Raw genomic sequence first — 72,089 nt, 5'->3', positions numbered from 1 at the left:
GCCTGCCACCGACTGTATACGTGCTGCTCAGGAAGAGTGGGCATCACGCTTCATGGGGAACAAGGCCCATGCATTTTAAGCTACCACGCAAATGCTCTGCAGGCCAACCTACACGCAAGGGATGGGTTCTGGTTGGCCGCGCACACACGAACCTGACTTTTCAAAACCAGACTTTTGCCAGGTGAGTTTGGCACGCTGATTAACCAATCACCTTGCTCACCTCACCACGCATTCACACCTTTATTGCACGCTCATTTCTTGAGTGGGGGTTTGAATTGGGAATTATAGTCATACCAATCAGAAACAGGCATCCTGTTGCACAGGAATGCTTAAGCACACCTTGGGCCCATCACACAACCACACATTATATGTACTATTAGTACTATTTAAAGGAGTACCAAGGCTGCCAAAATAAGGACACACAATAACTATCTTACCTCAGCGTCTCCCTCTACTTCAAACATGCACTCAATAGCCCATGAAGTCAAACTGAAACCAGCAGTTCCTCCACCGCATCTTCCTGATGCCCTCCTCTTGATGATGCCATGCCCCCACTCACCCCTCCTCTCAGTCCTCTGCCTCTTCCTACCACAGACCCAGGTCTGGCTACCCCTCTGGGCAACCCTTGACACTAGGAGACCAACAGGGTGCTAGATACTGATGCATATATGGGAATTCATATTTACATATGTGTAATATCGAATTTAGAAAATGTACACCCATGTACAGGTTTGCAGAGTGAGTTGGGAAACATGGGGGGTAATAGCATCCCAATGTGTTTCCACCTCTTCTTCCAGGGGGGGGTGTTTCTTCAGGGCAGGGCTGAAATTCATCGCTGTGTGGGGATGTTTTTGATTTCAGTGTTTGGGTGGTTCCATTGATGGTGGGGCAGGAGGGTGAAGAAGTGAAAGCGGGTGGCAGACAGTGCAGGGTGATGCTATGGGTAGGAGAGCTTATGATCGAAGAGTGTGGGGGGGTGAGTAGCAGCGGTTAGAGTTAAGGAGGTAGTGGCGTAAGCTCAGTGGTAGATTTAAAAACCAAAAAAAGGAAATTTGAAAAGGGAGCGTTTGCACATTGAAAGTCACACCAGATGGTGGTAGTGCAGGGAGGTAAGGTCCATGGAAGGTTGAAGAGGGTGCAGGTGGCAAAGTTCAGTTCATGTTGAGAGGAACCAAAGAGTAGAGGGTGAGGCCCACTAAGAGGCTGTAGCATTACCCCAGCCTGCTGATGAGCACAGTGAAGACCAGACCTTTGATAGGAGAAAGGTGAGATAGAAATTGATTTCCTGTATTTTCAGGAAGTCGAGCCTGGCAGATGTAGAAGTGGAGGTTATGAACTGTTGACATGTTCAGATCACTGTCAAAAATAACTACTGATCTGCACGGCTTGGGCTGAGGAGATCGCAGTGAAAGTATGTAGGTAGGAGAGAAGGTCTGTGTCGTGAGTGAACGCCTTGAGCACCATGCCATGCACTGGCATCCAGTGATGAATGGCTGAGAGTCAGGGCCTGCTACAGAACCCCAATAGTGCAGACCAGTAGACACCACATGCTTAGGGATGCAGTTGAGCCCCACATGCTCTAGTGACCCGCCATATACTTGTCCCGTGTTCTCTAGTAGTAGCTCCCGCAATCAGGGTGATGTCTAATACCCAGGACCTACTTTCTACCTTAGTAGATGTATGTTTAATTATTCACCCATTTATAACCCATTCTCTCCCATAAGTACATCCTAATTTGCCAACACCCATTTCCATTTGCAAAGAAATTCTGCATTGTTTGCCTTTACTGTTTATTTGTATTCAATTAAGGGTCCACTCTGATCCAAAAGGTTTCAGTATATTTATAACATTTGGACATTACTTCTGTTTTCCCAATAATAGATATTAGCATTTGTATCGAATATACTTTCTCGGGCTCCAACATGTGGGAACAGAGGTCTAAAATTGTCATGCCAAGACGGTATCAATAAATCGTCACCCCCGCAAAGGCCAGTATATGGACGCTTGTTTCAGTCACCCCATCATTCTGAAGCATTTTGTTATTTTTCACTATCTAGTCTAGTGAGTAATAATTAAGTCCGGACCCCTAGACCCAAATCCACTCCATTAATTCTAGATATCCATAAAGTCATTTGGAAACAGTGGACCTAAATGGAAGGTTTTCACATAGAGAGCATGGATCCTGACAACCTGGTGTGGCTGGAACCTCGCATGACTGGTCTTGGAGAGCAGGTGGATCCCTTTTTAACATCTTTACATTGGATTTAGACCTGTTCTTGGGTTTCGATGTAGTGACATTACTACTCAGTATATCAACCGGGTCGTAAAATACACTAACGTCATCTATGCTATCACCATGACTTGAGTCCAACCTAAAAAGAAAGCAACCCACCTGAGAAATGTAGCACGTATTGGTGTTGGCTTTCTATGATGGTCTCTGATGAAGTTCCTCTCTTTAAGATTGAATAGAAGGAATATTGAAGGGGTGAGGCGTAGTGTCCCACACCCCACCAGTCAACGTAAGCATGCACTTGCATGTCTGAGAAGAGCCAACCACTTGAGTTTGCACTCTTGGAGGAAGCCACGTGCCCACAGGGAGCCCCTTGCATGCATTTGCCCATGCCAGAGGACAGAGGCCACGTGTTGGCGAGGAAGCAATGGGGTAACCATCCTGTTAGTTGTAAGTCATAAGCCAGGCAGGAAGAAATCCCTGTATGAGGCAGTCACTACAGACATCCCCGAGACCCAACATTGTGAACAACATGGGCAACACAGTGTTCATCTCTCTCACACAGGAAGAGGTGCAAACAACATGTCTATGCACAAGAGCCATTCATTATTTTCCAGAATAACCAAGAGGCACCCTAATTAGTGAATTATTTTGTCTTAAAAAGACTACATGCACTCATATGCAATCATGTGTCACCTCTGACCATCCATTCAACAACAATTAACAAGCATAGGATTGAACAAATATGCGTTCTATTTGTTATTCGATTCTTTCAATACATTAATCGACAGTGATTGAAGTCTCCTGATTTCATCAAAAGTCCACTTGATAGACTTTATGCAAGACTGGTGACAAACCTATTGTTAGCATTGTTATTATCTGTATTACTATTCTCGTTTTTATTCAATACTCTCTCCTCACTATTGTAATGATTCGATAGAGCAAATGAAATGACATTGACAGCCCTCTTTCTCCTGAGGTGTGAGTCAAAATAAACATAACATTAAAATAAGGCTGGTCAAGATACGAACACAATTATCTACAAAGTAGTGCAAGCGTCCACAAAATCATGAAGGAGGCAGTCTAAACATACAAACATTTATATGAAAGAAATACAGAATACTATACGATGAAAAATTCATAATATAAATGCTATCACTTTGGCGTAAAGTGCTTAGTGTGAAATAAAATACAAAATACAAATAACTAAAACATGAAATGAAGGTATTAGGGAGAAAGTGGGGAAGCCACTTGGAAATGAAGAAGGACAAAAGGGTAAAAGAAGAGGAAAGCAGGAGACCTAAGAAGAGGAAACCTAGGAATATAAAAATCAAGAAGACTGTCAAAGTGGAGAAAACAAGAAAGAAATAATCAGATAGGAGATGAGAGACCTGTGAAGGGGAAACCTAGGAATAAAGAAATAAAACATAAAGTCAAAGGGGAGAAAACCTGCAAGAAAGAATTAGATGGTAGAGGAGAGACCTAAGGAGGGGAACCTACGAATATAGAAATAAAGAAGAATGCCAAAGTGGAGAAACCCCGGAAGAAAGAACCAGACAGGTGAGGCCAATCAAGGGGAAACCTAGGAATATAGAAATAAAGAAAGTCAAAGTAGAGAAAACAAGGAAGAAGGAATCAGATGTTAGAGGAGAAACCTAAGGAGGGGAACCTATGAATATAGAAATAAAGAAGAAAGTCAAAGTGGAGAAAACAAGCAAGAACGAATCAGACAGGAGAGCAGAGATCTAAGAAGGGGAAACCTAGGAATATAGAAATATAGAAGATGTCAAAGTGGAGAAAACAAGGAAGAAAGAATCAGACGGGAGAGGAGAGACCTGTGAATGGGAAACCTAGGAATATAGAAATAAAGAAGAAAGTCAAAATGGAGAAAACCAAAAAGAAAAAATCAGACAGGAGAGGGAAACCTAGGAATATAGAAGAAAGTCATGGTGGAGAAAACCCAGAAGAAAGAATCAGACAGGGGATGGCCTTGAAGAGAGAGGTCAAGCTTCCTGGGAAACTATGCTGCAGAATGGAAGGCCTGTAGATCCAGTAGAATACCCGAGAGAGAATAGGGCACATGGCACTCTCTTGCTGGGGAGAGAAAGAAAGGTGGAAGGAAAAGTTCAAACGGGGATCAGGACACCAAGAAAGGTGAAGTCAGTTCACCAAACTATGCAGAAGGGGAGAGGGTGGTGAAGTGTGGCGCGCAGCAGAAGAAGCCTTAAAAGAGGAAAGGGTTGGGTTAAGCGACCAAGAAAGGTGGGCCCAGGGAGATGGGAGACACCTGGGTGAATGTCTGAGTATTGCTAAAATAAAGGAAGCAACCAAAAGGTGAGTGCAAAAGAGAGGGAACTGAAAGGACCCACACCGAACAGAGGCAAGGCTTTGGCCGAAGACCCGACCAAACAGAAGAGGGCAAGTGACCCTGGGGTCATCCTCTGGAGAAGGCCGTAAGGAAAGGTGGTTTTCATGTGCCTAAGAGAAAGACAACCCGGATAAGTGACCTGTGCACTAACCCAGGGAAAATCCCAGATAGCCGTCCTGACTAAGCAAATATAGCACAGGAAGCAAAGATTCCTGCATCTTCATTATTTGTAATGCTTTGTTACAGGTCTAAGCCAACTGTGCCGAGCTTCTACTTTAAATGGGCTAACTGCTATTCCACAAGCAAACAAGATGTGGCCGAATTCTTCAGAATTGCCATCTTTCCAGGGATGCTTTCAGTCCTTGAGCTTTCAGACTGTACAGTACTTTCATGATCCTGATATCATGCTTCTCCTGGGTTCAGACAACATTAATGTCATACAAGCACACCACTCATTCCTAACGATTCACATCTCTGACAGTCTTCTACACTAGGGGTTAGGACATGGCACGTGGGCAAGAAAGTTCTGAAGGCATTTGCATTTGGTTGAGCATGTAGAACTCCAGACTGCATCTGTTTTTTTTCTCTTGCGGACTCATTGGGATTGGATAATAGCCACCCCTCAGATCTAACATAGTGAATCATTTGCTGCCTGCCAAGCAGTCTAGTGCCTTGTCCAGTCGAGGTGTAGTGTATTAATGCAGAACAATTCTAGAGTGAAGTCTGTGGTAGTCTATGCAGATTCTGATGTTGTTATTCCATTTCTTTGCCATGACTATGGGCGAACATAAGGTCTTCAGGATTCTTGAATGATCTCTGCACTGAGCAGTTCCTCTAGGTGCCATCGCACATTTTTGACCTCTCCAGTTGCTAAGAGATGTCACCGTTCTCAGAATGGACTGTTCTCATTGTCTTTGATGGGATCTATGTGATTATTACGATGGCCGAAAATGCTGACTTTAAAAAAAAAACTTTACACCACAGATATATATGCGGGGTGAGACCCCCCACATATTAATATTATATTCTATACCCCCCCACATATAAATGTAGTGTAAGGGGGGGGTCCAAAAAAAGAAGTTGGCATTTTCAGCCGCCGTAATTGTGAGGGCGACATTTTGGTATGATTCCCTTTGATGTGGTGCTCCATCCCATGTGTTTCACCTGTGTCCCAATCAGAGGCGGAGAGCACGTCTGCCCTTTGTGCAAGTTTACCTCTTATTTTGTCTTTGCCTCTTCTTGAAAGCATGGAGTCCCCAAAATACAGTTTTTGGGGATCGAACAATGGGATCTTCTTCAATATTGGACATGTTTGTGCCACTATGCCGGTGAGATGAAGTGGCCCAATTTTGGTCCTCATGCTAGAGTGATCTGATGTTCCATGAAGATGGTCATGGGTGCTCAATTGTTTTTCAGTCCCTAACTGGGTTCATTTAAAAAGGTCCTGTGAGCAAGCAGGCCTCTAGGCAAGGAATCTAATTCAGTTTTTTCTATCACCATCTCTCCGGGTTGGTTGCATTTAGGGAGCAATACTCGTCCTGGCGCCATCTTCGTAACTCTCGCAGGAATAGTGATTTCATCAGAATTTGGGAGGATGACATCTCCCACTGGGCCTTATGATGGATCTCTAGCTTCCAGATCTCCCGTAAAGTAGGCCTGCTGGAACAGGGGATGCATAGTCGATGTGCTTGCGTTTTGTGCAGTTGTGTTCCAGGACACCAAACATGGCTGAGTTAGCACCAGTTACGAAAGGAACACTGGGATACATGTTCTTCGTGGTGCAGATTAATGTGAGAGTAACTCTTACTGCATCCGCTTCTCGGGCAAGACACATCTGGACTTGAATGCAGTTTTAATACTGCAAAGCAGCAACCCCACTCGCCAGAAGGTTTAGCTATGCAAATCCTTCTAAACGTAGGTTTTGTTGGTAAGCTTGGCAGTGTGGTACATAGATTATGGTCAATTGTGACACACTGTCCACACTACTCCATGTGTATGGTCTGACCACTACAAAGTAGTTTTCAATTTACTGATCCCTCAGTTAGCAAAAAAAACCTGCAAACGATGCTAAGAAAGTTCACTCAAGAAACTTTAAAAATATTGAAAGCACTGATTTACAATCCTGCGTTAACAGAATCCTGGCCGATATTAAGGAAACAGACTCCTGTGACACTATCATTAGCAAATATGACCCTCATATGCTAAGTTTGATAAACCAAAAAGCACCCAATCGCGAAAAGACAGTCAGGCCCAACTCTAACCACCAAAAATGGTATACACCAGAACTGACCAATCTAAAAAAGGAAAAAAACCTTAGAGAAGCACAATGGCAAAAAAACCCTACTGACTACAATAAGATCAGTTGGAAGTCACTAGAAAAATCATATAAGAACTGTATTATTGAAGCCAAAAGGAACTACTTCAACAGTCAAATCGAAACATCAGCGAATTCAGCAAGTAAACTCTTTGATATACTGAAATCTATTGACAAACCCCAGGCCCTGATTCCAAATTTTAATCCGTCACAATCAGAATGTGATAACACTCAGACAGCTTTTACTAATAAAATCACTAAAGCAAGAGAACGAATTACATCTGCCCTTCAGACTATGCCACAACCTAACCCCTTAGTCGAATCATCGACGGACACGGGGATTGAGAAATTCCAATTTCAACAAATCTCTATTGACACCATGAAGAAAATACTGGTATCTATGAAACCGTCTTCCTGCGCGGAAAACAAGCTTCCACCCAAAATTATTCTTGAACACCTTGATATATTCGCCCCTTTATTTACAAAAATTGTAAATTCATCCTTCCGAGACAAAACAGTGCCAGTCAATATTAAAAAAAGTCACCATTACTCCACTGGTAAAGAAACCCAACTTAGACCTACGCGACCCCAACAATTTGAGGCCCATTACCAACTGCAACTTCACCCTTAAGGTCATGGACAAAATCGCTACAGCTCAACTACAGGAATATGTAGATAAAAATAAGCTACTACATCCACAACAATCCGGTTTTAGAGCAGTGCATAGCACAGAGACAGCAATGTTAGATCTACAAACAAAAATGCTGGAAATTATGGATAAGGGCAAAACAGGATTACTAGTACTTTTAGACCTAAGTGCGGCGTTTGATCTGTTAGACCACCAGCTCTTACAACAAGCACTAGCCAAAACTGCAAACTGCTCTAAAGAAGCAATAAGCTGGTTCACCTCCTTCCTGGAGAATAGAATTTCAAGCGTCCATTGGGGAGACAAATTCTCAATCGAACATAACATCTCGTGTGGAGTTCCCCAGGGAGCCAGCTTGTCACCTTTGCTCTTTAATATATACATACGCCTCCTGTGTGAATTACTAGAACAACTTCAAGTATTTTTCACTAACTACGCTGACGATACTCAGCTAGTCATGGAATTGAGCGGTGACTATGTTAAAGACAGTATTAAATTGAACACCCTCTACAAGAATATCGAAGAGTGGATGAACAATAACTGGATGTGCCTCAATAGCAACAAGACCGAGTTAATGGTATTTGGATCTACTCAGGCTCGCGCTAAACTGACATCCGACTACAAGGCATTTCAAATCAAGGAATCTTGCATTGAAGTAGTTGGTAAAGTGAAAACACTTGGCATGACGCTGGAAGCTACACTCAATGCAGATGCTCAAGCCATGTATGTCAGCAAAAACTGCAACTACTACATTTGTCTCCTCAAAGCAATGAGACCCCTTCTCAATGAAAAAAATTGTGCCACTATTGCCAGAGCCACCATTCTATCACGTTTGGACTATGGCAACGCTCTCCTTGCTGGTGCCAGCAAGCAAAGCTTACACAAGTACCAACTGATTCAAAATCAGGCGATAAGAGTCATCAAACTAAAATCAAGGAGAGATCACATCAGCGTAGCCAGACGTGACCTACATTGGTTGAAAATGGAAGACCGCGTACAATTCAAGTCCTTGTGCCTAACCCATAAATGCCTTTATGGAAAAGCACCTGCCTACCTTAAGACCAAACTTACACCCTACAACCCTACCAGAACATTAAGATCTGAAGCCAAGGGACTGATAACAACTCAAAAATTCAAAAAAGAACTAGGTCTAGGAAGAGCTTTCCCCACTCGTGCGGCAGCATTCTGGAACAAACTTCCGACTAGCCTTAGACTGGAATCAAATCTATTTTCCTTCCGTAAAAAACTTAAAACCTTGCTTTTTAAGTAATTCGAGATAAGGCTTTACGACCTCTGATGGACAACCCCTATATGTAATGAATCGTCCTGTATATTGTTTGTCTTCACTATTTGTCTACGTCTTCATGTAAGCGCCCCGATGCTTGCGAGCAGTTCGGCGCTCTACAAATAAATAAAATAAAATAAAAAATAAATAAACATGTCATTGGCGGTCATTCCCTTTGCAGCAACTTGCATGGTTATGGTGGGTGCCACAAGACTAGCCGGAATGCTTTCTGGTGGGTGGGGAGTGCAGTTAACTATGCCATCTGTGCATGCTGCTTAAGAGGCTTAATGGGGGGTTGGCGATTTTGCAGATGGCGTCTGGCCCCCAGAACACTAGAAGCTGATTACTGCGCTATGCAAAGTGCAATGAAAACGTTGGATCCATGATGAACAGCTCATTAACCAGCAAACCTACTGTGTCCAATGGTCTTCAGGTACCCAAGCTTGCCCACTCTGCGGTTTCCCAACCGGGAGCCGCCATGCAGCCAAATGCCACGAAGGCTCACTGCAAGTCGCTCAGGAATAACATTTGCAGGGAGCATTCGGGGACACAGCGAAGCGAGATCCACTCCAGACTTGGCAGTGAGTGGAATAGGATGCCAGGATGAGCAGGGGCAAGTTGGGAGTTGGAGGCCGAAGGTCCCTCTGATGTGTTCCATGCTCGACTGCCATTTCCTTTGCCTCCCTCCAGCCTGGTGGATTGGAACGAGAGCAGGGTTGGTTTGTTTTGTATGAGGGGGGGGAGGGAGAACCCTAAAAAAGTAAATCCCATCAGTGTTTTCCACCAATCTAGCAACATATTTAAGGGGGTTATGAGGCAGCCACTCCCTGACTGGTGAGTGTTTATGGAGAAGCCATTTGCCGTCATGTTGCTTTCTGTCACCACTGCCAACGAAGGCACCTTCTGCCAGCGTCGGTATTTGTGCTAACTTCACTTTGCATTCTTCAACTATGTATGGGCCTACAAGTCCCATTATTAGGGTGACCAGACGTCCCGGTTTTCCCGGGAATGTCCTGGTATTTGGTGCTCTGTCCCCCTTTCTGAAGATTATGTTCCCATTGGAAACGGCAGTAGTCCCGGTTTTTTGTAGTAGGTCTTAATAGCTGACAGGAAGGAATGCAGAGAAGAAATGCTGCATTTTGCAATTTAAGATAGTGTTAGTTTGTGATGAATTAATTATAATATGTGCTTCTTTGAACAATAACACTCAAACCCCCTTCTCCGCCAAACGCTACTAAAGTGTAGTGCCTTGGCAGCCACTTTCAAGAGTTAGTCCTACTTTTATGTTAGTTGCCCCAAAAATGGCCAGGTTGACACAATCTGGCACACATGACATGGAGTACAGTGTAGCCACGCCCTTGGTTCCTGACCCTGGTGAGCTACTCGGACAATCAGTGCACACATATTACTCTTGACAACCGTCTCTTACTTTGAAGTGGTAATCATTCAGATCATGGATGTTCTTGACGTTTGTGACTGATTAGGGGACTTCAGTTGGATAGTCAGTGTCTGCAGTTATTTGCTCTTCAAATGAACTCTTAGCTAAACGCATGGAAGCGGAGTGTAGCCCACCCCGACTGAAGGTTTCTGGGGTGTTCGTCTTATTTGGTCCCTGAATTAAGGGGTTTTAAACGAATGGGCTTATTACTGAAACGTTTCACAGGTGCAGGAGCAGTTTTGTCATGCATTTGCCCCTGGACAAAAGTTACCACAATGCACATATGAACTGTTTGGCCAATGTGTGCTCAGGAGAATAGCACTGCACAGGTGCACATTTCTTTCACTTGGGCCTTAGTTTATTTATTTTTTATTTTGCATTTTTAAAGCGCTCACACGGCCCGGGGGCATCAAGGCGCTGTTACAGAAACACGTCTCTTAGTTGCGTATTTATAACGCGCTTCATACCTGGAGGTTTCTAAGCGCCGACCTGAGGATCAAACCTGCGTTGCTTCATGTCGTCTTGCTTCCAAGGCGAACACGTTGGCGCTGAGCTATCCCCCGGTAGCTCCCATTTTCCTTAGGCCCTTAGTGTCTAAATGAGTTTGCACTTCAAGGGCCTATCTTCCTGGTAATAAGTGCCTAATTCATGAAACTTTTAGCGCAGTGCAAAGTGACTTTGCACTGCCAATAAAAACGTTCCTCCAGGCCTAATTCACAGAGCAGTGCATTTTTACAGTGCAAAGTGACTTTTACAGTGGCACTGCCAACAAACACCCTGATTCACAGAGCAGTGCAAAGTGTATTTTTGTGGAGCTAAGTCATTTCTCACTGCAAAAGTACACTCTGCACTGCACTAAATGAGCAGTGCAACGTGTATTTTTGCAGTGCAAAGTGATTTTGCACTGCAAAAATACACTTTGCACTGCTTTGTGAATCAGGGTGTTAGTTGGCAGTGCAAACTGACTTTGCACCAATGCAATGCGACTTTGCACCATGGTAAATGTTCCTTAGGCCCTTAGTGTCTACATGAGTTTGCACTTCAAGGGCCTGATTTACAAACATGTTTTCAATGGGACTTTCCCATGCTAAAACTGTTTTTTTAAATCAGGCCCTAATTGTGAGTCTGCAGATTCAATTCGATATTTTCTGTAGCTTTTTGCCCTAAAAGCCTGACTTCAGGAGTGATCGCCTACCAGTTGCAGCCCTTGGAGGCCCTCTTTGGTTTTCATGCCTGACGCTGGAGAGCCAATCAGACAGTCCAGATCACCCCCTTGCCGCAAAGGACATTCGTTAACACCTAACTCTGAATGTATCCAGGTTCTAGCGTGGATCTATTCAGCAGTCGGTGCTGACTTGCTGGCGCCAACGGATCCGAGTCCACTCCCTCCTTCATGACCACCTCTCACCCTACAGCAGCCGCATGGCAGGGTGCATGCTGGCTACAAAAGAAGCGTGGCTGCGGCCCCCTCTGTGCCCCTTTGTAAGAGATCCCCTCATTGCCACCTCGACTCTCTGCATAGGGTGAACAGATTTCAAAAGTAAAAAACCGGGACAGGTCAACTAACATAAAAGTAGGACTAACTCTTGAAAGTGTCTGTCAAGGCACTACACTACCTAATCCCCCACACTAGCGTGAGAAGGGGGTTTAGACTCTATTAAAGACAAGGAGGCGAATATTATGCATAATAATCTTTACTCTGACACCACAGCAGCAAAGAAGAAAAAACTTTTGCAATAACATTTTTTTTGTAACATAAACATAAAATTTCCAACAATGTAATGGAAAACGTCCCAATACAAAATGGAGGGCAGGTCATGCCCTAGGGGCAGCCAATGGGCTGAGAGCCAACCCCATAAATGTCCAATCCTCTAACGCCAACTCCCCTTTCTGTCGCTGATCTTCCTTGGACGCCCACTGCTCAATCCGCCCGCGTAGCATGAAGAGTGATGATTCAACCAAAAACAGGCGGAACTTGAACTCTCCCGCAATCTGAACCGGAACAGATCTCCTTTTGACCAGGATCTCTCACCCAAAGGATGCAAAATAACCAGAAAACCAGTAAGGGTGGGCGGGAGGTATAATATTCGCCTCCTTGTCTTTAATAGAATCTAAACTCCCTTCTCACACTAGTGTGGGGGATTAGGTATTCTATGACAAGACAGGAGGCTCCTATTATGCAAGTTCAAAGCCCTTGCATCACATCAACAGCAACATGAGCAATACATTTATGATAAAACATTTTGAAAGTTGACTCCCTTGACCAATCAGCTGCTTTAAGAATCTGCTCCAGAATGAAGCCAAGAAAATCGGCTTTCGAAGCCATAGCGCCCCGAACCGAATGGGGACCAAAGGAGGAAGTATCAACCCCCAGCTCCCGTATAACCCACCTAATCCACCTGGCCAACGTGGAAGGAGACACTGGTTTATGGGGCTTCCTATAGGAAATCAGCAGCTGAGAGGTATTCGGAGGCTTAAGACTTTCAGTCTTCAACTAAAAACATTTCAAACAACTGATAACACATAATTTACTATCTTCCGGAAAGGCAGGATAGGAAATTGATGAAGTCATACATTTAGTTCTTCGTGAAATAAAGAAAGTAACCTCTTGAGAGGTAAACGTCTTATTGTCCACATCTAGCGTTCTGATATCAGATACTCTCTTAATTGACCCCAGACATAACAACGATGCCAGCTTGGAAAATAACTGTTGTAGGGACAGACTTTCATTAGGAGACCAGGCTCGGAAAAGATCTAGGACCATATTAACATCCCAAAGGACCAAATACTTTGGTTTTGGTGGGACCTTAATACAAATGGATTTAAGGGCTCTACGCACCAAGAAATGCCTACCCACAGGTTCTCCTTTAACCAAAAGGTGTACTGCTGAAATAGCAGATCTAAAACCATTAATAGTCCTATAGGCTTTACCCTCCTTAAACAATTCCACCAGGAAGTTAACCACTTCTACAGGAGGGGCAGAAACAGGATTAACGGGATTAAGGTGCCTAACCACACACCAGCTAACCCAGCGATTCCATGCAGAAGAGTATCACAACTTAGTAGAGGGGGCCCAGGAGTCTATGATGACCGACACAGAATCCTGCGAAAGTCATCAGAAGCACCAGGAAGAACTGAAATCTTCCAAGCTATAAGGGAGAGATGCCCCTGAAGGACCAACTTGTGAGGGAGACCCGCCCGGATCTATCAGCAACTGGGGATAGAGAAGAAGAAGCCGAGGAACGTCCACCGCCAGCTCCAGAATAGCTGGTAACCAAACCTGAGAAGGCCAAAAGGGGGTAATTAGCACTATCGTGGCTGCCTGCCTGCGAACTTGAACCAGCACCCTGGCTATCATAGCAAATGGAGGGAAGGCATACATCAACTGACCCGACCAATCCTGGAGGAACGCATCGGTAGCTAGAGCGGCAGGATCCGGTCTCCAACTGTAAAATTTGGGAACCTGGCAGTTTAGCCTCGAGGCAAACAGATCCACTGCAAACAGACCCCACAGAGACTGAATCTTGGCAAACAGACTCCTGTCTAACATCCAGTCGCTTCTGTCTTGCAGATGCCTGGAGATCCAGTCCGCAACCTCGTTGCTGATCCCCGGAAGGTACTCCGCCTTTAGTACAATATTCCGGTCGAGGCAAAAATGCCAAAACTCCCTTGCCAGATCTGCTAGGGCCTTGGATTTGGTACCTCCTAAATGATTGACGTTTCTCACCGCCGAGACATTGTCCATGCGGAGGAGGACACAACAATTCCCCCGATCCTTGAGAAGGCTTCGGACTGCAAAGGACCCCGCCAACAATTCCAGACAATTGATGTGCAGCTCTTTTTCTAACTCGGACCATTTCCATCCTGCGGAAACCTGACCTAACCTGGCTCCCCAGCCCCCTCTGCTGGCATCGGACTCTAGAATGACATCTGGAGAGGGAGCAAAAATTGCTCTTCCATTACAGGCATCCATGTGCCTGAGCCACCAAAGGATCTCCAACCTGGCTTCTGGGGACAACACCACTACCTGCGAGTAAGACAGACATCTGCGAAGATGCTTGGCCTTCAGACGTTGTAACGCTCTGTAATGCAGGGGGGCTGGAAAAATAGCCTGGATGGACACTGACAACATCCCCCAACTCTGGCCAAGTGCCTGAGGGAGATTCTCCCTTTCCTGAGAATGCAACAAATCTATTTCCTGATCTTTGCAAGCCTGCTGTCTGGGAGAAGGAGGATGCAAAGCTTTGAATCTATATTGAAGCCCAAAAACTGGATACATTGCTTAGGCTTCAATATGGACCTTTTGACATTTAAAACAAAACCTAAGCTCTGGAGTAGGGTCACTGTAAACTCCAGCTGAGCACATAGAGCCTGAGAGCTCTGGGCTAACAGGAGCATATCATCGAGATATATTATAATCCGAATACCTTTGGATCTGAGGAGAGCCATCACCGGCTTCATCAACTTTGAGAAGCACCACAGGGCTGACGACAGACCGAAAGGACGGGAGGCAAATTGCCAAACCTGACTCCCCCACTGAAACCGAAGAAACTTTTGGTGAGGAGGGAACACCAGAACCACTAGGTATGCATCCTTGAGGTCCAACTTGACCATCCAGTCTTGTGGAAAAAGGGTGTCCCTGAGTAGATGAATCTCTTCCATCTTGAAATGGTGGTATTCTACGAAAGAGTTGAGGGCCTTCAAGTTTATGACTGGGCGAAACTCTTGATCTGGTTTTGGAACTAGGAAGATGGTACTCTGAAATTGAGACGCCATGTAAGAGGCTGGGACTACCGCTCCCTTGGAAATGAGGTCCTTGACCTCCACATCTATCAGAGACTGCTTGACCTCGTCGAACACCAATGGGAGGGGGGAAAGAATTGTCAAGGAGGGGAGTAAAACTGTATGTGATATCCCTGAATTGTCTGCAACACCCAAGGATCCGAGGTGAGGGTCTTCCATTGCGGGAGGAACCTGGCCAGTCTGCCCCTTAGACCTTTGTGGGAAAAAACTTTGAACACATGAGAAAGAACCTGCTGTTCCTCTTGACCTCCTGGCACCTCTGCCGCCGTGTCCTCTCCAATTGGAATTTTGCTGAGGGAAAAATTGGGTATTCGCTCCCCGAGCAGAGGAGAAATTATGTGCGCCTCTGGACGCATACTGGGGGGGATCGGAGGGGCCCTGGGAAAAGCGGCCGGAAGAGCGGGCTCTACCTCGCCGGTCCTTGGGGAAAACCTTGGGTGCAAAGACCTTCTTAATGTTAGTCTGAGCCTTATCCAGAGCTGTGAATGTATGCACATAAGCAGAGAGGTCTTTTAAAAAACAATCTCCAAACAAATTTCCCTGGGCCGAAGGACCCCCTTCCCTTTCCGACATTTCCACCAGCTTAGGATCTAGTCTCATAAGTAAAGACTTGCGGCTCTCTTTGGAGATAGAGGCATTTGCATTGCCGAGCAGGCAAACAGTCCTTTGGATCCATCCCCTTAAGATGTTAACATCAACCTGGGTATTAGAGGATGCCGCCTCCTCTGCCAGTTCAAAGATTTGTGTCACAGGACCCAAGATGTCCAACAGCTTATCTTGGCCATGCCTTGTCCACTCCTTTTTTGGGACCTTTCCCCTTTTGGGAGAGAAACACAGCCATAGACTGATCAATCTTAGGTGTACAAGCCACCTTGTCAGGAAGCATTGGCCTAGGACATTCTGACCATTTACTCCTGTCCCCCTTGGGCAGGGGACGTCTGATCCAAAACTCTAAGAATGAGGAAACCTCCTCAGAAGGATGCCACTCGGCCGACCTAGGATGAAGAATGAGGGCAGGATAAAAAAACGGTACACTGTTGATATCCAGTACCGGCCCTTCTTGTGAAGGTACTGGGGCCACCTTCTTTTTGCACCTTTTTAGGAGGGGAGTCTGAATCTTCAGAACTATCAGAGGTGGAAATTAAAATAGGGGGTGGAGCAGTGAGAAGCTGCGAGGGGGCTGGCCAAGGGGTCAGAGAGAGGGGTTGCTGGGACTCCTCCCACTTGCGCTTTTGAGCTCTCCTAGGGGAAGAACCCGGGGAGGGGACAGGAAGAAGGACTGAGTTGTCCTTGAATGTGCTTAGTTTTACTCTTGCATTTTTGCGGGTACTGGGCTTTGACAGAGGGCCCCGCTTCCAGTGAAGGGTGAAAATCCGCAATGCGATTCATCAGCCTATCAAAAGCTGAAGCCAAAGTTTTATTGAGGCCAGATAAAGCAGAGTCCAATGAAGATTGGATTGCTTGTGTCACTGATGGCTGGGCCTGAAGGGACTGGTCTCCCACACCCTCCCCCAACCTATGACTTTTCTTGGAAGGGTTCACCTGAGTGCTGGCATCTACCGATGAGGGGACTATATTTTTCTCCATGACAGCACACCAAATCAATGTATAGGCAGTATTAAATTGACAATAATAAAAATAACGTGCCAAAACAGAGCTTTTAGCTCACGCACTTCACCAAAATCCGCCTAGCAGGCTTTCTTTAATTTACGCACCCCAGCAGGGTGACACACACTAGAGGCAACCTTGCCTAAAATCCGCTGAGCCGGCTTTCTGTAGTATGGATTGACCACAATCATAATAACGTGTCAAAAGAGCTTCCAGCTCACATACTTGATCTCAAAATTCGCCTAGCAGGCTTTGATTAATATACGCACCCTAGCAGGGTGACACACACCAAAGCCAACCTTGCCGTAGTGACAGGCCTTGCCTTGCCTGTGTAACAATTACCTCTTGCACGCGAGCAGCGTATGAATAAAGAAAAAAAGGGAACAAATATGAGGGCTAACACGCTCGTAATGCGTAGCGTGAGAAATGTATTTAACTAACCCAAGTAGAAGGGCGGGTAAGGGGGAGGGGGACGGCGCACCGTTCGCGTGTCTCCAAACACATAAAGAATATTATGTAGAGAAAACACACCGCCAAGGGGAAGCTTCACTACGCGCGTGTTGCCACCTGCTGTTAGCTGAGGTAGGCGACGCATGTCAGTGAATGAGCACTAAAAGAAATGAAATAAAATGAAACAGCCGGCGCTTGCCGTCGAATGTGCGAGAAACGTGGCACAATATGTTCCCAACCGAACGTGAAGACAATGTAGCACACACAATATATTTAAGGAAAAACCACATTCCAAAAAGAATGCTGCATAAAGCAGACTCTAAAACAAGTATACACCGACCAGGCGCATCACATTACAATAAGCAGTCATAAATTAGGTAACAAAGTAACACTACTCCATTCACATTCTAAGGAAAACTAGGAGGCGTGACTTAGCTGTGGCGTCAGCAGCAAAGAAAGAGGAGTTGGGGTTAGAGGAATGGACATTTATGGGGTTGGCTCTCAGCCCATTGGCTGCCCCTAGGGCATGACATGCCCTACATTTTGGATTGGGACATTTTCCATTACATTGTTGGAACTGTTATAAGTTTATGTTACAAATGTCTTTGATTGCAAACGTTTTTTCTTCTTTGCTGCTGTGGTATCAGAGTAAAGATTGTTATGCATAATAGGAGCCTCCTGCCTTGCCATAGAATTCAGTAGCATTGGGAGAAGAAGGGGGTTTAAGTGTTACTGTTCAAAGAAACACATAATGTATCTCAAACTAACACTATCTTAAATTGTAAAGTGCAGCATTTTGTCTTTGCAAGATTGTGCAATCCTGCCTGCCAGCTATAAAGACCTACTATAGAAAACAGGGACCACTCCAGTTTCCAATGGAAATATAATCTCGAGAAAGTGGGCCAGAGAACCAAATACCAGGACAGTCCCGGCAAAACTGGGCGTCTGGTCACCCTATCTCTGCAGCTCCCTGCATGATCTCCTGTCTTGCTTCTGCCTGTGATCCCCCACCCCACCCAACTGCCTTACCCAGTTTTCAGGAGGAAGCAATGCCCAGGCGAGTTCTTTGGTAGGTATTTCTCATGTGTTTTATGGCCCAGACAGGTTGAGGGCGCAGAACAGTTCTTTTTTGTGGGAATGGGACTTATGTTTGCTGATAGCTTTAACAATGTCTGCACTTTGTAAATGTATAGGTTGGTCTCATCTGAATTTGTGTTCCTAGCAATTTGTGCAAACATGCCACCATCTCACAGCCAACACATTCATAACCCTGTCTGATTCAGATATGCCAGTATTAAATAAGATTCACATGTGTCTCAGGGAAGCAAAGAAACACATGGATAGGATTTTTATACAGACATGTCTGAACTTGATTAAGAGTTACACAAGTCACACTTAAAGCGACACTCATTTAAATCTGTGACATTATTCTGAGCCTATGCTTGGAGTAATTCATGCTAACCTTTAGGCATTTATAATAATACATTCCATATTGTTTATTTGATTTGTATTTATTTAGTGCTATACGCCAAAGCGCTGAACAAATATACCATGGTACAAATCATTGAGAACAAATTACAAAACAAAATAACAGGTAACCAAGTGAGATTTAAGGTGTGGATGGAAATAGGGAAAAGACATCGATTGAAGAGGGAGAGGAAGCGTGTTCCAGTGTTTTGGGGATAAAAGGGAGAAAGAGCGGAAATGGGAATTAGCACCGCGGTTGGCCTGGGAACAATAAGAAGAAAAAGAGATTGAGAGAGCGATGGGTCAGAGAAAGAAATGAGAGAGGAAAGATAGGGGGGGGGGCGGACCAGAAAGGCATTGAAAAACCATACAGAGAAAGTTAAATAGCAAACATGCCTCAAAGGGGAGCCAGTGAGGCGATACAAGAGCAGGGGAAATAGAGTGACAAGAGGAGAGAGAGAAGACATAGCTGAGTTATAAATGGAGCAGAGTGTGATCAATGGTGTCAAAGGCGGCAGACAGATCGAGTAAAACCAGGAGAGATGATTGCCTAGAGTGACAAGCGGGTAGAAGTGAATCACAGCCAAAGAGAAGAGCCTTTTTGGTTGAGTAGTGTGGGCAAAAAACGGATTGATGGATAGTCAGAAGAGAGGCCGTGCTAACATAAGAAGAAACTTGAAAGTAGACAATGCACTACCATAGTTTGGAGAGGAAAGGTAAGAGCAAGATTGGGCGATAGAGGGGAGAGAAGGGCCCCAAAAAAGGTTTCTTGAGAATAGGGAGAATATAAGCATGTTTAAATGAAAAATGAAAAATAGAAGACTGAAAAGAGAGGTTTAAATGGAGGGCTAGATACAAAAAGAGAGGCACAGATAGACATTGTGATAAGAGAGGAGGGAAGAGGATCAGTGGGAGAGGCCGTAGGGTGGGCTTTGGGAAGGAAGCAGGAGATGTCAGAGCCAGAGAGTGGATGAAAGGAGGACAGAAACGGGGACGGGGGACTAGGGAGGGGACTGGGAGGGGGAGGAATAAGATAGATGAGTGAAGAAGGGTGACTAGAGGAAAAGTAAGAAGCAAGGTTGAAGCAGAGTGGGATGTGGAGAGGGAAGGATCAGGAGTTAAAGGAGAAAGAATGCGATTGAGAATCTGGAATACGCGCGAGGATAGGAGGAGGGGGAACCCAGGATAATGGTGTAAAAGAGTTGTAAACAACTCTTTTGCTAAAGCAAGAAGAAGAGCCACGTCATAGTCAGATTCTATGGCAAGACCGGAAGCTCATATTAATCATTACTATCTTTACTCTGAAACCACAGCAGCAAAGAAACAACTTTTGCAAACAAAAATGTTGTACAAAGAGAACTAAATAGAGTTCAATATCAATGTAAGGGGGGACTCCCCAATCCATCACAGAGGACAGGTCATGCCCTGCAGGAGACCAATGAGCAGGGACCTCCTCTATATAAGTCCTTTACTCCAATCCCAACTCCTCTTTCTTTGCTGCTGACACCACAGCTAAGTCACTCCTTTCATTGTGTCTTGCATGTTAGTCAGTAGTGCTAGGCCATATCAGTACATTAAGGCCGTAGATTGTGTAAAGTAAATATATATATTGGTTCTTTTATTGAATAAGGGAAGTTGTTTTGCTTTAAGACCGTATCTGGAAGGCTGCATGCGGCCGTTGCTTTAATTAATGTGTTTGTGTCATTATGGAAGCAGTTGTTCGCATGGAGCTTCTGGGGAGAGTGTGCTGTTTGTTTTTCTTTAAGGGTCTCTCTTTGATTTAGAGGTCGCCTGGCAGGGCTTGCCTTCCCTGTGATGGTTCCGTCATGGTCCTCTGTGTTTGTTTAATTTTAAACAAAAAATTAACAAGACCATCAGTACCCCTTCAAGCCTCACTTCCATAAATCTTGACTAAAACAGTCTTGTTGCCTGGCTCCAAGCGAGAATTGTGTGTGCTACTAGACTCCCCCATGGCCAGCGCTGTAGTCCTTCCTCTTACTTCCCAGCCTTGTGAAATGTTACCTTTTAATCCCTGTATAAAAGGGCAAAAGTACTTGAAATTGAATAATTGTTTTCCAGGGTAGTGGGCGCTGATATGAAGGAAGCTGCTAAAGCTTCAGACCTGACGCACAAGCATATGTGTTTGTTTATTTTTTAAATGGCTGGGAGTTCCACGTGCTGCAGAGGGCTTGCCTGCCCATTATTGCGCATGGGCCCTTTGTTTTCAAGTGAATAGTTTATGTAACAAAGCTTCTGCTTCACTACAAAAACAGGGTGGCTCAATAATAGAGTGTCATTGTTACCAGGCTAGAAGACCTGGGTTCGTTTCCCCTCATGTTCAGTACATTTTTATTTATATATGTTTTAAAAGAAAATTATAAATTTTAATGTCATATTTAATAAGAATTTTGTAAGTGGCTTATTGGCAATGCGCCTGTCTTTGAAGCAAGACCACGCAGAGGAACCAGGGTTTGAATACCTCTGAGAAATACTTTAAAATACCAGCACCTAATGCACTGCCAGTCTGCAGCTTGGTTTAAGGAGTGCCTTCACTGTAGATGTGCCATAACGTGCTTGGTGGCAGGCTTTACCTGTGTTCTACTGCGAGGTTGCCCCTCATGTCCTGCTGGTTGCCACACCCTGCTAGGGTGAGCAGTTTGAGGTACACTTGATCAGTGTATTTCTCGCTTAAAGTCGGCAACTTTGTTTGAGTGCTGCATAGGGCGTTGGTGATTACCGTCACTGTAGGTGGGCCATAACCTGCTCGGTGCAGGCTTTGCCTGTGTTCTACTACGAGGTTGCCCCTCGTGTACTGCTGGTTGCCACATCCTGCTGGGGTGAGCAGTTTGAGGTACACTTGCTCAGTGTACTCTTTTGATAAACAATATTTTAAGCGGTGCATGAAGCACATTAACGTTCCTATTGTCAGTAGCCCGAATGGCTCAATAAGCATCAGCTTTTTATAAGGGGTTCGGACCCCTGTTGGAATGCAACGCCACTTTCTAGGGGTATTAGTTTGTATTTTATATTTATTTTTATGTTTATTTATTTATTTAGTACTTCAAAGAGTGTTTGGAGGGTCGTTAACAGACCTATAGGTCTCACTCACGTGCTAACCTAAGTCTTTTAGTAAAACTCTGGCAGCCCATAGTTTAGTTAGTACAGGACAACTCAGTCCTTTTTTCCTTAGGCATTTCTTTCACAATAATAATTGCCAGCTCAGTCCCTATTTTCTTATATAAATAATTGGTGATCTCTACTCTACTCACCTTCATAAGGCGTTAAAATAATAGACAGTCATGGTATCCTTCTTTGCCCAGAAAAGGGAAAGTCCCCCAAAAGGGGGATAGATGAAGTCTAGAAGGATTGTTCCGTGTGTTGGTTTGGGTTACTGAGTTGTTTTTTTTTCTCTTGACTAGCTGCAGAGTGAAATATCCACTAATTTCCCTAATGACATGCACGGGCTGTGGGGCATGATGTGCGCATGGGGTTTGCCTGCTCGGCAACACCGTTTCCAGTCCTTAAAGGGTGGCGTGTTTTCCCTTAATATTTGTCCCAATATGTATTTAACGAGCCAGTATTAAACATTTTGGCAGGGGCTAGGTCAGCTCAAAGGCAACTGTTTAGTCTTGTAAGCAAGACAACGTGCAGCAACCCAGGGTCTCACCCTGATGCAGTGTTTAGGAAACACTGGCTGATATCAGAGGTAAGATGACCTAATAATAATAAAGTTATAGCGCCGCCCCTATAGCCTTTTTTCTCCCAAGACTTTGCCTATCCCACTAATTTGTCTAGCGGTGTATAGAGATTCTCCTTTGCTCGAGGAGTACAAGCACAGTTTTTTACCCTCAATGTGTTTCTCGTGGCTGTTTATTTTCATTCTCTTTCCCTTGACAGTTGTCTCCTTGATCCTTTCCCCTGAACTCTGGAGAAGCTGGTCAGCCTTTCAGGGACGCGGAGGTCCAGACCTCAATTTGGAAAAGACAGTGGTCCCAGTATTCCTTCCCAGTTTATTACTGAGCTTGATAATTATCCCTAGGTGCTGGCACAGTGTGCTGGGGGTGTCTAGATAGTTCAGATGTACTAAAACGAAGGTTAGCCTCCTCCATAAAGCAGCTTCATATTAACTGTTTAGTGATCAGTTTTCTTTGCATTAGTGGGTCCTCCTTCGATTGCTTTATGTTTCCCTGGGGGTTTTATCAACCATGGGGGAGGGCATATGTCCAAGCACCTAGCGCTTCTAGCAGGGAGTTCAGGCATCACTAGGATGGGTGAAATTGGGTGTAAGATAAGTTCCTCTTTGCCAAATTTGTCTTTTAGGGGTCAGGTTTCTATATATCCCTATGGTCATTATAGCAGAGTTCCCTTTTTTCAGGGATTCAGGGGGTCTGAGGGTCTCCGTCTTTACGGCTTGACGAATTTAGCTCTTCCTGGGGTTTTTCAAGGATTTGGAGAATATCTCTGTCATCAGTGTCCCCTGGTTGGGCTCTTCTTAGTAAGGATGTTATTTAACACCTACCTGCTGGGTTTCACGTGTGGCCCCTCTCTTCCATACCGCTTCTGCCTCCAGAAGACATAATCCTTTCTGGGTTTAGAAAGGTTTACTGGTATAAAATGGTGTAATTAAGGACAGGACTTGGGGTACACTCTTCTGGGTGCACAAGGCCCTCAAGTCTTTTGCTTTTTAGCTCCACCTAAGCTAGGTGGTCCTATAACATGTTAATAAGGTGTCCTTTTGACTCCCGCTTGGACCTTCTACCAAAGGTTTGCCGTTCCAATTCTGTTTCTCCAGGGTAGTGATGTGATGTCTTTTGTTTCTATTATGATTCCTTTCATCTACACATGGGATGGAACCAAACCAACAATCCTTTCACCCCTCGGGGGGGCTCCAGAAGAACTAAGTGTTCAACTTCTTTCGTTTATTGTCTAGGTACCATAAGTTGGTATGACTTGAAGTGTTTTAAATGTTTGATGTTGAAGACAAAGGAGCTAATTATTCCTATATTTTCTCCTGCCTATTACTATAGGAAGACTTTTGTCTGGTGTCCCCCCACCCCCCTCTTTTTACCAGTTGGTTTTGGTGGCCGTTGAGGAACGCTGGAATTGGCACATCTTCCTAGTTCTTTGCAGTTTAGACTACTATGCCTTAGGACAGTTATTGGGGCAGCTTGCCTTGAGGAATACTTTTGCTATCTGTTGATTGGTCAAAATAGAAACATTTAAGACACTTCTCCTATTATTATTATTATTATCGTATTGTCACTATTGTATTGATCATGTTGTGATTAATATGATGCAAGGGCTTCAAGCTTGCATAATATGAGCCTCCTGTCTTGCCATAGAATGACTAATCCCCCTCACTAGCGTGAGAAGGGGGTTTAGATTCTATTAAAGACAAGGAGGCGAGTATTATCCCACCTTTGATATGATATGATATGACATGACCTGTATAGCGTGCCTATAAACAGGAGTTTCAAGAGAGAACCTTCTTTGGTTTGTTGTTCTTCTCATCCACCCACGCTTCTTTGTTTGTTGTTCTTACAGCTACAGCTGCGAAGTTCTGTTCAGGAACATGGGTCATAGTCATAAGATGTGGAGAGTGCGTGATACGGGAGCTTCGCTGGATTTGTCTTCATAATTTATCATCTGGTCTGTGCAGTGGATGTCTGGTTCAAGACAGCTACAGAAAGAGGTGTTGGGATTGGAGTAAAGGACTTATATAGAGGAGGGTCCCTGCTCATTGGTCTCCCGCAGGGCATGACCTGTCCTCCATGATGGATTGGGGAGTCCCCCCTTACACTGACATTAAACTCTATTTAGTTCTATTTTTACAACTTGTTTGTTTGTAAACGTTTTTTCTTTGCTGCTGTGGTTTCAGAGTAAAGATTGTAGTGCATAATACTCGCCTCCTTGTCTTTAATAGAATCTAAACCCCCTTCTCAGGCTAGTGAGGGTGATTAGTCAGTGTTGAGGAGATCTTAAGAAGACCAGAGGGAGATTGAGATTTCCACCAGCCACGTTCAGAAAGAGTGACATGCAAGGAATGAAGGGCTGAGGAAAGCTTATGCAGCACTTTTGCTAAAGCACTTCACATAAAATACTCACATACAATAACTATTACCCAACAACTGAAATGACTACTCATTTGTCAATCTCAGAGGGATACAAGGTTGAGAGGACCATGCTAGTGTTCAAAACCATAACCTGCAAATCACACAAATATTCCAGCAGAGAGTACTTAAGCCGCCGAGCTATCTTACAAGCTATGTCTCCTTAAAAGTGCATACCACAGTATTTGATAATGCATTTGGTCTGGGGATTACAGTTCTTTTTAAAATAACACATTATTGCAGTGCTTAGAAGAAGGAGGAATGCATCATGACCCACTAGTAAACATGATAATAGTAGTGATTAGTTTGGTTTTTAAAAGAAAGTCTGGTGCGGTCTGGAGAGGGTAGTGGGTAGGTATACTAACAAACATGGGTGTAATTTTAAGGGGGGCAGGGGTGTTGGTCCCCCCCTACTTTCATAGCACACCATTTTGTTCCCATTCATTTGGCTGGGGCACCTTTCCTTCAGATGTCATGTCCCCCCCCCAACATTTTCAGCAAAGTTACTCCACTGCTAACACATGTTTCTTTTTAACTGCACATTTGATTAAACAGCATACTGTGATGCAATCAGTTAGCTCAGCAAGTTAAAACCTCAACTCGGACATGTGCCAGCCTGCACTTTCCAAATTCATATTTCAGCAGGGCTGAATCAGCCCTCCATCCTTCTGAAGTTGGTAAATTAAGTAATATCACATCTGGTAGTAATAAAACCCGTTTTTACCCCACTTAGAAGCAGGAGGAGTCAGACACGAAGCGCTATACATACAGATATGTTGTAATCATAACTATTCTACCTGAATACGGGAAAATCGAGGGCGCAGTGATGTCAAAGTGGAGTACTTCTGCCCAAAAAGTGCACTCCACATATGAAGCTCTGACTGGGGCATTCAGTCCGTCTGGCCTATGTAGACTAACACTACACTCCAGCTGTACCATTAGGAATATCGCACATTATAGAAAGACACAACGCACATGAAATAAGGAAGTCTCCTAGCAGTGGGTATTGCGATGGACATTCCATGCGGCAGCTCACATTAGCAGCAATGTGCACATATCACACTATAGGCTCATGACCCTGGATACTGATGGAAGATGTGAGCTTAGCCCAGCTGCATCCAGAGGGCCTCATCAAAATATCTGTGCCCTCCAAGCACTCAAAGGGAGTGTCCCTGTGTCCCCGAATCGGATATTCCTAGCGCAAGAAATGTCGCTGACGACGAAAGACCCAAAAACAAAATGGAGGAGGCAGCATGGTAACCGCTGCGGGGTCATGTCGCCGGTAACCTGGGACCCTCCCCCTGGGAAAAGGAGGGCAGGGGGCGGAGCGGCGCCAGGGCGCCAAAACAGCCCAAAAGCCCGCGAAGGGCTAACAAAGGAAAAAGGCGGGGCGAGCGCCTTATAAGCGGCAGGGCCGGGCTGCAGAGTCAACTCGCTCCTGCAGTGGGACCCGGCCGCCGAATCGCCGCCACAGAAGGCTTTCGTTTTTCCAGCTCCTGATTTCCGGTTGGCGGATTGTGAAGGAAGCGGTCCGGCCGGGGCAGTTCCAGAAGATCCAGCCTGGGAAGCAGTCGGTCGTTGGGAAGCTGGTGAACAGTGGTCTATCCCGGAGGTCTGCAGGCTTAGCTAAGGTAGGGCGTGGAGTTGATGGGTGGCGGCAGGCGCCAACCCTTTGTCGGGAGGCTTGGAGGCCCAGGCATTTCCTCCACCGGGTTGGGAGCGAAGGGCGGCGCGGGGCGCCGGCTTTTGCCGCGAGGCTTAAGTGATGCGGGCATTACCCCCACTATCAGCACTTGGTCCGGGTTGCCACACAGGGAAAGGCGGCTGGCTGACTGCGGTTTACGACCGCATAGCTGCGAGGTAACAGGGGGCGGAAGACACGACCCGGGGGTGGCGGGTCTGATGGTACAAACGAAGGTCCGGGACAGGAATTGCATAGTAGAATGAGAAAGTGTACGGAGGCATGGGTGAGCGCCTTGTAGCACGGCGGGTTGTTTGCCAAATTGCATTGTGGTAGTTGCAGTTTCCAGTACTCAGCCTTGGCATGGGGGGATTAGGGTGGGTGCAAATAACCGAGCGGGGAGTGGGTCCGCCCTTTACAGGCCGCAGGGTTGCTGGCAGGCGGAATAGGGGTCAGGACTGATGGGTGCGGATGCTAAATTATCATCAGGATGCGCAGGGGCACGCTCAGGGTGAGGCGTCATTTGGGGAGTTTTTAACCCTGTTGGAGTACGCGGGGGGACGGGCTGAAAGTGGGGCGCCACAGCGCCCCAGGCGCTTTGTCACGGATCAATGCGGGGCGCAATGCTTTCGAGTTGGGTGATAATGAGGACGGATGGTCCCCCTACTGATTCGCCATAAGGGCAGAATTGAAGGATTAAAACACGGGCAGAGCAACCATAACTGTCTTACACGACGGGCCCCGCTCACCAATAAACAATAGTTGTGTGTTGCATTGGTAGAATGGTCACGTGTGATATTTGGGTGGCATGTGTTCGCGGGTGGGTGCCCGGCGTCACGCTTTAACGGTCGGTCTACAAGTGGGGGTGACCTGATGAGTGGATGTCACCAGCTGCACCGTTTCCCCGCTATACACCGGCGCAGCCTGGAACTTGTAGTGGTATGGGGGTAGCCATTTAAGACAGCAGAGTTCTTTATGACGGCCACTAGCATGAAGTTGGGAGCGGTTATTTTATAGAAGCGGTGGTAGTGTGCCGGTACAACGAAGGAGGTGGCGTGGTATTATTAGCAGCTCTGTGGGTAGGGAGCCACGCCATGTGCGGTGCGGCACAAGAATGCCGTAACTGTCGGGCAAGGAAGGTTTGAATGCGCATGGTCATTTCACCCATCTGCTGTTAACAGCGATGAAGTGCTACTAGAAGGAAGCTGTAGTGAGTTTACCATGACCATTGTCATCACTGCCGCGGGCGGTTGGTCGTCTTGCCATCTGCCCCAAACTGAAGTATTCCCAACAATGCGGCAATCCTGTGGGGCGAAACCGGCGGGGGGAAACCAGAACTCGTGGCCGTGGTTGTTTCTGACTACTCGATTGAATACCTGTATTCTTATGTTCGAGCCAAGCTCCTCAAGGGTTGAGCTACTGAGGAGAGACTCCGAGCACAGAGGCATTGAGATCAGCAAAATTAAAGCCAAAAGTCTCTCCATTATTTGGTTCGGCACAGTCTAGTGAGAAGAGAGAATCAATCAGGAGTTAGGTCGCAACAGTAGCGGGGAAAGGGAAAAGTCGCGAAAACAGCAATGGGTTCAATTGCATGGTAGCTGACCGAACTTTAGGTACGGTGGATTTGCAAACGAGAAATCTAAGACAATAAGGTTGGGCTCGTTTTGTTAAGATTGTCACACAGCGTGGATGGCCAGCCGTGCTCAGATGGCACCTGTCTCGGGTCGCTGTACCTTGGCGTGGACTCCTCTGCTGGTCTGGAGGCGAGCGGTGCCACCGCCTGTGGGTGCTGTTAAATCGCCGTTTCACTGAAGGTCCATATACAGCCGGTGCGATTTTAATTCCTTTTATAATGTTATGATTTGCTGGCAGGTTGGCAGCTTCTGAACGCAGCGAAACGCACACCGACACGTAACCACTTTCTCTGAGGGATCTTGCCCAACTCAGGGGGTACTGCTCCATCGTTGTCAGCGAGGCCATAATGGTATGGGGCCGAGTGCTAAAAAGTGGCTGCACACCCTCCCCAAGGGACAACATCCCCCACAACCAAACTCAACCTTTAAGTCGATAAATGGTCATCACACACCAGGGAGATGAGCAGCGCTCAGAAGTCTGAGGGTTCATAGTGCTATATATATGCTAATTTATTATATTCGCCCAGGGCGGGCACTTTGCATCAGTGATTTCTAGCGACTTAAGCGGGTGCTGGTCATAGGGCTGTGCAAGCATGCTGCATGAATAATGACAGATAATTGGCTAGTCTCTCCCAACTAAACGCCTTGCTAACTACAGACGAACCAGGTGAAAGCAGTTGTTCAGAAGCAGGGGTTGCAGAGAATGGGGATTGACTTTGTGTTGGTGATTTACAAGTAAGGGGCTTGGCTCTGAGCTGAGCTATGTGGAGGGGACATTGTTCTCTTCAACGGTGGGGGGAAAAGAGGAGTTTTGACATTCTATCTCGTTGTATGGTCGGCTACGGGCGGGTGTCTCGTAGCGGAACCAGGCAGGTTGTAAAGGTGCTGTTCAGTAGCAGGAAAGGGCTGCTCGATCACATGGGGTGGTTTGTGGCAGGGATAAGGGGAAAGAGAATTATTCATTGCGGTCATTTTGATTGTGTTGCCCGGTTGCAGGCTATTGTGAGTTCAATAGCGAGGTAACTTCTCTGACTTATTGCGGTGTATCCAGTTACACGTTAGGCTATGACCCTTTGGAGGGCTCTAGTGCTTCAGGCGCAGGAGTAAATCTTTTGCAAGGTGGATCAGGCACCATGCAGCGGTGGGAAGACAATTGCGCGACAGACCAAGGTGTAACAATGGATTAGCATACGAACTGCGTGGGCGTCGGCACCGCATTCTCTTGTTAAGTTGAAGAGTCCGTGTCACTCACATGGGGCCGTTTTGGGAGTAAGAAGGGGTGCTGTGGTGCCGCTGGCTTCTGAGTATAGTATGGGGAATGTTCAGAGCAGGCAGTTAACAGCAAGGATACGCCGGCCAGCGGCATGTTCCGTTTACAAACGGACTGGGGGCGGATGGCAACAACATAGCGCCAGGGGGACGCTCGGAAGTGTGGGTCGCTTTTAGGGTGTGGGCAGTACAGGTTGGTAAGATCAGAGTACAAACGCTAGAGCAAAAGGGGTATATCAAGCCAGGGGGCAGCAACGGGGGTGAAGGTGAGGTGGCTGTGCCCAGGTTGGGGGTGAACCGTCTTGGGGCGAAGTGAAGGTGAGGTTGTCTATTGCTGTGCTCAGTTGGGGCGCACGGCAGTGCAATTTGCTGCTGGGGCCAAGTCCTAAAAATTAAAGTGGGGGGACGCATTGACAAATACAATGGGAGGTGCATCACCTGAAATTAGCAGGTCAAGGTGGAATATACACATTTCAGTTTATTTGTGTTACATAAACACCCAAATTGAACGGTGCGAATAGCAGTGGCCATTCATAAAATCCACACACTCACAAAATGAAGAGGATGTTTTTCGTCCAAAAGTGGGTTGAAAGCAATTAAAGGGTGCAAGTTCTACCCCCATGAACCAATACAATAGTGTTCCCCAAAACTCACAGTAGCGGAATGGGACTTTTCACTGTCGCGTGTTTGTAATTTTCTCCATGTTATGTAGTGCAGTGGGGAAGTGTCTGGCTGCAAACCTAACAACTGCAGTTCACGGCCTGTACTAGAAGGGCCTCAGTTGCTGAGATGGTGGGCAAGGTAGGCATTTGGGGGCTCGAGGTGGCTTCCGGAGCAGGTTTGATCAAGCAGGTCAGCAAGGTAGGCGCAGCCTTTCAGTGGGCCAAGGTCAATAGAGAATCTAGTAATGGTGAGGCCAGGGCTGGTGAGCTGTGGCTTTGGTATAGGGGTAGTGTCAGTTGACCCAGGGGATAATATGAGTAGCAAAGGGGTGCCCAGGGGCCACGTGGCAGGCATTGCCGAATCCACAAGGTAAATCGGGTGAGGCAGCATTGTCTATGGTTTGGCGTCTTAACAATGGAGTGGGTACAGCATTGGCACTGAGAGTGTGACGGTAACTTAACAAAGCAACAAAGCCGACTCAGCCTTTATCCCCCCGGGGTCAGTAAGCAGGTTGCAGTGTGCATGAGTCGTGGTGTAAGTAGCATTGTAAAACCCGGCAGAGGCAGTAGAGGACGCAAGGGGCAGGGACGGGAAAAGGGGGCAGAAGGCATAGTTGGTTTGAAGGGCTATATAGTACACCGAAAGAGTCCTACCCTACTCTTGACCTGCGCCTCCCTCATGGTGGTTTCGAAAGGTATGTCAGACTCGTTCGCCTCAAGGGCCAAGGCAAGCTGGACTCGGCAACAGGAGGAGCTAGCAGCCAGTGAGTTCAGGATTAAGGGCACAGGGTGCCAGGGATGAAGGGGGCTCAGCTAAAAGGGCAGTGCAGGAATTGCCGAAGCCAGAGGTGTTGGTGATACACTTGGGAGGGAACGACCTGACCAGCCTGGGGAAGGGGGTCTGGTTGATGGACATTACGAGCTCATTGCAGGAGATCTCGGCACAGTTGGGCGAAACAGAGATCATATGGTCGGAAGTTATCCCCAGGGCACAAAGGAGGGGGGGCGAGAACCACTCAGCAGTGGAGAAATCAAGGAGGAAGCTGAATGGGGCCATTGCAAAGTTCTGCAGGGGCAGAGGGGTCCATCAAATCAGGCATGGCCTGAGCAACGGAAAGGCGCCCAAGTACTTTCTTAGAGATGGGGTACACCTGTCCGCAAAAGAGATGGAGCTCTTTTCTGGAACATTTGTACCAAATTGCTGGAGTTACGAGTGGGAGAGAGGAAGGAGGGAGCCACAGTGGGCGAGAACCCACTTAGTGGCGTGGCGGTGTTTGGGCAACCAAGCACAAATGATAGACTCCGGACGAGCCAGAAAGAAACGGAATGGGTCTTCGCTCTTCCGAACCAGCGCCTCTTGGGGGCCTAAACGGCGGGGGCGTCTGGTGGTAACGAATGAGGCTCAGCTTCCCCCAAAACAAACGGCGCTCTCCCCACCCACGGACACCTGCACGGGCAGGATAGGCTCAGGTACAATGGGTCGGGGGAGTTGGGGGCCTACTATACAAAGTATAGGGGGAAGCTAGGGAAATCCGGCAAGCAAGCGCCACACTTGCAGACCAATGTTCTCTCTAATTATTTTTCTCTATGTGCGGAACCGGTTGGCTATTGTGCGCACATTATTTTCCATGTGCGCAACTGACTAATGAGGTAAGCCACTTTGTGAGCTACTGTTGCAGAAGAGGGTTTGGAAAGGAATTTCCTCTTGCCAGCCACTACAATTGTTTAAACATGTAACAACACTTTTTCCAAACACATAGTCTAAAATAAGCCATATGTGATTGTACAGAAAACTCATCAACCAGTTCAAGACTTCAATATCTGCCACAGTACCTTGCAAATGTACTTCTGCGCAGAGAAAAATGTTGGTCACAATACGATTTTGGCGGTAAGTGGTAAAGTTGGCAGTAACTCCCTTACTGCCAACTTTACCACTATGCCAAATTATGATTTTGGGCCTGCAGTGGAGGATTTGCCTCCAGGAAAATCCTGGATGTAAATCATCCAACTCAATGCCAAAATCTTTGGAATTTCTGCGGCAGTAATTCTGCCAAAAAAGCCACATTGAATCCAATTGACTCATTATGGGCTCAATATGAATGAGGAATTACACCACCACCACTAGTTGTAATCCGGCGGAAATTCCTCCGGACCAAGTGGCGGTAACAGTAATTCGTTTGAGCAGTATTCTGGTGGATTTACACCAGGATACCGCCCCAAGTCGTAATGAGATCCATGTTTCATGCCACTGGAAAATCACTAATTTGTATTACAAAACACAAATATCTCTTGTCATAACTGATGTGGCTGTCAAGAAACTTGTCGATGGATTAATGGCAATTAAGAGTAATGTGTCAAAAACATGCTGAAAGGAGTCCAAGTGGCACTTTAATGCAGTAATTCAAGGGCCAGGAGAACATGCTTCTAACAATTTGTATAAGGACATTATTGCATCAAAATAACTGTACCTTAGAATATAATGATGCAAAATTCCTGTGCCTCTGCTTACTATCCACATTACGTTCGCCTGTGGGTAGTGATAATACCAGCCTTACAGCTAAGAGACTTATGCACCATGCATTTTTACTCCCTAAAAAAGGAAAATGTGCCTAACAAAAACGAGAAAAAATGAACATATCATTGCTTCAACCCACAAAGCTCCACTGATATTTTTTCGAATTAGTGACCAGTAGAGCAGTGGCAGAGGAAGGAAAGAACTCTAATAATATTAACGCCCCATCTCAAAAGGAATTTTTTGGGGAAATAACATCTTTTAATAAGCAGAAAGTATCCCTATTGGCAAAGCTAATTACTTTTTTACTCCTTGAAAAATAATTTTCTCCAAGTAGGGAGAAAAGTCTGATCAGAGCCCTGCTTGTACCCCTGACACAGGGAGTGAAATGGCAGGGCACATAATACAGTGTATAGTTTTGCCCAGCCTTCCGCACCACAGCCTAGATAAAACTTAACAAGAGCCTTACTGAGATTTATTATGGATCGCTGTTGAAAGAAATCACATATATATGCCTTTTAAGTTAATTGCATGAATTCATCAGAGATACAACTGATTGAGTGCCTTTTTCTGTAACTATGGATCCCTCTTCTGTAATTCTTTGTGATCAGTTAAATAAGATGCAGGGAGATGCTAGAGACTGCACACCCAGAACATATGGTTATATTGAAAAGCCCTCATCAGTGGAGCATAGAAATAAAAAAAAGGTGCTATTCTCTAGATGGGTACTAGAATTTCCTATCTTTTAGCAAACACGCAACACATTTCCTTCAGTTGACTGCCGAAACGTCTGACTTGGTCTTTGAAATTTGCTGCTTTGTTCATCACCCGCAAGGAGTGATGCTTCCACCCATTCCCTTCCCTGGCCCCTGTGCTTGCCTCCAATACTAGTTGATAGAACACGGTAAAAAGTGAGGGATTGTAGCAGTAAACACTCCCTGGGATATTTCCAGACACACAATACTTTGCAAGCAAGGCATATTTAAATGCCTCACCATATGATGTTCATTTTAAGAATGTCATGACTTTGCATGTATACAATTCTTCTGCAGTGCATACAAGATTGTTTGCAACATACCCCAACAAATATCATTGTGTAGGATTACGCAAGTGCTCAGTGAAACGGTTTTTGTATAGAAGCGAGTTACCATATATTGTGTGAAAGTCTGTGCCCAAAGGAACTCTGAACACTAGGCTACGATGCAGATTGTGTGAAAAGCATGCTTCCGTCTGAATATCCGGTGCCTTGATACTATGGATGAGTTATCCCAGACATAGTCCATACTCATTATCCCTTGTAGGCTAAGCAAATGATATTGCAATGGTGCTCTCTACTTATAGGGTAATGTCAGTAATGCTAAAGTAGGAGATGCTGAGCATCACATTTGTCTTCAAAATCTTTAGAGGGCAAATTAATATTTGAGTTTTAAAATGTATTAACACACAAGGGGGCAGCTTCAAAGCACTTGCGTGACATATGTTCAAAGACGAGGCAGTATGGGATTTGGTTACACATCAAAGTAGCCTGTTTACTTACAGTCAGTATCCGATATTTGAGCAGGTAGTTTGATTATATAGTGTGAGTGACACTTTTAGTAAGGCACAAGGAGTAACAAATTCTGGCGCGTGAATGTTATTCATGTTACAACAAACATAAAACAAGTGGATGTAGGTACACGTCTGCTAACCTTTCTCAGACCAAAGAGAGCAAGAGTCCAGGTTGTCCGGTAGTATCGTAATGTACTCTGGGGCAGAAGTTAAAGCCATAAGGTAAATGTGTGTTAGAGTCAGGTTTAGGAGTCATGGATGGGGAGGGAAAAATGTTGGTTAATGTGTGCGGGCATATCTTGGTTAGATTCTTCTGTTTATGGAGCCAGTTTTAAATATTAGTTTTTACCTTTTTTTTTGTATTTTGCTGTTAAGGATTTTAGGTGCATAGTAGTGTAATGCAAATTAGCAGAATATCAAGACTAGTTGCTTATTCTAAGAGAAAGACCATTTCAGGTAATTGCTGTAGCTTGTGCCTTATTAAATCATTTTGAATAGGTGAGAATTGTCTGTGTGCGCTGCCAAAAACCTTCTGAGCGGCACCCAGAAGGAACCTGGGCAAGCGCACATGCGCACAGCTTAGAGGGAACATTGTTGCAGACTGAAGTTCACAAATGTGTACAAATAATTCTGTTGTCATGGAAATAAAACTGCGGCCAAGTTTGCCATTTGAAATACTGTGTCATGCCAATTGATTGTGTGAAAAGAGCAAACGCAGTGGGGTGCATGCGGAAAGGAATAATTGGCAGAAAAAGGCAAATGGACAAATGCAGTGGTTATGTCGCTGACGACGAAAGACCCAAAAACAAAATGGAGGAGGCAGCATGGTAACCGCTGCGGGGTCATGTCGCCGGTAACCTGGGACCCTCCCCCTGGGAAAAGGAGGGCAGGGGGCGGAGCGGCGCCAGGGCGCCAAAACAGCCCAAAAGCCCGCGAAGGGCTAACAAAGGAAAAAGGCGGGGCGAGCGCCTTATAAGCGGCAGGGCCGGGCTGCAGAGTCAACTCGCTCCTGCAGTGGGACCCGGCCGCCGAATCGCCGCCACAGAAGGCTTTCGTTTTCCACCCGCCCACCCACGAAAGGGCAAGGAAGGAGGGTGACACCTGGACGTCGCTGTCGCAGGACGGCCAGGGCTACATGGGACAGTGTTGGCGGTGTTTGGGCAACCAAGCACAAATGATAGACTCCGGACGAGCCAGAAAGAAACGGAATGGGTCTTCGCTCTTCCGAACCAGCCCCTCTTGGGGGCCTAAACGGCGGGGGCGTCTGGTGGTAACGAATGAGGCTCAGCTTCCCCCAAAACAAACGGCGCTCTCCCCACCCACGGACACCTGCACGGGCAGGATAGGCTCAGGTACAATGGGTCGGGGGAGTTGGGGGCCTACTATACAAAGTATAGGGGGAAGCTAGGGAAATCCGGCAAGCAAGCGCCACACTTGCAGACTGAAGTTCACAAATGTGTACAAATAATTCTGTTGTCATGGAAATAAAACTGCGGCCAAGTTTGCCATTTGAAATACTGTGTCATGCCAATTGATTGTGTGAAAAGAGCAAACGCAGTGGGGTGCATGCGGAAAGGAATAATTGGCAGAAAAAGGCAAATGGACAAATGCAGTGGTTATAGCGAGGAGACCTCATCACATCCCCAGCCCGCACCGCCCCGCCTCACGAATCCCTGTGACAGCCCTGCTCAGGTCTCGATTAGCTGGGGCAGGGTTCGGCCATCTCAGGCCAGAGGAGGGAGGGGGGGGGGCTTGTGTTCCCCACTTAGCGGCATCACAAGAGCAGTTCCTTTTATGCAGTCCGTGCACACGGGCGGCCGGCCTGGCTTTGCTTAACCTCCCTGCCGGCTGCTGCTGCATGCGCGCGCCAGGAGACAGGGCGCGATTTAGCAGCGCGCGGGGCACTTAGTGCTGCATTGCAGGGCTCCCTGGCACACAGTGATGGCGAGAGCTGATTGCAGGTGGAAGCGCAGCTCGCGCTGTCCCACAGGTGGCTGCTGCAGCCTCTTTTGATACCCAGGATGCGGTAATGTAGGATAGATGGAAGGGGGTGCCCCTGCGGCCTGTGGCTGTCAATCAACTCTCCTGGGTCAGGATTAAAGGGTGACAGCCTGTACGCACCGACCACCGAATAACCCTCCAGACACTGGCTGCCTGCTTACCTCTCCAGGGCCGGCCAGTCAGGGCAAAAACCTGCACACGCAATGGGCCTTATTTTACAAGCAGGGTACATTGCACGCATGGGACTGCCTGCGTTTGCACTTTTGTGCAAAAGCAGCTCACTCAATACAATTGTCCTCACATTTGTACTATGAGGCACAACAAAGTGTTAGATGAGGCAAAATCACCACACTGTGTGATGCATATAGTGAAAAAACGACACCTGCCATTTAGGGATGGCAGGCAGCCATTGCAACGGATTCCTATAGAAACGTCCTGCTTTTAGCAGGTGGTGAGAACAGGCAGGATCCACTGGGATCCACTGTTCTTATGCCTGCGTGAAAATGCATACAACCGAGTGAAGTGTGTGCAGCAGAAATGGGACAGCTGTTTCATTCCCCCCACTTGGGCTCCAAAAAGCATGCAAATGTCAGAGCACAAAAAGTGGTCTTAATACTGGCGCAACACATATATACGTGTCTTTTGCACTTCTTTTTGCGCTTCCCGAGGACTTAGAAAATGGGACTCAGAGGCTGAAAGAAAGTGACAGCTGGGAAAAGATATTATTTGGCCATCCCTCTCTAATGTTGTAGACTTTTTGAAATATGGCTTATTTTGTGTTTCGATGATAACAACCCCCCCCCCGCCCCCCCCCCCCACCCCATGTGTGGCCAATGGCCTGAGGACTTACCTCGTGGCAGATGGAATCATTTGTCTGCTGTCACTGACATACAATCGCTGCCTGGGTCCTTAGAAAAGGGGGCTGTCTCCCCTCTCCCCACCAGCCCACCTGATGTTAAAGCAGTACAATAGTCTGCCAGACTCAGGAAGACTGCCAGTGAAGTGGGGGAGGCTTCAGACTTCTTCGCTAGAGTACCATAAAGGCTCTTGTCAGGTGGGTTTGTTGTGCAAAACAATTTGAGGCCCATTGGGCTCTGGTTGGAGTGACAGCTTGTGAGAATATTACATCTGCAGTCGTATGGCATGGAATATCCCAGCAGAATCTGAGGTGGGAAGTTAGCCTCCGCAGATGCGTCCTTGTCTGTTGCAATGCGCCGTCACCACCAGGACCTATGCTCAACTGGTGCCGCGCACAGAGCCACGCGCTTCCGTTTACTCCAACATGAGTGTATGGCAATGTCCGGAATATAGTGATCATTTGGAGCGATCAACCCCAGGGCAAATTTTGGGAAGGGAACCATGTCAAGTAAAAGACTGGCCAGCCGGTCATCCCAATCAAGGATTGGCTGACTATTTCCCTTCCTGGCCGTATAGTAAGCGGAATGTACGGCTTAGCGGGCCTCCCAGATCTCCCACCGTTCATCGAAGATGGAGCACAGGGTATGGGCCGATGCTGGATACTCCGGCTCGATTGCCTGAGCAATTCTTTTTTTGCATAATCAGTGATAAATATTCCATTTTGCTACACTTTTAGTCAAATATGTGTACACTTTTCCAGTTGTTATCAATCACAGCTGGGCAGGATGACTATGGCACTGCAGCGACGGATCATTTGACACATTTCTACTCCTTAGTGGATCCGGACGTTCTGAAGTTGACCTTTGGGCAAGAAAGGCATTAGAAGAAGAGCTTCTGAGCATGGCTGAAGCATCTTGTGAGCCTTTGGGAAATGGCTGATGCTGAGAAGCAAAAAAAAGTTTAAGTGATTGAAAGAAGCGAATCGACCGGCCTCTGATAGCACAACCTCAGAAAAAAGAGAATACCACGAAAGAGTATATTGGAGATGGTGCTGATGGAGAGGATACTTGGGCCAATGCAAAGAAGCAATCATTGGGACATTGGAACATTGAAAAGACCCACATCCTGCACTAAAGGTGGTCATAAGGTCAGAATCCAGTGAGTTACAAAGAGAGCGCAAGGACGGGTAATGCCACACAGAGAAACATACAACTGTAGATACGGAAGCAATACCTCATGCCCACTTCCCAGTGGCGTCTCCAGGAATCAAATGGGGGCACAGAAGGGGCCACAGGCAAAAGTAGGGGGGCCACATATAAAAGGGCTATTAGTATGCTTTCCTAAACTGACACAGGCTCCACACCTGGCATCCTTCCGCCACCACCCAGTACCCAGGCCCTATCACTGGCAACCTGCCTCCCCTCCACCAGAGCCCTGACCTCCTGCCTCCCCTCCACCATCGCGTACTCCCCATAGCTGGCATTCTGCCTCCCCACCACCAGAACCCAAGCACCGTACCTGGCACCCTGCCTCTTTACCACCAGAACCCAGACCCCTTACTGGCATCATTCTACTCCCACCATGCAGAGCCCCGGCCCCAGGCATTCTGCCTCCCCAGAGCCCAGAGCCCTTACTTGGCATCATTCTACCCCCACCATGCAGAGCCCCGGCCCCAGGCATTCTGCCTCCCCAGAGCCCAGAGCCCTTACTTGGCATCATTCTACCCCCACCATGCAGAGCCCCGGCCCCTGGCATTCTGCCTCCCAGACCCAGGCCCCATACCTGGCATCCTGCCTCCCCTCCACCATCGCCTAGGCCCCATACCTGGCATCCTGCCTCCCCACCACCAGAACCCAAGCACCGTACCTGACATTTTGCCTCTTTACCACCAGGGCCCAGACCCCTTACTGGCATCATTCTACTCACACCATGCAGAGCCCATGCCCCTGACAATCTGCCTCCCCAGAGCCCTTACTTGGCATCATTCTACCCCCACCATGCAGAGCCCCGACCCCTGGCATTCTGCCTCCCAGAGCCCAGGCCCCATACCTGGCATCCTGCCTCCCCACCACCAGAACCCAAGCACTGTATATGGCATCCTGTCTCTTTACAACCAGAGCCCAGACCCCTTACCTGGCATCATTCTACCCCCACCATGCAGAGCCCAGGCCCCTGATATTCTGCCTCCCAGACCCTAGACCCCTAACCTGGCATCATTCTACCCCCACCTTACAGAGCCCAGGCCCCTGACATTGTGCCTCCCCAGAGCCCAGACCCCCCTTAACTGGCACCATTCTACCCCCATCATGCAGAGATCCGGCCTCTGATATTCTGCCTCCCCAGACCCTAGACCCCTTACCTGGCATCATTCTACCCCCACCTTACAGAGCCCAGGCCCAGAGCCCAGGCCCGATACCTGGCATCCTGTCTCTTTACCACCACAGCCCAGAGCCCATACCCCTTACCTGGCATCATTCTACCCCCACCATGCAGAGCCCTGGCCCCTGACATTCTGCCTCCCCAGAGCCCAGGCCCCATGCCTGGCATTCTCCATCCCCACCACCAGAGCCCAAGCCCCATACCTGCCAATCCTGCCTCCCCACCAACATAGTCCAGGCCGTACATGGCATCCTGCCTAGGCCCCATATCTGCCATTCTGCTGCCCCACCACCCACACCCAAACCCCATACCTGGAATACTGCCTCCTCAACAGCCAGAGGCCAGAACACAAGCCCCAAACCTGCCATCCTTTTCCCCACAACACCAGAGCCAAAGCCCCATCATCATGTTTTCCATTGATATAAGCAAATACATTACTGTGATTTTTCCAAAGTGAAAAAGGTTGCTCCCAATTTTAATCAGGTGGTCTGTTGAGCAATGCATGGTAACACTAACTACCTGGAAATAATTCTACACCCCCCTAACAAACAACCCATCTTCACGTGCAACTCCTCAATGAATCAATACGGATTACACAATAGAATGCATGATATGATATTTTATTTATAGGGCGCCAATACACAAGTGTTTCAGGACGCAAAACCAGCTGAAGAAATTCTGTAAATAGCACACTAACCTACCACAGATACACCCATACAGGTCCACCACACTCCTTAAACACCACAAGGACAGACACAATAATCACATAAACAATTGAAATTACCAGCATGGAGCGCACATTAACCAATGCTCCAGGCAACTCACAAAATATATCAAACTTGCACACCACAGAGAATCCTATCATTTCAGATCATGCACACATCAACATTGCAACAAAGCCACCTCCCCTGTTTCTGCATTAGTCTCCTACCCCACCTCCGGAATATCCTGAAAACCCAAGATACCGTGTAAATGGTGGACTGTGCACTATACAAAACTCAATAACATAGCATAACAGGGCATAGCAAAATGTTTCACTCATTCTGCCGTGGGACCATACTGTGGACCTCCCATGACCTTTTGGTGACTGGCAGCAATAGAGGAGGAAATAATGGTTGGCTCTGAAATCTTGGATTTCAAAGCCTTCAATAATACTGCCTGATAGAGCAGAGTGCTCAAGTTTCCCCTGGCCATGCGTGGGAAGGCCACCCAGTCCTCTGTCTGCTTCTAATTGTGAGATGTGCAGGTTTCCTAAATTTTGAATGGGATAGAAAAAAATACAAATCCCAGAATCCATAGGGGAAAACACAGGACTCGGTGGCCTTCGCATGCCTGACCACTGGAAGCATAAGAGTTCTGATAGTTTACTTGCAGAATGTACATAACCTTACAATATGTAAATCCTTAGTTAAACATGCCAAGCCAAAAGAATAGTGTGAGTTTTATTTTCCACATCCCCAAAGGAAAAATAGAAGTCGCAGAATGCAAAATGATGCAAGCCTGAAAAAAGCCTTCCTATTACACAACTTAACTCTTCTAACTTTAAGAATCACAACAAAAGGTTTTGTAGTAAGTTGACTAGAGTAATGGTCATATTTGTCACAATCCTCCAACTTGTTTTGCAACTTTTTCAGAACATTTAGCTATCCCAATGAAGCAATCCGAGTTTTCTATGTTAATTACTGACGTTGAATGTTAATTACTAAGGTTGAAAACATAAGCTTCCTTGTGCAATTTGAAATGGCTTGTACGTGTACCCCCCCCTACTAGGTAAGCCAGCTGTTAGGAATCTCTCAGATGGAATACAGGACCCATCCGATAAGACATACTATAAAGGAGTAATTGCAGGCCATTAAGTCCAGGATAGAGGGCAGGGCTGGTTGCAGGCTTGTCAAGGAATTCTGTTCAGCTGAGATACAATGAGCTTTACTGCAAAGTCAACAAGTCCACTTTAAGTGGTCTTGGCAACACTCCCAGGGCTGGTCTTCACCTGTCCCTGTGGAAGGTGGGGGGGGCAACATTTTGCAGTGGAGGCCCGCGCCCGTGCCCCCCTGGCCTTACACTAGCGACGCCACTGCCGCTACCAGAGGGGCCGGCCCTCAGCGACATCAAAACGCGGGAAACAATAATTTCGCAAAAGCATGAAGGGTTACTTCAGAGCCTTTTTCTGGTGACTATGGACTTCATGAAAGCCGCCAGGCTTCCAAGGTACGCCTAGTGACGATGGCATCTGCTATGCCTTTGCTAGGGAGAGGTTGGCTGGGAAGGGCAGGTGCACACACCCTCACAATGCAGGACACTGCCGAACAGTGTCAAGGCTTCATCTGTGACAGGGATGGGCAATGCATAAACCTGTGCCAAAAACAGGAAGGACGTCGAGGTGAGAACTGCTTATCAAGTCATAAATCACTCCAGCGGCTGCTGCAAACTTTCAACGGCTATTTGAAACCACGCCTTTCTGAGGAATGAATGCGTATTCAACAGAGAGCCAGCACCATACCGCCCCCACACAGCTGCCCTGCTAGCATCCCAATGGAATTACTGCTGCTGATGGAAGCACAGAGGTAATACACACATTTTGTGTCCTGTTTTCCACAATTGCATTCTTCCCTGCATGGATAAAAGCCTTTTGCAGCACACAAGCCCCTTAATTGTTTGTGCTAATTTTTACCATTCGTAACCCTATCTCTCAAAGGCAAAGACGCCCGCGGTAATGTCCCCATGGAGATATTGTGAGTGCGTGACCAAGCACCACGTCTAAAGGCCAGGCCATTTTTCTCTGTGTGTACACTGCATCTCCTGTTCCAGCGTCTGTTGCCACCTACGCTGCACTCACGTGAGCAGATCTTTGTAGCAAAGGCCTGCGCGGACTTGCTGTTCAGATGCCAAGCGGCAGAACGACCAGGCCTCGTTAAGTTCACCTTCAAGCGCCACGCCTCTCACCTGGACGACCAAAGAAGCAAAAGTCTTCATGTCGGGTTTTGACAATCATTGGCAGAAAAGCGATGAAACAACTCAGCCAGGCCCACATTACTGTAGGCAGGAGCCTGCACACAGAAGATATAAGTCAAGAGAGGCACCTCACCCCGAAGTTTAATGACTTGACTTTAGACCTGACTGGCATCTCAATGCTCCCGAAGCTGGACCTAAAAGCAGGATACCACTGGCGAAAGTTGCCCATGACAATGTTTTGCTGACATGTTGGTTTGAAGAGGTACCACTGATTGAAGTTAATTTTAGAATATCTTGTGCAGCAGAAGTCCTTCAGGACACCGTCTGTAGTCTACCAGTTATACTCTAAGGTATTAGCTATATATATCTTCTTGTATTATTAAACATTAGCACCCTGGGTGGGGGCGCTGGCCAATAATGAGGCCCGGAACCTGGGCTGTACTGTATGGTACAAGCCCACGTTCTGAACTGCCTGGGCAGCCAGCGCCCCTTTCCTTTCTTAGGTAAGATTTTCATAGCAATGATAAATCTTCCTGACCTGTGTCAACCCCAGAACTTTTTGCTTTTTACTGGTGGATTATTTTTCCTTATACCTCTGTGAGTGGGAACCTTTTCCACACTCACAGAATCTTTTACTCTTTTTAGAGGTGTCATTTACGACTCTCCATAGTGTCTTTGAAAAGTTATCCTCTTTGACAACGTTTGGCAATAAGTGCCTATTGTTGCTGGGGGCTCCCCTTTTAACTTTCTCTGGCTATCCTTGTGAGAACTACAGTTCCCAAGGGAAGAAAGGATCTTTAGATCCCTTTTGCATTTTATTAGATGAGACAAGCACCCCACCTTATGTGGAGTGCTCGGGAGATACCGAGTATCCCCTTTCTCATTTTAAATATGCATTTATGTTACAAGGACAAACTTACCTTTAATGGCTGGTGGCAGTGAACCTTTCTATTAATTCGGTGCACCTTTACCGCGGGCTGTTTGCATAGCCCCCAGAATGGCCCCTATCTTCTTTTTTGTTGTTGTTGCCATTTTAGTGTTCCTTGTCCTTTCTTGTTCCTTCCCCTGACATCCAGGGTGGGACATTCCTTTGTGTGATTTTCTATCTTCGGTGGGAATCCTGTGGACTCCCCGCCCAGGCTCCAGAGTGTCCGTGAAGGCAGGAAGCGAGGGAGGAGTCCAAAACTCTGCAGTCCTTTGTCTCCCAGCCTTAGTGTGTGAATCCTGTTCAAACGGGACGCTGGCTGTCCTGAAAGGATTGCCAAGCCCCCAAGTTTGAATGTTGCAAGGCTGGTTCATTGGCTAGGTTCCTGCATAAAAGTCTGATCCTGGAAGATAAAGAGGTAGTCGACCACTGGAATCAAAATCAATGAGGAAGCTGAAGAATTTTCAGCTGAAACGATTTCCAGTGACCAGAGAGCCTTCTGTGTACCCTTTGTCCCAATCGAGCTGGAGACTCTGAAAACGAGACCCACTAGACCCAATAAGACCTGCATTTTGAGCCATCACATGCCATGCTGCGACCTTGCGGAATGCAATACCCCAATACCCTGGGACCTCCAGCCATTGTGCGGTGCACAGTCTTCCAAATTCCAAATCTTGCTGAAACATTGTGGGCATTCTGCTGGACCTCCAGAGACACAAATTCAGTCTGAAAGGACCCCCTCAGCAGAGTGCTGGACCTTGCAAACGACGATAATCGACCAGCGACATTCTGTCTTCTTCTGTGCTCCAGAAAAAGGCGCCAAATCCACAGAGCCGCATCCAGCCACAAGGAAAACCTTGCCTAGGGTCATCCCCATGATCCTTGCTGCAAAAGTCCTTCCAGTGTCCTGTCTTCTGTCTTATTGACGAAGGAATTCAGTGACCGGTTTTTGGCTGCAGATCCTGAAGTCCTCCTGCTGTAAAATCTTCTTCTGTGCTGCGGTACTGTAATGGCTTGGGTATTTACTTACCTTGAGTCTTTTTTGATTTGTTTGTAGTTGTGGGGTGTTTTCTGTGATTGGGAGGTCTCTCATCCAGTTCACCCAGGCCCAATGCTGGAATCCTCCTAGGGTGTCATCTGTGAAGTCCCTGGACCCTCAACTAACTCTAAAGTAAAATACTTCCTTGTTGGAACAGTCTTCCTCTGGAACTGTGAACTTTGCCTGCAACTGAGCCCTATCTCACCCTGCCTACAGCTGCCTCCTAGACCACCAGGGTCCCTTTTCTGCCTCTGAGAGAACTCATGTAGTAGATTTTGGAAGGACTGGATACTTTAAGTGGTCTGCCTTGAAAAGTGAAACAAGAGTTGAAAAGTTTACTTACTTGTGAATAAGTTAGTTGGTAACTTTAAACTCTGAGAGTATATAGTTACAACATGTTATTACTTACCTTAGATATGTTTTGCCATTCTGAAAAGTATATATAGGATTTACTTACCTTGAATACACTGTGTGCCTTTTTAAATAAGTATTCTCAAAGACTTACTTTCCTTAGAAACCGTTTCGCCATTCTAACAGAAAGTAGGTAAAGGGTTAACTTACTCACCTATGAATTGTGTTCCCCCCTCTTCCCAAAAGTAATGCTGTTGGTCTCACTTTGGTTTTCCTGTTAGGATAATTGTATGAGTGTCCCCAATTGGGTCTTGCTTCCCCGGACTTGCTGTTAGGCTGTCCAGAATAAGTCTGTCTAGGTCATACTTCCCTTTTAGGTTGCTGGTAGCTCTTTGCAAAAGTATATATGTTTAACTTACCTTGAGTATAATTGTGCTATCCTAAAATAAGTTATAGTTATTGCTTCCCTTAGTCTGTAAACTGAAAATCAACTGTAATTGAATATTACACCAAAAGGGTTTACTTACCTTGAGCATAACTCTGTTATCCAAAATGTAAGTTAGAGTTATTGCTTCCCTTTGTCTATGAACTGAAAAGCAAATGTAATTGAATATGACACCCCAAAGTCCAACTCCTCTAGAATAACTGTTATCCTGAATCAGAGTTATAGGTCTTTTACGGTTCCTAAGATAAGTGTTCCACTATTGTGAAAAGTATATTGTCCATTTGACTTACTACGTGATTTCTTGCTGAGCGTCACGGTACAACTGATAGGGTCTACTACCCTGCTATTACTGAAAGTAATGTAAAAGTGACTATGGGTTTTTACTTCCCTAGAACTACTGTTGGTCGTTCCAAATTAGGTTATATGCTTTGGTCTGTGTACCATCAAACGAGGTCGGCGGTAAGGGGTTAACGGCAACGGTAAGGGTGCCGTTGCCGTTAACCCCTTACTGCCGCATTACGAGGTCCCTTAGCGGGTCCTGCTATGGGCGCCTGGTTTTACCAGGCGCCCGTAGCGGGAGCCGCTAAGGGACCAGGGAGCTAATATTATTAGCTCCATCCCCATTCCCATTGAGCCTTATGGGGGCTCGGAGGGGAATGGGGAATGGTTCTCAGAATGGGGACTTAGCGGGTCCTCCAAGGTTGGAATTACCCGGTAAGTCCCTATTCCGAGAACCCGGACCCGGAATGCGGTAAGGGGGTAGCCATGGTGCTAATAGCACCATGGCTACCTCCTACCTCGTAATGAGGCCCATAGTGTTGTGTTTTTCTATAATGTGTTTATATGATCTGTGATAGTGCTTATTTCCCCCAAGATTTATCTGGGCCTACTTGTATTTAAATAAACCATTTATTTTTACAATAGTGTTTCAGTGTTTGTTTGGACCATTTGTATTACAATTTCTTTGTACTGATTCTACTGCCCCTTCTCCCTCCTAAAATAGGCCTGGCTGCTCTGTCTACGCTACCATGAACACAGGTCATCAGGTACAGCCTTATACTAAGAGTGGAGTCTTCTACTGCCTCAGTTAAATGGTTTTACTGAGCCCTTAGGTTTGACTTCAGAAAAACTGTCGTAACACCCTTCCCTTCCCCGCTCCCCCTTCACTACTTAGCACCCGTGTCGTTTCCTACACTGGTGCTAATTGTGTCTCAAAAAAAAGAAACACACCTTAATCCCACGGCCCAGGTGCCACGCAGCACTGCTTGTCAGTGAAGTCTTTTTTCATGTTGATGACGTCAGAGTCATACATATTGAAAACTGACAAGCAGACTACGTGGAGCCGAGACGTGGAATAAAGGTATGTTTTTTTAAGACTCCAATAGCACCTGTGCAGGGAACTATACTAGTGCTAATGGCAATATGCCCCTCGGCAGCGGGCCGACCCTCCCAGTAACGGCACTGCCGCCCTCGTTAAGGGACCCTCGCTTTGCTCGGGCCCTTAACTTAGGCAGCAGGCCGTTACTGTAAGGGTTGTCCCACCACCTTGGAGCATATCGCCACTGGTGTAACAGGGGCCCCGCAGCCCCTGCGGGGCGGGGGGCCTGCTGGCATATGTCCTGGGAGAGGGCCCCACTTGAAAAAAAATGAAAAAAAAATATATATATATATTTTTTTTACATTTCTTTTTGAAATCACTCTGCCTTAATAAAGTCATTATTTCTGGAACAGAAATGTCTTTATGAAGGCAGAGTGAAGTCCAGGGATCCCCCCACCCCATGACATGGAAGACCCCAGGTTGGAGGCCTCCATGTCATGGGGTGGGGGGAGCCCTATAACTTCAAAAAAGAAATTGTTTATTTTTGAAGTCACTCTGCCTTCATAAAGAAATTATTTCCGTTATGGTTCGGTCCTTAACAGAAATAATTTTTTATGAAGTCAGAGTGATTTGAAAAAGAAACAATTTCTTTTTGAAGTAATAGGGCTCCCCTCAACCCCATGACGTGCGTGCGTGTGAGTGTATTGTGAAAGTGTGTACACTTAAATGTGTAGGTGGGTGCCTGTGTGAGTGTATGGTGAAAGGATGCATACAACTGTATGGGTGACTGGGTGTGCATGTGTGCGTGTACGGTGAAAGGGTGCACACTTAAATGTATAGGTGGCTGCCTGGGTGTGTCTGCATGATGAAAGAGTGCACACTTAAATGTATAGGTGGTTGCCTGTGTGAGTGTATGGTGAAAGGGTGCATACAACTGTATGGGTGACTGGGTGTGCGTGTGTCCGTGTACGGTGAAAGGGTGCACACTTAAATGTATGGGTGGCTGTCTGGGTGTGCCTGCATGATGAAAGGGTGCACCCTAAAATCTATAGGTGGTTGCCTGTGTGAGTGTATGGTGAAAGGGTGCACACTTAAATGTGTGGGTGGGTGCCTGGGTGTGTGCCTGGGTGTGTGTGCCTGTATGGTGAAAGAGTGCACACTTTAATGTATGGATGGCTGGGTGTGTGTGCATGTATATGGTGAATGTTGTGTGTGCTTGTGTTCAGGGGTGCAACAAAACCTACATTTCGGGGGACTGATCCTTCAAATGTTGGTAGAGGTGCTAACTTCACTGGCGGTGGGGGAGGGGCAATCTTATTTGTGTGGGGGCATCTAACTTCTTTATGCATTTTAATGAGACTATTCTACTGCGGCGTCAATGTTACAAGCAGTTAACTCTCTCCTTTAAGTGTGAAAGCACCCACTTATGAACTGCTTTGAGAATGAACGGTCTCCTGTTCCCTTTCTACCCTTCCAATCACTTCCTTGGCCTGAAAGTACTAAACCCACATCACAATTTAAATTGCCTAAAAAATGTGGCATTTGAATGCAGGTACTAACAGTGAAATGCTTTACGTTAGTAATTGCTCGGCCCTTGTTAATAGCGAAACCCAGGTGTCGTTCAACATCTGTGTCCTGTTCTGTCCGGCAACTGCTCTGAAGGTCAGCCAGGTTGAGTCAACATAGCCCAAAATCTCTAGGGGTGCGTGTTGCAGCCCAGTCAACTCAATATTGTTAAGCCCCTACTTCTGCTTAATGCCTTAATTACTTATTGGGAATCGTCATTACTCCTAGCCCTATTCTTCCTTGTTCATGTACTTGTGTATGAGGCAATACTTGTGTATGAGGCACTATGCTTCATACACAAATACTGGGAGGAGGTAGAGGTACATGGAGGTAATGCCTGTATATTTGTTACTCCTTATCCCACTCTTCCTCATCCCAGTACTTACCTGTGAGGCAAGGAGCCTCAAACGTAAGCTCTGGGACAAGGAAGAGGGACCTGAAAGTAATTCTGGGCCAAGGATCTGTTTTTGGAGGTTGGGTAGGACATGGGAGGGAGAGGGGATGTGTGGGGGGCGGGATTGTGTGATAAATCATAATGGTTGTCTATGTCCAGGCTAAGCAGGCATGATATGTGGTATTAGAGGCCAGAGAGGCATTTTGGTGCAGCCAGTCTAGTTATTCCTGTTTGGTATGACTTTTTTTAACTACGCATTTCTGATAAACAGTCCTGCTAAGTGTAATTACCTGGCTAGACTGGCATTTGGGTGCTGCCAGTCAAGCCATCTCTTACTGCAGCATTGTATATTTTTTGGGGCATCTGTGATAAAATGATATGATATAAATCTATGATAACACAACTGTGCACAAGTGTTTCTAGGCGTGACAAGCAAGGGAGGGAAGATAGAGGGAGAACAAGACAAATGATCTTACCTAGGCCTTGTGTCATTCAGATCGTGCAAGTGCGAGAAAGCGAGGGGAGAAATGCAAGTTAGAAGGAAGGGGAAAACAGAACAGTAATGCTCTGAGTAAGTGCAGCCAGGGCAGTGCGGCTCTGGTTAGTGCAAGGAAAACAAGGGACTGTAGGGTTACAGTTACAGCCCCTAAGTGCGTGGTAGGCCGGAGGCAGTTCAAGGGTGACTGATCAAGAAAGAGCCTGGACTCAGTGAGACTCTGAGGGTAGCCAAGCAACCAGTCGGTGCAGCAGACAGGTAGGTCAAGTAGGTCAGCAGGGGAGGGAGAGAGCGAAAGCAAAGGAGAAGAGGAAAGTTTTAAGCTGGTTCCAGAACATCACGTGTTACACTAAAGTTTGAAAAAGGCAGGGATGCCACTCCAGAGGGAGGCATATGCAGAGGATAGAGATCTACCCCCACTCTCCGCCTGGAGAAGCGTCTAGCCCTTAGAGAGTTGGAGGTAGCTGGGGGATGGGCTTGAGTAAGAAGGTATTTTGGAAGAGAGCGTTGGATGTAGTGTGGGCCCGACCCCAGAAAGCCTTGTGGACAATGCAAAGGGTCTTGAACTTAATTTTTGCACCCACTGGGATCTAGTGGAGAGATTTCAGGGCTGGAGAGATATGATCCCTGGGTTTGTGGCCAAGGATAAGTCTTGCAGTCGTGTTCTGGATTAGTTGCAGAGGGCAGAGAGTAGAGGAAGGAAGCTTGAGAAAGAGGCTTTGCAGTAGTCCAGCCTACAGAGAAACAGAGCTCTGGAGACAGTGATCTTCTGGGGGAAAGTGAGAGAAAGGGAAGAGACACTTTGAGGAGGAGCAGCTGGTAGGTAGCGGGACCACTTGGCGACGTCCAAGATGCGAGGAGAGAAAGGGCGAGTGGCGTCGAAGATGAAACTAAAGGTTTTTTGCCTCGCAGGAAGGCAAAGGAAGAGGGCCCAAGGTGGGTGGCCAGAGTCAGAGAGAGAAACCAGGGGCAGGGGACCCAATGAGAAGGATGTCCACCTTAATGGCATTAAGGCAGAGATCGTTGGTGGCGCACCAATCCTGAATCACGGATAGACAGTCAGGAATGAGCAAGAGATGAGAGGAGCCTGAAGGAAAGCTGACTGCCATCCGTATAACACTGAAAGTTAGAGGAGATGGTAGAGATCAGGTGGGCCAAAGGGGCCAAGTAGAGGTTGAAAAACCACGGTGAGAGGACAGAGCCCTGGGGAATGCCACAGGTAGAGAGAGAGAGGTGGCAGAGAGAAAGGGACCAAGTTGTACCTGGGAGGGGCAGTCCAAGAGGAAGGAGGTCAGCCACTCCAGGGCCTGATCCGTGATGCCCAGGTTAGAGAGCAGATCTTCATGGGTGTTCAGGAGAGCAGTTTCCGTGCCTCTGGCAGCTCTGAAGCCAGACTGATGGTCATGGAGACAACCAACAGATTCAATGTGGTGAGTAAGCTGGGAGATGGCCAGCTTTTTTTTTAAACGTTTGCCCAGGAAAGGAGAGATGGAGATTGGACGATAATTTGCCAGACAGGTAGGATCGGCAGACGGCTTCTTGAAGAGTGGGTGCACAAGGGAGTGCTTAAGGGGAGAGGGGAACATTCCAGTGGTGAAAGAGTGATTTCAGAAATCGGCCAAGGCTGCAGCAAGGGTGGCAATATGGTCCTTGATGGTTCTGGAGGAGCAGGGGAGCACCTGTTTTGACGACACTTTCATGGATCAGACTTGTCTAGACACCTTGTCAGGTGTTGTCAGAGAGAAAGAGGAGAAAGGAGGAGGAGAGATAGAGAGGGCCTGGGAGGGAACAGGAGAGTTGGAGACCGCAACAGGATTGACCAGTTCCATGCAGATTTTAAAGAGTTTGGCCGTGTTGTTAGAGGCCACAGAGACCCGGGCTTCATTGTGTGCTCTCTTCTTGACGAGTGTAATTGCTTCGACTGGCATTTTTGTGCAATCAGTCTAGGTATGTCTAAATGTGGTCTGGCATGCTTTGATGTAATATTATTACGTGTCTACAATGGTCTACATTGTGCAGCCAGTGGGACATGTTTTCAATGTGGCATGGCATTTTTAATAGCAAAGCATTAATGTTCCTGTGCACTGTTGGTGACTTGCATGTTTGTTTTTTTTTCTTTGTACGGTGCATCAAACCTGGGGGTAACTGGGCACAGTGTGTCACATAAGGGGGTAGCCGCCTAACTAAATTACACCATACTCTAACTTATGTATGTGGTGGGTATTATAAAAAAAGTGGTCTATGCAGAAGTAAACCTATGATTCATCCTAGTGATGTAATCTGACATCCCCTGGGGGTTGAAAACAAGACAATGTACTTTGTATTGTATAGGCAAATTCTATTACAAACAACCAGATATATACGGTGCAGTTTATTTTTAATGCACTCAGTATTCTTTAACAAAACAACAAAAACGGAAATGCAGTGTTCTGATATAAAAGCAAAATAATTTTTCAAGGTAATAGTAGAGCATCAGTCTCAAACAAAAAAGAAAAATTACTTATAGCATCATCATTTGCATGGTAAGGTTCTCTTACCAGCAACAACAGGGTAACACTTGTTTTAGTTTCAAATACGGTTTGACAGATTATTTAACAAATTGTTTTCCCAATTGGGGAGCTCTGTAGCACCAAATTAAGCAGGACAGAGTGGTGAGTGTTAATAAGGTTGTGTACATTTACATATAGGGGGGCAACAGTTTGCCTCACAGTATTAATGGTGAAACCTCTATAGTTGTACACTATTATGCAGATCTATAAGTGACCAATCCTCAGTCGGTCTACGTCAGGAAAAGATAAAATTCCCAAAGATGTAGGTTGGGTCTACAGTGGTGTTTCTGGACCCTTGGACGTTTCGGCTTCCAGTGTGGGTGCCTTCATCTGGGCCAAAAGAGGATTGTATCTCCCAGAAGCATGGGTCCGGACGGGGAGAAAGTGTGAGGAGATGGACGGGGGGAGGAACGTGCAGCAGTCCTGTCTCGAAAGGCCGTGGTGATTCAATGGCTGCAAGGCGGCAGGGTCCGAAGTTCCTGAGTGGGTTCCCCACCTGAAACGGTGTGAACTAGACACCTTCCAGTAAGGGCCAGGACAATTGGAGGCCCAACTGAAACCCTGGGCAGGCAGGGGGCTGCAAAAATGGGGCCCAACACAGATAAGTTGGGGGGCCGCAGTTTCAGAGAAGTGCCCCTGTAGCAGTGGGCGGTTGGAATTTCTGAAGGGTGCAGGACAGCAATCCGAAGTAAGGCTGTGGGGCACAGGCAGTAAAAGACAGTGTTAAGCTTAGGTTCCAAGATATGTCGTTAACAAAGTTTCAAATTACAATATACAAGATTTACAAGATGCAATGTACATAACTGTACAGCGAGCAGAAATATACAATAATTACTGAGTGTATAAATTACAGTTAGTCAGCAGAAAAGGAGAGTGGGCTAGGTGCTAGGTACAAAGTATGAGTCCACGAGTCATTCTTTTTTTTTTAATACAACATTTTTTATTGTTTTTTACGCATAAAGAAAACATATGTCTCGTGCAGCGAGGTAAATGTTATGTCCCTTCCCCACCCACCAACAAATGCATTCCACGTACCCATTACAATGAAGCTTCTTAGCACTGTCAATTGCCTTTGTTGTGCCAGTAGTATGTAATTTTCAATCTCTGTGCATGTCCTTGGATGTTAGCCCAATTCCTGACGGGGGCTACCTCTCAGTGTGCATCCTCCCACTCTTGCCAAATTTTTGGGCCTTTCTCAGGACAGCCCCTGGCTGTGTAGACTCTCTTTTCCATTGAAATACAAATGTTCACATCCGTGGTCCATTGCTCATAGCTTGGTGCCATTTCAGAGCCCCAGAGTTGCGCTATATTTCTCTTGATTAACGCAGTGGTTGTGAATAAGAGCAGTTTTTCGTAGCGTGACAGTTCGACCTCATCTTCTATCCCCAGCAGTAACAGTTTTGCATTTCTGTGGATGGTTCTACCCAGTACCCTTGAAAGATCATCGCAGCACTGCTGCCAGTATTGTTGGATTATGGTACAGTCCCATAGTATGTGATAGTATGAGCCCTCTTCTCGTTTGCATCTCAGACAGGCAGAAGAGGAGATCTTACCCCATTTGAATAGTGCTACCCTCGGGTAGTATATTCTATGCAGTACTTTAAGTTGGATCAATCTTAGCCTGGAGGAGATCGCCGTTTCTCTGGGGAACATCAGGGCAGTTACCCATTCCTCTGGGAATATGTCACCCACGTCCCCCTCCCACTTGGCTTTCAGGCTCGACAGCTCCCCGGTGGCAAAGGATGTTATGGCACTGTACATGATGGATGTGACTTTGTTTTTAATCATATCCGGAAATAGGTTACGTTCTAAAGGGGTATAATCAGGCATGTCAATCATCTCAGGGAGATGGGCCTGTAGTGCATGCTTGAGTTGTGTGTAGTGATACTGCTCATTTATCGGCAGAGCGAAGGTAGTGATTAGGTCCGCAAATGCTATTATTTCGTTCCCTTTCACTACGTCGCCAATTTTAGTGATGCCCGATTGGGTCCAAGAGTGCCATTTTGGAAGTTTATTCACTTCTGAGAGTAGTTTGTTATTCCACAACGGTTGAGCTGGAGTCAACTTTTTGTCCCAGCCTAAATATTTGTGGGTGTCTGTCCATGTTAGGGATATGTGTGACAGCATGGAAGGGGCAGCAGATCGGTCTTTTTTCCGGTAGAGGTATCTTAATACGGATCTTTCATATCGGTTGGGATCTTGTTCTCTGTTGTGTGGTAATGTTGTGTCCGCATGGAGTTTGTCGTTCACTATTGCCATCTGACTAGCCCTATAGTAGGTTTGCAATCGGGGCAGTCCAATTCCGCCTTCCCATACAGATCTTTGTAGTGTGGTAAATGCTAAGCGAGGGTGACCTCCAATCCATAGCAGTTTTCTGAGCGTCTGATCTATTTTATGGAATTCGTTGGGCGCTATAGGTAGTGGCGCGTTTTGAAGTATGTAGAGGAAGCGGGGGAGCGCCATCATCTTAAAGAGTGCGGCTCTGCCTAGTAGTGTTAGTGGTAGGGACATCCAGTGACGGACGTCTTCCTTAAATCTCGTCATTATTGGGTACAGGTTTTTGGGCACATAGTCTGTTTTTCGTAATTTGGATGCCTAGGTATCTGAATTGCTCCTTTTCCACACAGTATGGACACTCGTCTGGCACCGCGCTATCTATTTGTTTCAGTGGGAATAGTATGGATCTAGTCCAGTTGACGCGAAGGCCGCTAAACGCACCGTATTTTATTAGTAATCGCGTTACTATGGGGCAGGATTTGCGTGGGTCTTTCAGATATACTAACAAGTCGTCTGCATATAGGGATACTCTTTCCTCCCAGTCGTCTGACCATCTGAAGCCGCTCCATGCTTGTGTAGATCTTAATAGAATTGCTAGTGGCTCAATTGCTATTGCAAAGATTAGGGAGGACAGGGGGCAACCCTGTCTCGTGCCCTTGCCTAGTTGAAAGGGATTGGAGACGTGCCCGTTTACCTTTGTGACTGCTTCGTGGCAGTTGTATAGCAGTTTGACCCAACTCATGAAGTACGGTCCTATGCCCATGCGTTGCATAATAGCCCATATTGCCTCCCAGTAGATAGAGTCGAACGCCTTCTCGAAGTCTATGGCAAGTAAAGCCAGGGGGTCCTGTATTTCAGGTAGCTTCTCCAGTGCTGTGTGTAGCCTATATATGTTTTGTCTAGTGGATCTCTGTGGCATGAATCCACACTGATCTGGATGTATTAGTGTGTGTATGACTTGTTGGAGGCGGTTGGCTATTGCCTTTGCCAATATTTTGGCCTCGCAGTTTATGAGAGAGATGGGCCTCTAGGGGCTACATTTATCGGGTGGCTTATCTGCTTTGGGCAGGACTATAATTGTGGCTTTCCTTAAATCAGGAGGGAGACAGCCCTGTGAGTGTGAGTGTTGTAGTAAACGAAGTAAGTGTGGGGAGATTACATTTGCGCCTATTTTTTTCCATGTTTTAATGGGGAAGCCGTTCGGGCCTGGGGTCTTGCCCGATTGGAGTTCTGACATGGCTTGGGTTAGTTCTTCTTCAGTGATTACCTGTTCTAGTAGAGTAGACTGCTCTGTGTTTAGGGTGGGGAGAGTGATCTCCTCCAGGATGTCCATTACGGGTGGTGAGGTTGGTGCTTTGTATAGCTCAGTGTAGTATTTTGCAAAACCCTCCGCTATATCTACGTCTGTCACTAATAGTTCTGATTCTTCTGTTGTCAGTTGCCTGACCTGGCTGAAGCCAGGTCTCTACGTTCCAGCCATGCCAGCATTTTCCCGGCTTTGTCCCCTGTTTTGTATATCTTTGCGCGCATCGCAGTATGTGCCTGCTTTGCATTGTCTAGGGCTATGTGTTGAAGTTGTGCCTGCGCTAGTTGTAGTGCGCGGTGCGTTTCCGAATTGTCATGGGTTAGGTGATCGGTCTCTGCTTTTTGCACTTTCGCTTCGGCATGGCGTTTTGCTTCTAATTGTTTTTTCTTATGGGCTGTGGTCCAGGCTATTATTTCCCTTCTGAGCACTGTCTCAAATGCCTCCCATAACGTTACCGGGTTATCCACTGAGGCAGTATTCATCTCAAAATATTCTTCAGTGGTCTTTTGGACGTGTTCAACTAGCTCTGGGAAGCCTAGGTAGTAGCAGTTCAATCGCCAGCTGGGTGGGGGGATCGACCTGCTGGTGTTAAGTGTTATTACAAGTGGGGAGTGATCCGATATACCTCTGGGGAGAAATTGTGCCTCACGTGCTTCGTGCATGTTATTTAGTGGCAGCAGAAAATAGTCCAGCCTAGATAGCGAGGCGTGTGCACCAGAATGGTATGAGTATTCCCTTGTGACAGGGTGCAGAATTCTCCATACATCTTGTAGCCCCAATGCGCCAGTGAATGTGGCAAGTTTTGTACGTGTGTTCGGGTTTCTGGATCTTCTATGCGTTCTATCAAGGTCCACGTTCATTACCTCATTAAAGTCTCCCCCAATCAACGTAAGGTCTGCAAGATTATTCATAATTAGAGGCGTAATGTCATTTGTCAGGGTGGTTAGTAGGTTAGGAGGTGAATACACCGCCAGCATGGTCACAGAGCGTTCCCCAATTGTACCTGTCATGAGCACAAACCTCCCTCCCGTGTCTTGCGTAATGGATGCGGGCACAAAGGGGAGTCTTTTGTGCACTAGGATCAGTACCCCTCGTGACCCCATGGTAAAACCGGTGTGAAATGCTAGTCTGTAGTTGGCACGTTTAAAGAATGAGCAATTGGTACCGGATAGATGTGTCTCCGTCAGGAATGCCACATCCGGGGAGTGTCTATTCAGTGTTTGCAGTACTAGACGTCTTTTAATACAATTGCCGAGCCCATTCACATTCCATGTCATCACTCGGATTGTCCTATTTTTGTTCACGTTAGTGACTCCCGTCATTTGACATGTGTATGGATGACAACTGTGTGCGTCGGGCCCTCGATAGTATTGTGGTATTTCATGCTATAATAATATCTGCCATGGCTAAGGGTAGGCTGGTTTCCTGTCAGGACATGTGTTTCCGTTTGTGTTGTGTGGACTGCTGGCAAGAGTGGAGTGACAATTGGTGTGCTAGGGATGGTGTGCTTCTTAACATTATAGATGGTGTGGTTTCCTGGAACATAACTAACATAAAACAAATAACCCCCCCCTCCCTATACTCCTCCCCAACATGAAGTATCTGTCGCCCTAACTCTACTGGCGCCAAACAACTATATCGCCAGATTAACTTAGTGTGAACTGTTTACACCTTCCTCTCGACTTACTGTTATTTAGCAAGTCTGGTGTTTCGAGTCTCAAGTCTTGAGTTGATGGCGTGGCTTTGGCCGATACAATGAGTATTCCCGTGCCTCGCGGGCCGCATGCCTTATTTATATCGGTGTGGCATGATAGTCCATTAAATGGGCCGCGACGGAGTGGTATTTCTTGTTAGTGTCACTGTTTCAGCCCATTTCCTCTTGTTGTGGTGGTTCCTGCATCGGAGGTTGTGGATCTGGGCGCCTTCTATATAGTGGCTCACGCCGGTTCCTGTTTCTGCTTCTGTTGCTTGCAAGTCTCCAGTCGCCTTCAATGTGTTTCTCTGCCCAGTTCCACGCTTCTTTTGGGTCAGTGAAGTGTACCGTTGTCCCGCCGTGATAGATCTTGAGCTGGGCCGGAAATAGCAAGCCGTATTTCACGTGTAGGGTCTGGAGTTGTCTTTTGAGCTGATCAAAAGACTGCCTGGCTCTCTGAACCTCCCTTGTGTAGTCATGGAAGAATGTCACCTTGGATCCATTGAAGGTCAGTGTGCCTTTGGCCCGTGCCGTCTGGAGTAACGCATCTCTATCTCTATAATTCAACAGTTTCGCAACTATGGTGCGTGGAGGTGCACCAGGTATCGGTCTTCCAGTGGGCACACGGTGCGCGCATTCGATTGAAAAGAACTTCGAGAATGTCTGGGGCTCAAACATATCGGTTATCCATTGTTCAAGGAACAGTTCCATGGAAGGGCCTTCTGTTTTTTCCGGTACGCCCAGGATGCGAACGTTATTTCGTCTTGATCGGCCTTCACTGTCCTCTGCTTTCTCCTCCAGTGTTTTCAGACGTGCCACTACTCAAGCCATCCTTTGTTCCATAGTGCGCAGCCCATCTTCATTCCCAGAGATCCGCTGTTCCGCTTCCCCTGTGCGGGAGGACAGTTTCTGAAGATCATGGCAGAGGAGCGAAATGTCTGTGCTGATGCTATCCATCTTTTGTTCCATGGAGGTTCTGGAGTTTGTTATTGCAGCCATGATGTCCTTCAGGGATATGTTATGCTCTGTTTCTAACATGGTGTCTGATTGTTCATGGTCCAATTGTGTGCTCGCCGTGGCCGTGGTGAATTGGTCCATTTTGCTTTGGCTTGTCAATTTTCTTGTTTTATCTTTCCACATAGCAGCTGGCATGGTCTGTAACGTTAATTAGTGGGCAGTTTGTTGCGGATTCCGCCTATTTATCCGAGGCGGGTTGCGACTGTTCTGGGAGCGATTGTTCCGTTATAGAACTTTTTTTCCTCTGGTCTGGGTGTAATCTGCCGGATACTGTGTTAGGTTTGATGTGTAGCTTGTTTTAGCCTTCAGAGGGCTTGTGTCTTGTCTTTTGGAGTGTTCACCGGTCTGTACCGGCACAATATGGGTAGTGTTTTGTTTCCTGGTCCTCTTTGTTTTCCTGCGTGAAGGCGGGTGTATCGTATCGTCTCTGTGTACTGTAGCACCGCGCCAGAAGCCGGGTTTGGTGACACCTTGGGATTACACAACGTTCCACACCGCACCCTCCAGCACTTCTTTGGCGTAGCTGTATCGGCGTTCCCACACAGGCAGGTGCATCGTAAGACAGTGTCACCGTGCACTACTATGTTCTGATCGCCTTTCCCAGTGTTGCTTATTTCGTCGAAATTTGGTCGCTTCCATTATGCTCGGTGGGAAGGTGGTGGTAAATCCAGCAAGTGTGCTTCTATTGGGGCCACAACAACGATTTCTCTTGGGCAGTGGGGGGGATGAAGATACAGGTTACTCGGGGTCCGTTGAATTCAGCCCGCGTTCGCCCTCGTTGAGGATGAAGGATATCTGTGTGTCTCAATATGACATATCCGTTTCACTATGATGGGGCAACTGGAAGAGTCCCTGTAGCGGTCCCACTGGCGGCGAGGGGGAAGCACGTAAGTGTGTTGCCTGCTCTCCCATCCCCCCTTCTCCTTACCGCAAGATTGAGGTAGTAGCTGTCCAACAGCGAGCGGGGGCCACCTCAGGAGTCTGGTAGGCGCTCTACGCTAAGTGGAGCGCTCGAGGAGCCCCGGCGGCTACGTGCGTCCCGATGTCGCCAGCAGGCAGAATTAGTGTACGGGCGCGTACGTCGTCGCGATAGTGCAGATTTGACTGCCTGTGAACGACAGTCGCCGGTGCCGCTTCCAAGGGCGTATCCCTTCCGCCCCTCGATCTGCCATTGTAGGGAACTTTCACGGTTCTGCGGGTTTCACCGGTGGGAGGCGGGGAGGCACCCAACGGGGTCCTGTGCCCCGCAGTCCGGGAGCGGCACCGGGGGTAGCTCGATCTATTTTAGGGTCCTTTGCTCGCCGTATAGCTCAACACAGTACCCCACACTCCGCTCGTCAGCCGCTGGTACTCGGGCAGGGTTTGGTGGTGGCGCACGGCGTCCTCCGTTCATCCGTGGTCTGCAGCGGCCATTTTGTGTGCTCTGTGGCGCGCAAGTTTGTTTTCTTGAAAGTCTCGCTAAGTGGGTCTTCCGGCACCGATTTTCACCAGGAGCAGGTAGGGACGTGCAGCAGAAGTTCCCACATCGAGTAGGCACTTTGGGTACTTTTAGTCTTGCAGGAAAAACAGGATTGTTTCAGGATTCGGCTGGCAGCCCGGGAGCGATGCGAGCTCACGTCCTCATCGCTCGGCTGCTGGCCACGCCCCCCCACGAGACATTCTTATTGTTCATAGATTTGAGATGGGGTAGGAATTAGGTGGCCCGGTGTTCTTGAGATACGATCCCAGGATGATTATCGTTGGTTCTCAACCATTTCTGTATGTTACGTCTGAAGCTGGGGTAGGTTTGGTTAGTGCAGAGTGTAAGAGGGAGTGAGATCCAGGTTTGAGCTGCCAAAATTGGGAAGCTTCTGCCACCAGATTTAGTTAGGTTAAAACGGGGTACATTTAGGCAGAAGGAATTGGAAGTCCTGGAAGGGCGATTAGAGGCTTTTCTGACAATAATGTTAGTGAGATAGATTGGGGCGGCGTTGTTCAGGCATTTAGAGGTCAAGGATGTGGTTTTAAGCAGGATTCTGTCCTTAATAGTTAGCCAGTGATTTTGTCTTCTATGTTCAGATATATGTTCTTTGTTTGGAAGGTTTAGGGCTGTTCTTAAGGCATTGTTCTGAAGTGTCTGAATCTTATTCAAGATATACATATTAGCGCCCAGATAAAGCGCATTACAGTAGTCTAGTCTTGAAAGGATTAGGGCGTTAGCTAGTGTAATGCAGCTGGGTGTGGATAAATACGGTCTGCAGGCCCTGATTAATTTGCATGTGTATGCTGATGTGGAGGCCAGTGAATTGACTTGTTTAGTGAAGGTTAAGGTAGAATCGAGGTAAAAGCCTAAAGTTTTTACCTCTTTTTTTTTTTCATAACAACATTTTATTGATTTTACAAAATGTTATATTGCATACAACAAAGCAGTGCATATCAGCATCAACAACAAATAGTGTCTTTATAGGCTTTTGTGGGTTGAGGGTAAGACAGATGGATTGATTCCTGGCTGCGGCAGTTGAGTGGCTTGATCTCGGGTGCTTGTCCGATTAAACTCCGAAATGATTGGGGGCCGATCAGGGGTCAGTAGAGGGGGCTGCATTGGAGCCAACTTGTGAGTGGGGGCCTCCTGGTGAGAGTTGGATATTTGGCTGCATAGTCTAAGAATGGGTCCCATATATTCATAGTTCTATTTAGGGAGTCTGAGCGTATTGCTGTGATTTTTTCTGATACTGCTATCTCCTAGCATTTGGCCCACCATAGGGCGATCGAGGGTCCATTTTTGTCTTTCCATAGGCGGGCCAGTGCAATTTTCGCAGCTAGTAGTAGGTGGTTGCATAGGCGAGAGATGTGGCCTGATATCGGGAATGCTCCGTCGCCGGTTTCGCCCAGCAGGACAACACCTGGGTCCCAAGGGATTGAGAGGCCGGAGATTTCAGCACTTCCTTCCAGTATATCTCTGCCTTTGGGCAGGCCCAACCTAAGTGAAAAAGAGATCCGGGGGCTTGGCAGTCACGCCAGCAAGTGTTGGGAATGTCCGGGTTGGCCTTATGGATTTGGGTGGGGGTGATGTAGTATCTATAACACAGTTTATAGCCTCCTTCCTTATTCGTGACGCATTGAGTGCTTTTGTGTAGTCTGGTCCAGATTTTCTCCCAGTTTACTACTGCTATTTCCCGGCCAATGTCCTTTTCCCATTCTGTCATATATCTTTCTTTCTTTGCCGGTGGATATTCTGCCTTTGCTGGTTGGAGATGTCAAAGTGAGTTCCAGTGCTGTTGGTTCTCTCAAGCATTTATCCCGAGTACCCCTGTGTGACATCCAGTGCCTAATTTGAGAGTAACGGAATCTTTCCCGTTCCCCCACTCCAAATTTTATTTTGCACCTCTCGAAGGTGATGTGAGAGCCTTCTTACAGAAAATCGCTAGTTTTTGCTAGGCCTCCTGCTAACCAAGCATGGAAGTCCCGTGGTGGGTTTCCTGGTGTGAATTCTGGGTTGTTCCAGATGGGGGACATGGGACCCAGGGTGCCTCGGATTCCCCATTTCCGCGCTGCGGTTTTCCAACATTGGGTCGTGACCGTCGTTGCAGATAAGGGCCCAGTGTTGGCTTGTGGTTTTAGTAATGGCCGGTGTGATAGATAGTGTAGTGTGACCGGACACCAGGCCTCTTCGATTTGTCGCCATTTCGGGGGGTCTACTTCCTCCACCCAGGCGAATGCGTGAGATAGCTGTGCCGCAAGTGCGTATCCGGCTAGGTCGGGGACGCCGAGGCCCCCTTGTGACTTTCCTTTTAGCATGATTCGTTTATTGATCCAGGGCCTTTTCCCCCCCAGACGAATTCCATTATTTTATTCTGTAGAGCCCGTATGGCAGGGGAGGGGATCTGTAGTGGTAGAGATGCACATTGATATAGCCATCTGGGTATCAGATTCATTTTAAAGGCGGAGATTCGGCCGAACCAAGAGATTTCTTGTTGCTTCCATCTTTTGAGATCATTCTGCAGAGTTCTAAGTAATTGTGGGATGTTATTTGAGTATAGACGTATTGGGTTTTTGATGATCTGGACTCCGAGATATTCTATGGCCTCCTTCGCCCAGGGAATTGGTGAGAGTGGAGCGAGCCCGGCCTCGTCCTGGTGGGAGAGGTTGATGGGTAATGCTGAGGATTTGGGTAGGTTAACCTTGAATCCCGATAAGGCGCCGAACGCCGCAATCTCCATCCACAGGTCCCCCAGGGAAGTTGAAAGGTTTGTCGCAGTTAAGAGCACATCATCGGCATAAAGTGCAATTTTATACTCATGTTCCCCCACCTGAATTCCTTGTATGCCCTTGTTATGTCTGATTCTGGCAGCGAAGGGTTCCATGGACAAAGCGAAGACCAGGGGAGATAGTGGGCAGCCCTGTCTGGTGCCTCTTGTGATGTGAATGTAGTCGGACCTGGTGCCATTAATTCAGAGTTGCGTTGTGGGGATTTGGTAGTTGGCCATGACGTGAAGTTAGGACTGAAGCCGAAACGTTGAAGGACTGCACGGATATATCCCCAATCCACCCGGTCAAAGGCTTTGTGGGCATCTAGAGAGATTACTGCCATCTTTGTTTTTGATTTGTGGGCACACTCAATTAGATTTATTGCTCGTCGGATGTTGTCATGGGTCCCTCTACCAGCGATAAATCCAGTCTGGTCTCGGTCAACTAAGCCTGGAAGGGTCGGTCCCAATCTTCTGGCCAGCACTTTGGTGAAAATCTTCCCGTCATCGTTCAAAAGCGATATGGGACGATAGGAGTCTGGCAGTTCGGGATCTTTCCCGGGCTTGTGTAGCAGGATCGTGATTGATTCGCCCATGGAGTTTGTGACAGATCCTGTGGATAGGAAGGAATTGAATAAGGCGGATAATTGAGGGGCCAGCACCCTGGCAAATCTTTTGTAGAAGTTTGCGGTCAGGCCATCTGGGCCTGGGGCGGAGGATTTGAGGGCTTTGATGGATTCGATGACTTCTTCATCTCCTATGGGAGCCTCCAGATGTTCTAGAAAAGAGGGGTTGTGGGGCGGTAGCGCCCTCATGTATTCTGGTAGGTCTTCTAGAATCAGTGGTTCACTGGACATTATGGATATATGGCATCTCAACAGTTCATTTATTTTATACGTCTCGGAGAAGAGCAGTTTTCCATTTTCCCCTCGTAGTTTGAGTATGTTGTTCCGACTGCGGATCGCCCTTAGTTTTTGAACTAATATCCTGTTTGATTTGTTCCCTTTAGCGTAGTAGAACTGTTTTATATACGCTAGGGATTTGGCTGTTCGATCGGTGCAGTGCATTTCCAGGGCGGTCTTTGCTTTTCTCAAGGCCCGTTCGGTTTTTCTTAAGTATTGAACTTTTAGCTGTGATTCGTGGTGGGATACGTCTTTTTCAAGCTTGGCCGCAGCTATGTTTGAGAGCCTTCGTTGTTCTTCCCCAGCCCCTAGCAGTACGCCTCTGACCACCGTCTTCATTGCGTCCCAGATTATGTTGATGGGGGATGTTTGTGTGGAGTTTTCTTTAAAGTAGTTAGTTAATGCGTCCTCCACTTCGGCTCTTATACTAATGTCTAGTAAGAGTGAATCATTTAGCTTCCAGTACCTCTGGGGGGGGAGATTTCTGGCCTGAAATGGATATGTTCACGGAGACTGGAGAATGGTCGGAGATCATGCATGTGTGAATTTCTGTGTTAATTACACATGGATAAAGGGTGCTGGAAATTAAAATCAAGTCGATTCTTGAGTATCTCTTGTGGACGTTGGAGAAGTGTGTGTAGTCTCTTAAGGCGTCATTTTGTATTCTCCATACGTCCACGGTCTCCGTTTCCTTGAAAAGGTTGAGTAAGGCCAGGGCCTGTGTGTAGTCTGTATTCATGGGGGGAAGCGTTTTATCTAGTAACGGGTTCGGCATGGCATTAAAATCTCCGCCTATGAATAAGTGGCCTTCCCGGAAGGCTAAGATGGTTGGGAGGATTTCTCTGAGGAACCTGCTTTGGGAGGTATTGGGGCTGTAAATTGATACCAACGTGATAGGAAGTACTTCGAAGAGGCCTTTGATTAGAAGGTACAGGCCCTGTGGGTCTCCCCTTATTGTGATGTTAAGTAGTGGAATTTTGTCGCTGAGTAGAATTGCAACGCCCCTTTTCTTTGAGCCCGAAGTGGCGAAGAAGGTCTGTTCATATCTCTTGAATTTTATGCGATGTTCATCCTCTGCCAGTAGGTGCGTTTCTTGCAGTAGGATAATGTCTCCGGATAGTTGACCAAGGCGGTGTTCCACCGATCTGCGTTTTCTTGGCGAGTTCATCCCCTGGATATTCCAGGATACGATTCTTAATTCGTTTGTATTAGCCATCTCTTGCGCTGTGGTGGTGAGTGTGTCTCATGAGGGTTACCCTGGGCCTGTCTTGTGGTTTTCGAATAAGATGTAGCTGATGTATTGAGTTGTGGGTCTGTTTTCGGTTGTTGTTGCCTGTTGTGTTAAAGAGTCCATGGGTGACTCTAGGGACGATTAGTGTCTGTGTTGGTGAAGGTATTCTTGTAAGATTCATTCTTCTCACTTTTCTCTCCTCTTTTCCCAACGTTGAACTGGTAGAAGGAACGTCTACCTACTGCCACTGGGGAACTAGTGGCACCAATGCGCTCGGTGTGGCCAACTGGGCCGCCGAAAAGAACCGTGTGGGCGCCCGCCGTAGGTCGCGCCTCTGTGCAGGTGCATATGAATTGCTTACGATAGTTCCAGAGGGGCTTCAATTGGTCTTGGGTGGACTCTGCGTATGGGGTCCGCAGGTTCCTGGACCAGGGAGCTTCAGCCGTGTGCTCAACCCCTGTCGCCATCTTTTTTCGGAGGGCCCCTCAGTCTGCACCGTCTACTGGATTTGGACCATGTACCCCCTGGGGAGTCGTCCCGGTGAGGGCGAACTGATTCCTCCGGTTCGGCGCTGGGGTCAGTATTGTTTATGCCCATGAGTTTCTCCGCCGCTTTCAGCGATTGTATTTGTCTCTGTGAACCGTCCCATCTGAATTTCACTGAAGTGGGAAATCCCCAGTGATATAGAATTTTCTTATCTTGTAGCCAGGTTGTCAAGGGCCGCATTGCCTTCCGCTTCTGAAGTGTTGCGTTTGCTAGGTCTTGGTAAAGTGAGATCGTGGAACCTCGAAAGGTGATCTGCCGCATTTGCCTTGCTTCTTGCATAATGTCCTCTTTTATCTGAAAGAAGTGTATCCTGGCCAATACATCTGGGGGGAGCGTGGAAGTTTTCCTTGGAGTAGTTCTGTGCACCCGGTCCAATTCTAGGGGGGAAGTGTCTGGGAGGGTGATGATGAATCGGAAGAGATCCGATATGTAAGCCTTCAGGTCTGATTCTGGGATAGTGGTTGGGATGCCTCGGACTCTGATGTTGTTCCTCCTTGAACGGTTTTCCAAATCCTCTTGTTTTGCCTCGAGGTTGTTGCATCTTGATTCAAGGGCGGCTATCCTGTCCTTGTCCTGTTCAATTTCGAATCGCTGGTCGCTGACTTCCGATTCTATTTCGGTGGTTCGATGCTCCACTTCCCACCATTCTTTTGTCCAGGGAGTTTATTTTCTTAGTAATTTCCTCAGAACTTTTCTGAATTTCTCTGGTTAGGGCCACTAGTAGGTCCTGCAGGTCGGCTTTGGTTGCAGCTTGTGGCGGCGAGGAATCTGCTCCTGCAGTTGATAGACTGCTATTCCTGTTGGAATCCTCCGGTGGGTCGGCTTTCTTGGCCCTTTCGGCAGCCGAGGTGGTCATGAGGGCGACAATGTCGGCTTGTTTAGGTGCCTTCCCAGTTTTGGACATTGTCGTGGGTGCATGGATGTGTGTGACAGCACCTCGGTGTGGGCGGGACGCAGGAAGTTCTGTGGTGCTGGGGAGGCTCTGGGGCTGGGACTCTGGGTCCAGTGATGGGAATCGCCTCCGTTAAAGGATATAGGTCTGAGGCTTGTGGAAGTTCTGGAGGTGTGGAGAGATCCCAGTTGGGGCAGGGGCTATGTTGGCGCCCAAGGTAGATTTGGTGGGGTCTGATGATACGGGTACAAGAGGCCGGGCCAATGAGACTGTGGGGCCTCCCTCAGCTGAGCACCCGGAGTCAGTAGGATACCCCCTGCCCCCCCTCCCCCCGACTCCTCACCTCCCAACGCCGGTGCTGGCGTGTAGCTGGCGTGTTGCTGAGCTGTTGATAAGATTCCGGGGTCCTCCTGCGACCCGATCGCAACCTGGGTAGGTGGTGGGGGTAACAGCCCCTGAGGGCCTGTGAAGCAATGGATGGTCCAGAGGGAGGGCCAGTGATTCTGCACAGCGGATAGTGGCCGGCGTAGAGATGGGAGATCCAGGCTCCGGTGGTGGTCCGCAAGATGGCCGCCCGGCCTGAGGCGCTGCAGGTGCAGGGACTGTAGGGGGCTTCCTAGGGCGTTGGGGAGCTGAGACTGCCCGAGCGGGCTGAGGCTAGATGTGCAGGATGCCCCACTGTTCGATTAGTGCCCCAAGCACAGGGAAAGAGGCTCGTGGGCTGGTGCCTCCGTGTACCCTGTGCGTGCACTGTGCGATGGGTAGGAGAGCGCGCTGCTGGTGGAACTGACGGCCGGCTGCTGTTGGAGCCCCCGCACACAGGCAGCTTTGAGTAGCGGCAGATGGGCCCCTGTGGTGGGCCGAGTGCAGGTAGGCCGACTGGGGGTGCGGGAAGCTGCGTCCCAATGGGAAGGACAGAGGCAGAGAGCCGTTGGATCCACAGCCCAGGGTGTCGCGCTCCTATGAGTATGGAGAGCGCGAGCTCCCAGCGGGTTCGGGGGACGCCGGATCACCCGAGCCCGGGCGGAACCGTAGGACTCCAGATGGACACCCGCAGTGGGCCGCGTGCAGGTCGGCTGGCCAGGAGCGCGGAAAGCTGAGCTCGGAGGAGAGGAGGCAATCCGGCGACCGCTTCCTGGCAGGCAAGGGTTGGTGGAGAGCGGATGGCTTCACTGCCCAGGGCGCAGTATTGCTTCGGGCTGTGCTGGGGAAGAGAGCTGGGCGCCGGGTCCGGAGGCAGAAGGGCACATCAGCGAACGGCGAGCAGGTACACAGCAGCACAACTCAAGTGGCGGCAGGTCGGCAGGGCTTCTGAATCTGTTCTGCCCCCTCCTGGGTGGCCTCTGGGTTTCGGAGTTGCAGCGACCATTTCTCTGCCGAGTGGGCCCCTGGGAAGTTGCGGCATCGCATCCGGCAGTCCTGAGGAGAAACCGGGACCCACTCGGTCAGAGGGTGCAGGGGGGGTTCCCCCACCGGTGGACGAAATCCAGGGCTTAAACGGAGGCAGAAACAGATTTTATATAAAAAAACGCATTGGGCCGAGCAGGAGCTCTCAGGAAAGCATTCCAGTCGAGCCGGCTCCAGCCCACGCCCCAAGTTTTTACCTCTTTTACGACATTGATGGTGTTGCCGTCAATATCGAACGAGGAGTAATCGCCGTTAAGTTTTTTAAGGTTGGCCGGGGTTCCCAAGATCAGAAGTTCAGTCTTGTCGTCATTCAGGCAGAGGCCATGGGTGGCCATCCATGTCTGAATGAGGAGAGAGACCTTGTTCACAAGAGCCGCGCCGCTAACGTAATTGCCCGAAAGGGGTATGAGGATCTGGTATTGGGTTGGTGTTACCCTATTGTAAACACTCTGGCTTTTTAGCCAATTTTTCTCAGAAAGTGTGCTGTATATTGCATTAAAACACATATTTATATCTTTCTCCTAATGCAGTGTGCAGCATACCCCTTCAGCAGCAGGTTCATGCATATTGTGGAAGCGTGATAATCTAGGCCGGCCCAGACTAAACAACCCGTGATTTGTTGCTGAGTTGGGAGGGCCCCCACATTTTGTGTTACGCCACTGCATATTGCCTCAATACAAGAGCACCCTCCCACAGCAGACCACTCTTGGAAGAGTATTCTGCGATCTTCAAAGCCCAACTGTAATTTTTCAGGCATGTCTTAAGTATGTAAACAATTGAAAGACCTTAATTGAAACCCTCCTGCTGCGTTCAGTATTAGTGGGGAGCAGTTTCTTTACTGTGGATAGTTCAGACCAATCGAACCACTTTATTAGTTCACCGTGTCCACCATGGCATTGGAACCGGTCCGACCGACACCAGGCTGCCTTTCAAGCTTCTCACAACGCTCATCACGATGGGGGTACTTTGACACCTTCAATGGAACTGGGATTGTCGTCCATGCCAGCCAACGTGGTCTTGCCCAGTCCTGACTCAGACAGACACACATGGCATGTCCCACACTATTGCACATGCCAGCCATGTGTTCACATCCGTAGCAGCGCTATTCTTGGATCAAGAGAAAAGCCATTGCTATATTGTAGAGGCTCGTTCACTTCAATATATACACTTATGATTATGATTGGTTATTTATAACGTGCTTAATACCCAGAGGTTTATAAGCGCAGACTTGGGGATCGAACCTGTGTTGCTCGCGTCATCTTGCTTCCAAGGCGAGCACATTGCCCCTGAGCTATCCTCCCGAGACATATGCACAGCGGTTCGTGGTAATGACTGGTCACATATCCCTCACCCGCATTTTCCAGGGGTCAATAGCCTGCCACTGGCTCGGATCAGACACTGCATGCCTCAGCTGCAACATCACAAGTTGAAATATAGTCAGCAGACTTCCAATTCCACCATCCAAGGCCAGCCGCACCCCAAGAGGAGAAGGACGCCGATGACCTTGGAATTATGCAGCTATGGTCATGACAGTGACCATGCTAAGAGCACCAAACGCGGGCTAAATGAAGCAGGAAGGTGTGCATTAAAAGAATCCATCTAACACATGCCCCCACTGGCTAGTCTCCCGAACACACCCTATGTGGTCAATTGAAAGTCTCCACAAGACTACTTGTCCCAGCGTGCACTCTGAATCACTCACTGCTGATGCAGTGACAAGACTACATGTCTGCCTAATTTCTTTTTTAAAGATGCCCACACTGGACTACGTGGCCCAGAATGCATTATGCATCATTTATCACAGACCACCCTAGAATGAACTCTATCTCTCTCAGTATAGCACAATGTGCCAAAAAGCACCCTGCATCCCTCAGTATAACTGTTGCTACAAAACGTATGTCTCAAAATACGCTCTGCCTCCTTTACGTTGGAGAACTCAAAGGACTACAGTACCAGTATGCACCACCCTCGCTCAGTGCACAAAACCACACAGGATGGCCTATCCCAGAATGCACCCATACAACAGCGTGCCTTCCTCCGCAGGACCATACACCATTTGATACACACAATGAGTCTTTCTCATGTGACTTCTTTCTGTTGACGGTAACCAGGGTAACCAGTGCTTACATTGGTTTGCCTTGTTCTCCCTGATGGGGAGAATGGAGTAAAGAGGGGAGTTGGAGATCTTGTCAGGCCAGTGTAGACTGTAAGGTTCCTCAGGGAAGCTCCCTCCCTCCATGTTTCATTTCTATCTTTGACCACTCCTGCGGGTCACCAAACATGCAGGTTTGCACTTTCATTCACATGCCGATGATATGTGTGGTCAGCGGCTGAGAGTAAGGTTTCGATGACCTCACTTATTGTCCGGATTTGATTAGTACATGGATGGACAACTGCGGTCTGAAACTAAATGCTTCTAAAATAGAGGCCATACTGGCAAGCCCCTGGGTCTTCCTTCAAGGGCACAAACACCCCACCAGTGCCTCCCAGACTGCTGGGAAATGGTACTTACGTTTCCAACAAAGTGAAAGCGATGGGTGCGCTCAGGGGCGGTGACTTAGGGATGAAGGCTCAGATAAATGTAGCTGTAAGGGCGGCCTTCTTTAGGCTTCACCAGCGCAGATGCACTCGGCCCTTCATCTCTAAAGATGGCCGCCATTTGATGGTTGGGACCTGAGGAAATCCAGCTGACCACTATGCCAAGGCACTGTATGATGGACTCCCTGAATACCTGATGAAGAGCCACAAGGCATTCAAAATGCTCGAGTCCATCTTGCCATCGGTTTGTGACACAGAGATTATGCTTCAGACGTGCTACACTCCTGACATTGGCTTTCCTTTAGATGCTGGATTGGCTTCCAGATCCTACGCCTGACCTTTAAATGTCTCCATGCTTTAGTCTTGTCATATTTGGAGAATTTTTATTACTCCCTATTTTCGTGGAAGGAACCTTTGGTTTGCCTCTTTACATCTCTTAGTTGTCCCCAAGTCTAGATGCACCATCCGAAGAGGCAGGAGGTTTTCTACTCAGGGTCTTAGTTTCTAGAACTCCCTGCCACTTGAGATCAGGACTTTGGCCAACTTCTTGACCTTTCAGAAATCCTTGAAACCCTTTTGGTTTTATTGAGGCATGTATGGTTTCAGATTTTCTCAAATTCTGATTGCCGTTTAGCACTGAGGAGCAATTGATTTTGCAAGACATTGGGGGCCATTACAAGTCTGGCGGTAAACCAGCTAGTGCTACCAGTGGGTTGCTGCCGGACTCTAACTCCGTTTCCACCGCCTAAGATCCCAGTGCCACATGGACGGCGGGCTGGGATATCAGGCGGCGGAAAATGTTAGTCCCCATTCCCATAACACTCCATGGGAATGGGGACTTGGAAGCACTGGCACCGTTAGTAACGGTGCAGGTGCTTCCATGACAACTGTGCCTACCGGAGCCGTAGCATCCGGCAGGTCAGATATGCCGCGCACAACGGTGCCGGCAGGCACAGTTATAGCCGGTACATTGCTACTGGCACCCTTATTTCGGGACCGGCAGACTTGTAATGAGGCCCATTGTGACACGAACACATGCTTTATTCCAGTGTCAACAAATCAATGTGAGCCTAAAGTGTGTCTCCCAGTTCTTCTTCCCCGGTTCTACCAGCTGTTTAAGGGCACTGGCATGTTAGCAAAAGGGCTGAATACCCCATAATCCTGTTGGCTTCTGCTAACTCTCATCAGCAGAAATCAAACAAGTCACTTCAGTTTCACACCCAGGAAAATCTTCAGAACCTCGTATCACCGTGCAGGCCTTTCCTAGTCCCATTGCCTTCTCTCAAAACCAGGGTGATTTAAAATGTATGCAAGCCGTCCAGGTGTGTTTCGTCTGGCCCACCGAAGAACATACTTTGTGTGGACTGAAACTGGAGCTACTTGTCTGATATTTTACTGCATCTAAAAACAATTGGGGGGGCATTAGAATTTTGGCGGTGCAGGAAACGTGATGGTTATTGCCAAACTACAGGTTTCCCGTGGGGGTTATTAACGGTGCTGGTAATACCAGCAATTCCTCCCATTGAGTCCTATGGGACACATTTGTTGATCATTCCACACCTCCATTCTATAGTCATTATAGAATTCTCCTTATGTTATCGAAATTACTGTATCGCTAAATATCCAATTTATTTAGTTTCAGCATAACCCATGAGTCTGTGTTGCGCATTATTGCCTTCAGGAGTAGGTCTGCTCGCCCTCCCGCCATCTCCGGCTGCATGGCTGCTTTCTGCTGTTTTCCTCGCTATGGTAAGGGAAGCTGGGGCATTGGGGCTGCATGAAGACGGAGGAGTGCGCGTTCTGGCTCCTGTACTGGTGAACTTTAGGTACTGCAGGTCGCGGGTCAAACATCTGAGGTTCTGCTGCAAGAGATGGGAAGTGCTGTGTTGAGTACTGGGTGGATTCCGTGGGACAATACAACACCACTGACAGGCTTCCTGCGTGAAAAAGGCTGCTTTCATTGTAATTGGTCAAGACGTACCACTTTACCACAACCCACCCTCATTGTCCTAAACACCTGGCTTAAATGTGCAGATAGCTCTACTCCAACATGTTGGACTACTAAATACAAAGACTAATGTGGCAGGGAGACTGGTTGTTGGCATCCAGAAAAAATCAGTAGTTGCCCAATAGTTGCAAGATCTTCATTGACTACTGGTCTGAGAGAGTTCCCTTCCATATACTCTGTCTACCTTAGAATGCCTCCCCAGCACCCCTTTCAATTAGCATCAAGAAAAGGGCCCCCATCTCCCGGACACCAACCAGCAAGAGTGATGCCATCAAGACACAACTGGCTGAAGACAGTACCATGACCCAGGTTCCAAAAGAACCAAGAAGACAGAGGTTTCCCAATCATGACCCGAGAATGTTGAACAGACTACCACTTGGGATCCACCCCATCATCAGTCTCATTAGATTCAGATATAATCTAAATATGCACCTGTTCTAAACCATTCGGAAGAAGAATTAATGATGTGGACCAATATTAACCGAATGAAAGCCCTCCCGAGTCATGGCCACCTTAAAAGATCTGCAAAGATGATGTACTCACAATATAGAGTATAATGCCTGGGGACTCTATGTATATACTTTGATTCTATTGTGTATATACTTTATAGGCCCATAATGTAAAGCCGAGGTCTAGTTCTCTTGCCGCTCAGCACCCTGATGCCATTTGGCTAGGGGTGCACTCGATAAGGAAACACTTGTATCCCATGCCCTGGACCCAACATTCACTCCTGGGCCTGCAGACTCCC

The sequence above is a fragment of the Ambystoma mexicanum genome, chromosome 14, assembly GCF_040938575.1.
Source record: "Ambystoma mexicanum isolate Mex_15411 chromosome 14, UKY_AmexF1_1, whole genome shotgun sequence".
Lineage (NCBI taxonomy): Eukaryota > Metazoa > Chordata > Amphibia > Caudata > Ambystomatidae > Ambystoma > Ambystoma mexicanum.
This window is presented reverse-complemented; position numbering follows the sequence as displayed.